Source organism: Platichthys flesus, chromosome 2 (genome assembly GCF_949316205.1).
Source record: "Platichthys flesus chromosome 2, fPlaFle2.1, whole genome shotgun sequence".
In the NCBI taxonomy this organism is placed as follows: Eukaryota; Metazoa; Chordata; class Actinopteri; order Pleuronectiformes; family Pleuronectidae; genus Platichthys; species Platichthys flesus.
The window spans coordinates 10,021,877-10,093,965 of NC_084946.1; the positions used below are offsets into that span (position 1 = coordinate 10,021,877).

General features: G+C 40.4%; 4 protein-coding genes across 4 annotated transcripts; all 4 read left to right on the forward strand.

Moving 5' to 3' along the window:
* The first annotated feature begins 676 nt into the window (after nucleotides 1–676).
* On the forward strand, nucleotides 677–5,265 carry tmem128 (transmembrane protein 128). Its single transcript, XM_062397402.1, has 5 exons — nucleotides 677–854; nucleotides 2,404–2,536; nucleotides 2,959–3,120; nucleotides 4,472–4,580; nucleotides 4,732–5,265. The coding sequence occupies exons 1-4, from the start codon at nucleotides 755–757 to the stop codon at nucleotides 4,569–4,571; spliced, it is 495 nt and encodes a 164-aa protein (XP_062253386.1). The 5' UTR covers nucleotides 677–754; the 3' UTR covers nucleotides 4,572–4,580; nucleotides 4,732–5,265.
* Nucleotides 5,266–8,189: 2,924 nt separating this feature from the next.
* On the forward strand, nucleotides 8,190–11,077 carry LOC133961966 (uncharacterized). The gene is made up of 4 exons (XM_062397391.1): nucleotides 8,190–8,374; nucleotides 8,495–8,771; nucleotides 8,882–10,383; nucleotides 10,543–11,077. Exons 1-3 carry the CDS (start codon nucleotides 8,289–8,291, stop codon nucleotides 9,530–9,532), a joined length of 1,014 nt encoding a protein of 337 aa, XP_062253375.1. The 5' UTR covers nucleotides 8,190–8,288; the 3' UTR covers nucleotides 9,533–10,383; nucleotides 10,543–11,077.
* Nucleotides 11,078–20,587: 9,510 nt separating this feature from the next.
* On the forward strand, nucleotides 20,588–25,907 carry otop1 (otopetrin 1). Its single transcript, XM_062397416.1, has 6 exons — nucleotides 20,588–20,960; nucleotides 21,190–21,326; nucleotides 21,660–21,718; nucleotides 21,930–22,060; nucleotides 24,506–25,410; nucleotides 25,737–25,907. The coding sequence occupies exons 1-6, from the start codon at nucleotides 20,588–20,590 to the stop codon at nucleotides 25,905–25,907; spliced, it is 1,776 nt and encodes a 591-aa protein (XP_062253400.1).
* A 3,346-nt stretch (nucleotides 25,908–29,253) lies between these two features.
* Nucleotides 29,254–33,597, forward strand: drd5a (dopamine receptor D5a). Its single transcript, XM_062397424.1, has one exon. The coding sequence runs from the start codon at nucleotides 29,717–29,719 to the stop codon at nucleotides 31,097–31,099; it is 1,383 nt and encodes a 460-aa protein (XP_062253408.1). The 5' UTR covers nucleotides 29,254–29,716; the 3' UTR covers nucleotides 31,100–33,597.
* Nucleotides 33,598–72,089: the final 38,492 nt, after the last annotated feature.

Here is a 72,089-nt window from a genome sequence, read left to right on the forward strand (position 1 = left end):
GACAAGGACATGTAACTGAGGCTTTATATTTTACAGTGTCAACATAAACTTCATGACAAATAATCACATATAATTATGCAACACAAATAAGACCAAACATATAGAAGTCAAATTTTTATAATGACCAGGGCTTAATTGAATATGATCAAATAACTAATTACTGCCTTGGTTATTAATCTCATGTGATTGTATTTAACATGGTTTTGTATTTTAAAACCAAAAATGATTAGGATACTCGTACTAACCGTCCCCTTTGTTTGAAGCAATAAGGTATTGTTCTTGTACTGACAAATTTAAGGTAACTGTTTCTGCTTAATAAATGATAAACTGTTAATGCCATAGTTACATTTTTGTTGTATATAATACTTTAATATATAAGTTTAGCATCTATACATATAATGTAAATGGAGGAAAACTGAACAGTGTTTTCTATACTGAACATGTCAATATAATTTACTTATTTTCAAAGGTAACGAATATAGATTTGCACCAAATGATTGGTTTTATTGTAACTGTCTTATTGTTTTTTTTAACCTTTAATCTTGATACAACTAATAAATTGAATGTTTATTAAGCTGATTGATATTGTTTTTCTTTAACTACGTTTGTATAAATAAAGAGAAGAAGAAAAATGCAACTGTTGCTGTCAAGTGCGTCATAGAAAGGCGACTCTGCATCTAACAGGAAGTGCCTTCAAGTGGTCACTAAGCTTACAGAGCTGACGCTAGTTACTGATAGCATCAACAACAACACCATGCTGAACGACAGTGAGCTGTCAACACTGCGGAACCGATTCAAGAGAGATGCGGAGTTGCTTATGCAAACGACGACAGCGGGTGACAAAGATGAGAAGAGTAAGACACGTGGTGGCTGACGTTATTAGCCGGGTTTTCTGTCAGAGCTAACGTTGTAAACACAGTGATAACTCATTTCTGGTTTGGGCGCTGACATCCCGACTGTAAATGCTCAACACAGCCTGCTGACTAACTAAAATAAATCACAACGGCTCAAACTGTTGAACGAACAGTCTGTCGTCATCACGGTGTGGAAACAAATCCCTTCACGAAACTGTAACGAGCTGCCACTAGTGATTCACTCAGTCGTCAGTTTAATAGGAACCCCAAGCTAAAGCTAACGCAGCCTTATGCAGGAGACCTGCAGTGAACCACAGTGTGAGGAAGGATGCCATGTGTTTGTTGGAAACTGCTGGATGTGTCAAGCCTGTACCCTCATTGTTACAAAATGGGTTAGAAGCAATAATGGAAAGACTTTCAAATATAACAACACAAATCAACAGCATCACACACTGCATCCTTCTAAATAAACGTCTAAACAGTCTCCGCAAACCATGGACATTTTAATTTCAAAGTGTTGTTCACGGTTGGACTCCTTCATTAGTTTTCATGGTGGTGTACCTAATAAACTGGCAGCTGAGTTTAGCCAATAAACAACAGACTGTGTGACTGTGACATTTTAATTCTATAAGCGGTTTGTATGCAGCTTGTACAGTGGACGATTGTTCAACTCTGAGGCGTTGACCCAACAATTCTTGATTCTTTTGACTGTGAGCTGTGTCAGCCCAGCCTCATAGTACAAGGGAACTTGGCTCCTACATTGTCTCTTGTCAAAGGGCCATCTCTTTGCCAGTGTAAACCGATCACTGTAATACAAGCAACAGACCGAGCATTTGTTGAGCGGTCATCCCTTTCATATCAGCGTCTGCGGTTATTCCAGTTTACGTGCCGCCAGTGGTCTTTCAGGTGAGCTGGCTTGCTATAGTATATCTTGTAAACAAGATGGACCACTGGGCAAAACTTTCATTAAAGATGCAGGTCAACTATTTGTCTGGGGCATGGAGGCATGGAGTTCATTGTGAACTCTGCACAGAGCACAGCAGCACTTCATCAGCCAACAACCAGCTCTGATATGTTTAATTAACCAGTAAATTATAGAGATTAATAGCTCTCGGAGAAGTAAGATTATCTTTTGGAAAACGATCAGATTCACCTCTTAAGCTCCTGAAATTCAAAAGGTTGGGATTTGGCATATTCTATAGAAACAGGACAAATCTCAGTTGGTAGTAAATAGTGAACTATACTGTAATTCTTTCACTGACTACTTGATTTGAATGTAGTGTGTTTTTGTTACATGGTACTACTGTGCTAACTTTATACATTACCCATATAATCAATGGTAAAATAATGCAAGATTGTGTAAAATAGTGAGGGCCAGTGGATTGTTGAGGGCTAATTAAACGTGATAAGCTATGAATCCATTTCCTATAATCTGTACTTAAATTTCTGCTTTCTAAGTTGTCATGGATTCAATTGTGCTCTCAAAGTAGACACATGGATGAAGCTCCAACTCTAAGACTTTATGACTTTGTTTTCGATTATCTTTCAGGTCCGGAGGAGAAAGATGCCAAACCTCTTCCTCGCATTAACAGACACTCCGTTTTCTGGGTCGTGGCATCTATAGCTGTGACCTACTATGTTGAGTTCCTCCAAAACATCATGGAGAACGATAATATCAAAAGGTGACTGAGTTATGGAGACGACTGATGAAACTCCCCCCAGTTTTCATTCACACGTCTCTGTACCCTACTTTATAAACACACACCTAAGCAGGTAAAATATTACATATGTATGAGGTAAATTTCCTACTGCGACTTATCTTTAGTTTCGTTACTTTATCTAAATAACTTTCACACAGAGAGCGTAATCCTCTGTTGTTGTGGAAGGTGGACGCTCATGTAAGGAAACAAAGTGCACCTGTTTTTGTTTTACTTTCTCAATAGGTCGACCAGTAAATGATACCAGTGACATTTGATACAAGTGGGAAGTTTGTGTATCATTGTTAACTTCACCATTTATAGTTGAACAGCTTCAGTAAATCTCAGCAGATTAATTTCCGATCTTCAATAACCTCCTCCCTCTTTCTTAACCCTATTTTCCCCAGCTGGTGGTTCTTTGTGGGTCTGGTACTCCTTGGGATCTGCCTGTCGCTGGCCATGTTTTGTATTGTATACCTGGAGTGGTTCAAAGGGATCCAGAACTATGACCAAGAATATCCTGCCATTCCTCCCCTCACCACCGCCGCCTTTATTGCTGCATCATGCAGGTAAAACACAAAAAAGCGAAACCGTGAATTGCCTTAACAAAGTACTTTCCTTTTAGTTTAATACCAGGTAAAATATAGGACGCTGTATTTGAAAACAAAAAAAAAAATTGTATTAAAATGCTTGAACATCAAGATTTTATTTTAACTGAACTATGTAGTAAAAACAATCCCATGACAAAACAAGCTGAGACTGTAAACCATGACAGTGTAGGACAGCGGTCGGCAACCTGCGGCTCTTCAGCCCCTCTGCAGTGGCTCCCTGTACAGTGCATGTTGTGCATATTTTTCGCGAACGGTGAACTTAACGAATCAGTTCTTTCATATGATGAACGTGAGTGAACGTCACGTTCACGTTAGTTTTTTAAATAATCATCGTATCAGGCCATCATGAAATACCAGGAGCGGGTGAATGTGTGTGTGTGCGCGCTCCCAGATAGCCGACACACACACGGCGCCGGGGCTCCGCCCCCCACCCTGAGCCCCGGTCACTCGCTCAGAGAGACACAGGGAGCTGCTTCTCAACAGTGGAAACAGTGAAAACAACGAGTTTCTCTGGTCTCAGCCGATCAGAGATCAGCGCCTAAGCTTCTTGATCATAGCAGAAGCTGCAGGTGGTTTCTACTGATCTGCAGTTTCTGTGTCGGCCTCCAGTCTGACCTTCTCTCACGTTTTGTTTTAATATTTCAGCAACTAAAATATGCGTCACATCCTATTACGTCCCGGCGCGCTTTCCCTCGGTAAACTAATCATGGATAAATCCCAGAAAAGAAAAGTCTGGGAGGAAAATATAGTTTTATTCTGCGTGGACAGATTAATTTGCTTTCACTGCCACCGATGCTGTCTTACATGTATGTTTGATATGTGGCGAGGAATTAGCAAACAATAAGAAATGTAATGTCGAAAGATATTTCCATAGCAAGCACACAGCATCTGCTGAAAAGTACCAAGCTGGAGATGAGCAAAAAAAGCTGAGTTCTGTGTTTAATTTATTCCAAAGTAGACCCACACATGTATTTTGTTCTCCAATTCATAAGAGTTTGGTGTTTTCCTATTTTGTAACTGGTACAAATAGCAGTTAAATGTCAACAGTTTTTTTTTATTGTCGTTCTATTATTTAATAAATGCAACAAACTATAGTTTTTATATATATTGTTTAACTATATATATATAACTTTATAACCTGTGTTATCAAATATGTTGTGCGGCTCCAGACAGATTTAATTTGGGGGAAGAGGGGGCGAAATGGCTTTTTCGATAGTAAAGGTTGCCTTCCCCTGGTGTAGGAGGAGGCAGCTGTTTTTGTGTTTCAGTATTTGTGTGTATGGAAGTAACATGTGTCCTTCTCTCTCAGCTTTAACATAGCACTGTGGCCAGTGTGGTCCTTCTTCACCCCACTCATCCTCTTCACACAGTTCATGGGTGTGGTCATGCTCATCTCTTTGCTTGGATGAATGTGAAAGGTGAGGACAATACTTTTTTTTGTGTTTGTGTTCTCTTTTTAATGACAACTTTGCATTTGGACATAAATTGTTGGACATAAATGTGGCATAAAATCTAAACTTTAATTTAATTCGTGAATCTCAACTCATAATCTTCTGTATTGTTTTGCAGCTGAGGATTGACACCAATGCTGACCAGAGTTGTGTTTTATACTTTTTCTTCAGTGCTCAATATATTTTATGTTGCCATATCCCCCATATCTACACTCCCAGTTTACTGAACCTCTCACTCTCTCTTGATAATAAAACACTGATGGCAACACAGGAAACACACACGTAGGGAGTATTTTATCAACTGGGCTTTTTCACAGCAAACATCTTGACTTCTGACAGTAGCGAAAGCACACGTCTTGGTCAATGGCTGTAACACTGACAGTACATGATACTAAAAACAGCTAAATGGAATTCAACCATAAATTATTTTACTACACACAACTGTTATTTCCTAACACACGTCTTCTGTGATGTTTGCCTGTTATGCCGATCTGTATAAAAGTCTGGTGTGTAAGCATTGAAGAAAATCTGTTGGACCATTTATAGCTGTGTAAAAGTCAAAAATATAAAACAGTTTGTGGTGAGGTTAATCATTTCTGCTTATCTCCTGTTAAAATGTTTATTTTGAATAAAGTTATGTGACTAATTTCAATATGTGTAAAATTGTTGGTCTTCATGAAACTGCATCAAACATGCACCAAGCATCTGGTACACACACACACACACACACACACACACACACACACGCGACACATGACACACTGTCTTTCTCTCAGTGTCTCCCTCTCTCTCTCTCTCTCCCCACAACCATGGCTTCAACCACTGTCACCAGCTCCTTGGTTTTTTGGAGGCAGGTCTCCTTCCCCACCTTCTCACTCCTGAGCTGATCCTCCAGAGCTTCCCAATAAGGTCCTAGTCAGTCTCACTCTGTTGGATCTGAGTCTGCATGGTCACTAGCTTTTCCTTGAGCTCAACATTCTTATTGAGTCCCCCTGAAAGTGGAACCACATTCCTCTCCGTAGCTTCAACCACACTCTCCAGCTCCTCGATTCTTTGAATGCAGACTTCTTTCTCTAACCGCTCACTCCATCGCTGCTTCTCCAGATCCATAATCTGAAGTTGGTAATCATCATTGCTCTGCAGGATCTCAAATTGCGTGGCCTTCAGTTCTGCCATGAGTTGATTATTCTTAAAGGCCAGCGCGGCCTTTAAACTTTCAAAAGTGTCCATTAGTTCTTCTTTTTCACGGGTGACAGCCTCAACCTTCATCCTGTAGTCAGTTAACTCCTCTTGCATGTTCTGCACGTCGACCTGCTGCTTTTTTGAGAGATTTGTCAGGAACTGCATATACCCTGAGTCTACTCCCTGCATCGCCTTGGCATTCCTCAATTCAATCTCTAATGATGCAATCTCCGCCTGCATCCGTCTCATGTCATCATTCCATCTGCTCTCCCTGCTGTTCATCAGGGCCGTAAGAGCAAGGTGCCTGCGTTCCAGCTTCATATTCTCGAGCTCTGAGTCTCGTCTGTTCACTAATCAAGTGTTTGTTGCAGTTGTTCTGTCGCATGCTCTGATTGCACTGAGTAGTTTCTGTTCCTCAGTCTGTAAAGTATGACTGTAAGTCACTGTGATGTCTTTGATGTCTGTGATGTCTCTGTTGTTGATGATCTTTGCTACAATGTTTTCATTCACACATCTCTGTACCCTACTTTATAAACACACACCTAAGCAGGTCAAATATTACATATGTATGAGGTAAATTTCCTACTGCGACTTATCTTTAGTTTCGTAACTTTATCTAAATAACTTTCACACAGAGAGCGTAATCCTCTGTTGTTGTGGAAGGTGGACGCTCATGTAAGGAAACAAAGTGCACCTGTTTTTGTTTTACTTTCTCAATAGGTCGACCAGTAAATGATACCAGTGACATTTGATACAAGTGGGAAGTTTGTGTATCATTGTTAACTTCACCATTTATAGTTGAACAGCTTCAGTAAATCTCAGCAGATTAATTTCCGATCTTCAATAACCTCCTCCCTCTTTCTTAACCCTATTTTCCCCAGCTGGTGGTTCTTTGTGGGTCTGGTACTCCTTGGGATCTGCCTGTCACTGGCCATGTTTTGTATTGTATACCTGGAGTGGTTCAAAGGGATCCAGAACTATGACCAAGAATATCCTGCCATTCCTCCCCTCACCACCGCCGCCTTTATTGCTGCATCATGCAGGTAAAACACAAAAAAGTGAAACCGTGAATTGCCTTAACAAAGTACTTTCCTTTTAGTTTAATACCAGGTAAAATATAGGACGCTGTATTTGAAAAAAAACAAGAAGATCAGCATCAGATGTTTATCGCAACATTTAACATACTATACATCTCCCTCTTTGAATGTGATAATCTAACAAGATAACGTTGTCATGACAAGAAATAATGTAGTTCTTTGGTATATGCCCCAAAATCCAGTGTCTCATAGGCTTCCAGCTGTCATGTTGAAACATAAAAGTAACAAACAATTGTCTAAAATTGTATTAAAATGATTAAACATCAAGATTTTATTTTAACTGAACTATGTAGTAAAAACAATCCCATGACAAAACAAGCTGAGACATTAAACCATGACAGTGTAGGAGGAGGCAGCCGTTTTTGTGTTTCAGTATTTGTGTGTATGGAAGTAACATGTCCTTCTCTCTCAGCTTCACAGTTTTTTCCTATCGTTTTAGGCAATTTACCTAAACCATGTTCACATTCCCTAAACACTTCACACAGTGAGCATACCAGTAGACCATGTGAACCAAACTGTGGTTACTTGCCCCTATGCTAAGATACAAATGCTGGCAATGACGCCTTCTTCCAAATTTCATGGATACCTGCCCCAGTCAATGTTCACTACCGGCAAAACGCTGTGGAACTACAGCATATTTTACCAATGTTAAGATACTCTGTTCAAAACAGTGAACTTTCTGTTCAAAACCTAACTTATCAGTAATTTAGATCACTGTAGATGGAAAGATGCTGCATTTGGACAGACAAATGAAGTTACATGTTTGAATAAGAAAAAATATTTAGTTTATAGTTTATTTTATTTTACAGTAATTTAGATTTTTTTCCCCCTGTGCACCATAGTTCTTGGTGAATTGGCATGGAATTACTTTTTTTACGTAAAAGCAACACTACATACAATGATCTGTACAAAACACAGAGGATAAGTTTTGCAATGCAAAACACCTGGTGGTCATTTCAGCTAAAGACCTACTCAGCTAAAGACCTACTCAGGTGTTTTACATGTAATTTGTGCCTCGTTGAAAAAGGGCCTTCTTTGGCATTTGCTTTGGACTTCTTTACGTAGTTGGTATAGGAAAATGGATGCAGCAAGAGCAAGAGCAAGAGGCAGAGGAAGAGGCAGAGGAAGAGGAAGAGGAAGAGGTGGAGGTGGAGGTGAAGGTGAAGGTGGAGGTGGAGGTGGAGGTGAAGGTGAAGGTGGAGGTGGAGGTGGAGGTGAAGGTGAAGGTGAAGGTGAAGGTGGAGGTGGAGGTGGAGGTGAAGGTGGAGTAGGAGGAAGAGGAAGAGGTAGAGGAAGAGGAAGAGGGAGAGGGAGAGGAGCAGCAGCAGCAAGGACAGTTGTATCTGATGAAATCAGAGCAACTGTCATCGACCATGCAATCAATCATGGTCTGTCCATGAGGGAAGCTGGTCTGAGGGTTCAGCCGAACTTGCCAAGATCAACGGTGGCATCAATCGTGAGGGTTTTCACACAAACTAACAGGTACTATACAGTATTTACAGCATTCTGACTGATGTGTTTGTAACAGTAGTAATGTGATGTGAGAAGTCTCCAAAACTCTCCTGACGTATCAGTGCATTTGTGTCTGACTCACTATTGTAGGACCCAACGGTTGCCCCACTCAGGTGGAAGGGGAAGAAAATTCACTTTGCCACAAGAAAATGCAATAGTGCAAATGGTTATTGCTAACAATAGTATAAGGCTAATTTGTGCAAACATCATCGCACACATTGGTGTATTTGCCAACATTGAGAATGTTGGCACCACGACCATCGCCAGAGTGCTGAAAAAGCACCAAATTCGAATGAAGCAGCTTTACACTGTCCCCTTCGAGAGGAACTCTGAGCGGATAAAGGAACTCCGGTACCAATACGTCCAGGTAAGACTGAACACAGGACACACTGTCATGTTGATTGTGATTTTGCACAAAACTGTAAGCTATGCCATTTTTGTCTTATGGTATCTTGTGTATTCTCTAATTTCCTGAAGAGAGCCATGGAACTTGAAGCCAGTGAGAATGAACATGCGTTCATCTTTGTGAATGAGGCTGGCTTCAACCTGGCAAAAACACGTCGCCGTGGAAGGAACCTGATTGGGAAAAGGGCCACGATAGATGTTCCAGGCCAGAGGGGTGCGAACATCACCATGTGCACAGCAATTTCGAACGATGGACGGCAGCTGCAGAAGGCCGGCATAGGCCCATACAACACCGAACGCCTAATTGCCTTCATAGATGAGCTTTACGAAAGGCTCACAGCAGGAGAGGTAGACAGGCAGAATCTACCAACGTATGTAATTGTATGGGACAATGTGGCCTTTCACCACTCCCGGCAAGTCACAGGGTGGTTTGCGGCGCATCCTAGGATGATGTCACTTTTCCTTCCGCCTTACTCTCCTTTCCTCAACCCCATCGAGGAATTCTTTTCAGCGTGGAGATGGAAGGTCTATGACCACCGCCCTCAGGACCAGATGTCCCTATTAGAGGCAATGGCTGCTGGGTGTATGGACATAGCCCCAGAAGATATCCAGGCCTGGATAAGGCATTCCAAAAGATTTTATCCACGTTGTATGGCAAGAGAAACCATACGTTGCGACATAGATGAAAATTTGTGGCCAAATGCGGAGGATAGGAGGGATTAGCCCAATTCTGCGCCACTGTTGGGCTACTGTAATGTAGAGTATGTGCAGGTTTTGTGCATTGCATTTTTTGTTAGAACACATTTTTTGACTTTGTAATGTATTTTCTGTTTTGTGTAACACTTGCACTGTGACAAAATCTCCAAAAAGTAAAGCACAGTGAAAAAAACTGTTGTGTTTGTGATTTGTTTCTGGATAATATATTACGTACTTACTGTATGTAATTTGCATTACAAAAACTGAAAATTGTTATTCTCAGTTTCTCATAAAACACTTACAGTATTTACTGTATTTACAATTACAGTACATTTACCACACTCAATTGTGACATCTTTTGTGGGAGGTAAACAGACATATGAACACTGTCAGCAGATACTTGGCTTGGATTGTCATACTGTAATATTACAAACTTTATTACTGTAGTCCAAAGAAGTGTTTGTCTGTGTTTTTTCTCTTTTTTTCAATGCAACACTACAGGAAATCTATGCCAAACTGGAGGACACAGCAACATTTTATATATGCAATTGGCAATGCTTCAAGATGTTAGTGTTTTTTAGGTCATAGTGTTCTGAGAGGAAACATGTGTTAAGTTATGGCAGCATTGTTTGTGGTGTGGTTGTTGTAGTGCATTTTGCACCAAAGGTTAACAGATATGCAGAGGTGTGTGTCTCTAAAGCCCACTGTGTTAAGTGATAGGGAAAAGTGACCATAGTATGGGTACATGACCGAAAACGATAGGAAAAAACTGTAACATAGCACTGTGGCCAGTGTGGTCCTTCTTCACTCCACTCATCCTCTTCACACAGTTCATGGGTGTGGTCATGCTCATCTCTTTGCTTGGATGAATGTGAAAGGTGAGGACAATACTTTTTTTTCTGTGTGTGTGTGTTCTTTTTTTAATGAAACTTTGCATTTGGACATAAATTGTTGGACATAAATGTGGTATAAAATCTAAATCCAAATCTAATTTCATTCGTGAATCTCAACTCATAATATTCTGTATTGTTTTGCAGCTGAGGATTGACACCAATGCTGACCAGAGTTGTGTTTTATACTTTTTCTTCCGTGCTCAAATATATTTTATGTTGCCATATCCCCCATATCTACACTCCCAGTTTACTGAACCTCTCACTCTCTCTTGATAATAAAACACTTGTGGCAACACAGGAAACACACACGTAGGGAGTATTTTATCAACTGGGCTTTTTCACAGCAAACATCTTGACTTCTGACAGTAGCGAAAGCACAGGTCTTGGTCAATGGCTGTAACACTGACAGTACATGATACTAAAAACAGCTAAATGGAATTCAACCATAAATTATTTTACTACACACAACTGTTATTTCCTAACACACGTCTTCTGTGATGTTTGCCTGTTATGCCGATGTGTATAAAAGTCTGGTGTGTAAGCATTGAAGAAAATCTGTTGGACCATTTATAGCTGTGGAAAAGTCAAAAATATAAAACAGTTTGTGGTGAGGTTAATCATTTCTGCTTATCTCCTGTTAAAATGTTTATTTTGAATAAAGTTATGTGACTAATTTCAATATGTGTAAAATTGTTGGTCTTCATGAAACTGCATCAAACATGCACCAAGCATCTGGTACACACACACACACACACACACACACACACACACACACACACACACACACACACACACACACGACACACGACACACTGTCTTTCTCTCAGTGTCTCCCTCTCTCTCTCTCTCTCCCCCCACAACCATGGCTTCAACCACTGTCTCCAGCTCCTTGGTTTTTTGGAGGCAGGTCTCCTTCCCCACCTTCTCACTCCTGAGCTGATCCTCCAGAGCTTCCCAATAAGGTCCTAGTCAGTCTCACTCTGTTGGATCTGAGTCTGCATGGTCACTAGCTTTTCCTTGAGCTCAACATTCTTATTGAGTCCCCCTGAAAGTGGAACCACATTCCTCTCCGTAGCTTCAACCACACTCTCCAGCTCCTCGATTCTTTGAATGCAGACGTCTTTCTCTAACCGCTCACTCCATCGCTGCTTCTCCAGATCCATAATCTGAAGTTGGTAATCTTCATTGCTCTGCAGGATCTCAAATTGCGTGGCCTTCAGTTCTGCCATGAGTTGATTATTCTTAAAGGCCAGCGCGGCCTTTAAACTTTCAAAAGTGTCCATTAGTTCTTCTTTTTCACGGGTGACAGCCTCAACCTTCATCCTGTAGTCAGTTAACTCCTCTTGCATGTTCTGCACGTCGACCTGCTGCTTTTTGGAGAGATTTGTCAGGAACTGTATATACCCTGAGTCTACTCCCTGCATCGCCTTGGCATTCCTCAATTCAATCTCTAATGATGCAATCTCCGCCTGCATCCGTCTCATGTCATCATTCCATCTGCTCTCCCTGCTGTTCATCAGGGCCGTAAGAGCAAGGTGCCTGCGTTCCAGCTTCATATTCTCGAGCTCTGAGTCTCGGCTGTTCACTAATCAAGTGTTTGTTGCAGTTGTTCTGTTGCATGCTCTGATTGCACTGAGTAGTTTCTGTTCCTCAGTCTGTAAAGTATGACTGTAAGTCACTGTGATGTCTTTGATGTCTGTGATGTCTCTGTAGTTGTTGATCTTTGCTACAATGTTTTCATTCACACGTCTCTGTTCCCTAATTATTAAACACACACCTAAGCAGGTAAAATATTACATATGTATGAGGTAAATTTCCTACTGCGACTTATCTTTAGTTTTGTTACTTTATCTAAATAACTTTCACACAGAGAGCGTAATCCTCTGTTGTTGTGGAAGGTGGACGCTCATGTAAGGAAACAAAGTGCACCTGTTTTTGTTTTACTTTCTCAATAGGTCGACCAGTAAATGATACCAGTGACATTTGATACAAGTGGGAAGTTTGTGTATCATTGTTAACTTCACCATTTATAGTTGAACAGCTTCAGTAAATCTCAGCAGATTAATTTCCGATCTTCAATAACCTCCTCCCTCTTTCTTAACCCTATTTTCCCCAGCTGGTGGTTCTTTGTGGGTCTGGTACTCCTTGGGATCTGCCTGTCACTGGCCATGTTTTGTATTGCATACCTGGAGTGGTTCAAAGTGATCCAGAACTATGACCAAGAATATCCTGCCATTCCTCCCCTCACCACCGCCGCCTTTATTGCTGCATCATGCAGGTAAGACACAAAAAAGCGAAACCGTGAATTGCTTTAACAAAGTACTTTCCTTTTAGTTAAATTCCAGGTAAAATATAGGACGCTGTATTTGAAAACAAACAAGAAGATCAGCATCAGATGTTTATCACATTTAACATACTATACATCTCCCTCTTTGAATGTGATAATCTAACAAGATAACGTTGTCATGACAAGAAATAATGTAGTTCGTTGGTATATGCCCCAAAATCCAGTGTCTCATAGGCTTCTAGCTGTCATGTTGAAACATAAAAGTAACAAACAATTTTCTAAAATTGTTTTAAAATGCTTAAATATCAAGATTTTATTTTAACTGAACTATGTAGTAAAAACAATCCCATGACAAAACAAGCTGAGACTGTAAACCATGACAGTGTAGGAGGAGGCAGCCGTTTTTGTGTTTCAGTATTTGTGTGTATGGAAGTAACATGTGTCCTTCTCTCTCAGCTTTAATCTCTTTGCTTGGATGAATGTGAAAGGTGAGGACAATACTTTTTTTTGTGTGTGTGTTCTCTTTTTAATGACAACTTTGCATTTGGACACACACACACGACACATGACACACGTTTTTTGGAGGCAGGTCTCCTTCCCCACCTTCTCACTCCTGAGCTGATCCTCCAGAGCTTCCCAATAAGGTCCTAGTCAGTCTCACTCTGTTGGATCTGAGTCTGCATGGTCACTAGCTTTTCCTTGAGCTCAACATTCTTATTGAGTCCCCCTGAAAGTGGAACCACATTCCTCTCCGTAGCTTCAACCACACTCTCCAGCTCCTCGATTCTTTGAATGCAGATGTCTTTCTCTAACCGCTCACTCCATCGCTGCTTCTCCAGATCCATAATCTGAAGTTGGTAATCATCATTGCTCTGCAGGATCTCAAATTGCGTGGCCTTCAGTTCTGCCATGAGCTGATTATTCTTAAAGGCCAGCGCGGCCTTTAAACTTTCAAAAGTGTCCATTAGTTCTTCTTTTTCACGGGTGACAGCCTCAACCTTCATCCTGTAGTCAGTTAACTCCTCTTGCATGTTCTGCATGTCGACCTGCTGCTTTTTGGAGAGATTTGTCAGGAACTGTATATACCCTGAGTCTACTCCCTGCATCGCCTTGGCATTCCTCAATTCAATCTCTAATGATGCAATCTTCGCCTGCATCCGTCTCATGTCATCATTCCATCTGCTCTCCCTGCTGTTCATCAGGGCCGTAAGAGCAAGGTGCCTGCGTTCCAGCTTCATATTCTCGAGCTCTGAGTCTCGGCTGTTCACTAATCAAATGTTTGTTGCAGTTGTTCTGTCGCATGCTCTGATTGCACTGAGTAGTTTCTGTTCCTCAGTCTGTAAAGTATGACTGTAAGTCACTGTGATGTCTTTGATGTCTGTGATGTCTCTGTTGTTGATGATCTTTGCTATAATGTTGCGGATGCCTGGAAACATGAATAATTCTCAAATCATGTGATGTAATATAAAAATTATATCTAGCTATTTCAATATTAAAACATTAAATATACCATATAATAAAAAAACAACATAAGATATATTATGTAGTATATTAAAATATATCACACAGTATGATGTAATATATACAACCCCAAATCAGAAATAGTTGGAACGGCATGTTAAATTAAAAATTTAAACTGAAAACAGGGATTTATAAATAATCTTTGACCTTTGTTACAATAAATACAATACAAAAGCACATTATTTGATGTTTGACCTCATGAATTGTATTGTTTTTCAAAATTCTTAGTTTTGATTCTTGCAACATATTTCCAGAAAGTTGGGACAGTGAAGCATTTATCACTTTGTAATGTTGCCATTCCTTTTCACGACACGTTAAAGACGTCTATTGACTCAAGACACCCAATGATGAAGCATTTCAGGGGTCATTTTGTCCCATTCTTCCTGCAAACAAGTCTTAAGTAAGGTGTGCAACAGTACAGGGTCTCCGTTGTCGCATTTTAAAATGTGCCACATATTCTCTATTGTGGCCAAGTCTGGACTGCAGGAAGGCCAGTTCAGCACCCCACCCGCAGCCATGATTTTTGTTAACTGTGCACAGTGTGGTTTTTGCATTGTCTTGTTGCAATATGCATGGAAGTCTTTGGAAAAGATGTCGTCTTGAAATTTTCAATATTCTTTATCTTCTGACCTCTTTTCAAACAGGGTGAATTTGGGTACTTCGGTATTTTTTGTGTGCAATTTATATTATATATTATATTATATCAAAATATTATTCCTTTCTGTAATCATGAAGATCTTTTATAACCACACCAAAAGAAAGAATGGAGATATCATAATATATAATGTGTATCAATCAACAATTTTAATTCAAGCCATACCATTATATCATTCAGTAATTTCTATTGGGGTGACTCAGGGAACGAACAGTCCTTGCAGGTGAGCAACCATCATCACCAATCAGCCTCGGAAAGCTAAGTGATTATGTGCATGTCCAGTAACCAGGTAAATCACCTTAAACAGACAGTGACCGGCTGTATTTACCAATCAATCAATCAATCAAATTTTATTTGTATAGCCTATATTCACAAATTAAAATTCATCTCATAGGGCTTTAACAGGGTGTGACATCCTCCATCCTTAACCCTCAGCAAGAGTAAGGAAAAACTACTAAAAACCCTTTTAACAGGGTAAAAATACAAACCTCAGAGAGAGCCACATGTGAGGGATCCCTCTCCCAGGACGTACAGAAGTGCAATAGATGCCACGTGCAGGAAAACATCATCAAGATTAAAGTCTTCAACATTAAAGATCCCGAAGGACAACCCCAACATGACATGCCAAGCAGTCCCGCTGCAATCACAGTCCATGTTCAGCAACCAGCAGGACCACGATCCACCATCCAGACCAGAACGCCACTCCAGTCCTCAGTCACCGTCCACCGCCGCCCACCACGAGCCGCCGCCGTGGTCCTGATCCAATGCCCGTACCCGATGCCAACGCGACACAGGGTCCGCCACCACCACCACGATCAGCCCACACGACACAGAATCCGCCACACAGGATCCACCATCGCGACCCCCTGTGCGAGATCAACAAACTGCAATCCATGGTGCGGCCACAGAGGCCCTGGATCTGCGGGTGATAAAGCAAAGGGATTCCGGGGAAGGGGGATAGGGATGGAGAAGAGGAAGGAGAAGCTGGAAAAAGAAGCGCTGTGTGTCATGTGTCATAAAATAGAACAAGTAACGTTCTGCCGCACTAATTAGCTCTAACTATAAGCTTTATCAAAAAGGAAGGTTTTGAGCCTACACTTAAACGAACAGATAGTGTCTGCCTCCCGAACTGAAAGTGGTAGTTTATTCCACAGCAGAGGAGCTTGATGGCTAAAAGCTCTGGCTCCTACTCTACTTTTAAAGACTTTAGGGACGACAAGTAGGCCTAAATTCTGGGAGCGGAGTGCTCTAGCGGGTTTATAAGGTACTAACAGCTCTTTAAGGTAAAATGGCGCCATATTATTAAGGCCTTGAAGGTGAGGAGGAGAATTTTAAATTCTATTCTGGATTTAGCTGAAAGCCAGTGTAGCGACGCTAACACAGGAGAAATGTGCTCTCTTTTCTTTGTTCTCGTCAGGACACGTGCTGCGGCATTTTGGACAAGCTGTAGAGTCTTTAACGACTAACCGCTGGAGCCTGATAATAATGAATTACAATAGTCAAGTCTCGATGTAACAAAGGCGTGGACTAGTTTTTCTGCATCTTTTTGCGAAAGGACATGTCCGATTTTTGAGATATTACGCAAGTGGAAGAAGGCGGTTCTAGAAATTAGTTTTAAGTGACTATTAAAGGATAAATCAGGATCGACGATCACTCCCAAGTTCCTGACTGTTTTGTTGGAAGCAAGGGCAATGTCGTCTAGCGCAGCTATATCATTAGATAATGTATCTCTAATGTGTTTGGGGCCAAGTATTATAACCTCTGTTTTGTCTGAGTTTAATAAGAGAAAATTGCCTATATTAGCAAAGCTTATATTAGTTTTGAATATTAGGCGGCTCTTGCTTTGTGGACAGCCTTTTTATATTCTTTAACACTATTCTTCCAGTCTATGAGGTTTTCAACATGGTTACTGGAGCGCCACTTCCTTTCTAGTTTTCTTGATAATTGTTTTAACTCATTTGTCTGGGAATTATACCATGGAGCTAATTTACTATGTTTGACATTTTTCTTTTTTAGAGGGGCTATTGAATCTAATGTTAATCGTAATGAGTCTGCAGAGCTATCAACGAGGTGGTCGATCTCAATGGAGCTCGGGTTTTTAAAGAATTTGTTCTTTATATCTACGGATAATACGGGTTTAAATGTAATTGGAATTATTTCCTTAAATTTACCTACAGCACTATCAGGTAGACATCTAGAAAATGAGTTTTTCATTATTGGCATATATTCAGTTATTGAAAAATCTAAGGTTATTAAATTATGGTCTGATAGAGCTGAATTGCGCGGAATTACTGTTAAATGTTCAATTCCGACACCGTACGATAATATAAGGTCAAGTGTGTGGTTACCACAATGAGTAGGTTGGTGTACACACTGACTGAAACCAATTGAGTCTAGTATTGAACTAAATGCTACGCTACGGCAATCTTTCTTATTGTCAACATGTATATTAAAGTCACCAACAATAATAATTTTATCGGTCTTCAGGACTAAGTTTGATAAAAACTCAGGGAATTCCGTTAAAATTTCAGTACAAGCCCTGGGAGCACTGTAAACTACAGCAAATGTGATTGGCTGTTGGTGTTTCCTGGATTGGCGTGGAAGACTAAGAACCAGACATCCAAATGATTTGTAGATGAGTTTAGGTTTAGGGTTAATTGATAGACTGGAGTTAAAAATAGCAGCAACTCCACCTCCTCGCCCAAATTCTCTGGGAACATGTGAATGTATATGACTGGGGGGAGTAGATTAATTTAGACTGACATATTCATCAGGATGCAGCCACGTCTCAGTGAGGGACAATAAATCTATGTTGTAATCGGAGACTATTTCATTAACTAAAATAGCTTTTGATGACAGTGATCTAATGTTTAAAAGACCACATTTAAAAGTTTTAGATCCCTGTGTTGTTTCAGAGGTTGTTTTAATTTGAATTAGATTATTATTATATAACTCCTGCCTGACCACTGCAGACCATACATCTCTTTAGTTTATCTTTTTTTTATACATAAAAGATCCTACTTGATAGAGTCAAATTGTAAACAATTAAATGCATCCATGCGAACTTACAGTAAAAGTCTGTTGATTGGATTTTGATTGGAGGGGGAAACAAACATACTGGAGTTTTGGTGTAAAGGACTTAATACAGAAATTATAACAGTTTTACTGTGGTAATGCAAAGCAGCACACTCATGCTGCAGTATTACATTACCACAGTAAATCTGTAATAATTTCTGTATTAAGTCATTTTGCGCATTATTATCAAACTTTTGCAGACCGTATTAACTGAATTTTAAAGGCCTCTTAGTGACAAAAAAGTATTGTTATATAAATTTATTCTTCCTCATTACAAACAGATCTGATAATAGACGTTCAACATATGGTATATTTAATCCAAGTTCTGGATAAACTTTACATATTCCCATGAAACCTAACATGCACATAAAAATACATTTAAAATATATCTCAGTAGATGTCCAGATTTATCATGATAGAAAATGAACTAATCTAAAGCAGTGATGCCGAATGAAAGCCGACCGTGTTAGCTATCATATGTTCTATGTTAGTATTACCACTGATGCATCAAGCATTTAAACTTACAGCTGTGTTAAAGTGAAGCTGCATGAACTAATATTGTATATCACATATTTCATAAGGTTATCATTTGTTTGGTAAAATCTTCAAAGTATCTTTATACTGTTAGTTTAATGTAATGAAATGTGTAATAAACACATTTCCCTCTGTAAACTACTGGAATACAAGGAGATGGAAACAGTTCTCCAGCCATTGCTTTTACAGTTGATAATAAAGCTCATATACAGTGAGTCAGGGTGTCAATGATTGGCCACCAGTGTCTAATCAGCGGGGCTTGTTTTGGTGCTCCTCACACATGGAGGCGGGAGGATGCTTCCAAATTCAATCAAAATTGTTCACACTTTAAATGTCGACCATTAAACTTCTTTGATAACACGTGGATGACAGGCTACTTTCTTTATCGCGCTGATTGTCTGTGATCAAGACATCGATACTCAGCGTTGAGATGAGCTGTTAAAGAACTAAACCCGATCAATCGTGCAGTGCACGTGATGGTGGTGCAGAGAGATACACATGGTAAACAGGTAACCCGTTCGCCCCTAATTTTTTTAATTCATAGCTTTACGAACGGCTCGTTCAGGGGATGTCTGTTGTATCCGTCGGCGTGCACCTGAAGGAAAATAAACCCATTGATGTTTGAATAGTTTTTTTGAACAATTAGATCAGAATGTGTTGAATGATCGGCCTGAACAATCCACAGTGTAAAGTGTCACACTGTCGTGGCGCACAGTGATCCACAGCGCTCGGCAGATTGAAGGCCGCCTGTAACACCTTATATTCTACACTGGTAAAAAAGATTTTATCCAGTTATAAATGAAATGAACATTTCGTTCTATTCTTTAAACTGTTCAAGCTTTCTACCAAATTCAACAGAAGCAAATGTAGAGTTGCAGTTTTGTGTCTTATTTTTTTCCGTAGATGTGTGCAGTAGTTTAGTGTGAAATACATATTAATAGTATGCAGTATAAGTCATACTATGTGATATATTACTAAAGGAAGGGCATTGATAGAAGAATGTGTTGTTCACATAAAGCTTTAACAGTTTTTTGTGCTTTAGTTAACCACCAGAAATCATCTTAAAACCTTTTCCATCAACTTGCTCGAGCCTCTTGTAAACGTTTTTAAAAAACTGCCTCAGCCCTCATGACTCTGGAGGGGACCGCGGCGGAATATAGGAGCTATTGTGAAGCCATTACGCTGCATATCAATGTCACTTTTTAAAATCAGTGTCGTTTTGAAATTGAAATTAACCATAGGCCTGTTAATCTATAAAGGCCGTGCCTGAAAAGGCTCCGATAACGATCCACATCACACTGATGACGTGTCAACCTATGTGAGCAGACTTTCATATGCTGATTGTGTTCATCCATCCCTGGCTATTTATTGAATTACATCTCCTCACAATAGGCCATTGTGAATTTGACCATTGAAATCTGATTCTCCTTTTTTTAAGCAAAGTATTTAAACCATGTCTCCTCCACAACTGGACAGAAGGATTTGAGGAGGTGGCACTTGGATTTGAGTCGCACTGAGTCAGGACAGGTCATTTCCCTCCAGAAATCGCAGATTTGTGAAATGTCATCCTCTTTTTTTTATCTGGACTTTAACATCCGATAGCCACCCTGGGAGGATTTCAGCAGACTTGGAAAGACGCGCTGGCAGCTGCTCTCAAAAGGTGGATTTAGTCGCATATCGTTTTTTTTCAGTTATTGTGGATAATTCCGTGCTTGGTGTTTTTGCTGCTTTAGGCGGTGAATGGTTGGCACGTCGATCCCAGTGGTTTCTCTGAAACATATGGGGGTTTCAGGAGGACGGGGGTCTGGGATCACCGAGGACTGAAACGCAATATCCCATTTTCAGTGACTCAGCGAGGCGCACGACCACATATTTCAGTTTCAGAGTTTCAAGGTGACAATGGCATCTATCAAGTCCATCCTCGCCGAGGCCGGACACTGAAACTATGCATGGCCACTGAGCCGAACCTGGAAGATTGAATGAACATGTTTGGCACGGTAGCTGTCCGTCTGAATCCCCACCTTTTAGCAACAGGTTGCGCACCTCAAATGCACATATAACGCGCCGCTTTGACTTTATTCTTCTCTCGGTTCTGCGATTTTTCTACGTCTCCCAGCATGGTGGAACACAGCGGCCTGGATATTATGTGCCTGAACAAGTACTGCCACAGTTCCTCCTCGTCCTCCAGCTCCGAGCAGGACAAAAAGATCTTCGCCAAATTAAAGCTCAGCTTGTCGGGGGACTACCCGAGGAAGAACGCGGAGATCCTCAGCGGTCAGTACGGGACCAATCTGCTGCTGATCGGGGCCGCGCTGATGCTGGCCATCGCGCACCATGACCCCTTCGTCAAGGAAGAGCACTTTCTGTCCTTCGTCACCTGTCTCATGAGCCTGCAGCTGATGTGGATGATGTGGTACATCCTGGTGCGGGACAGACAGAAGAACACGAGGACCGAGAAAGACGTGCACGCCACCACATGCTGGATAAGAGGTGAGGTTGTGCCATTACGCACGGGGTCTCAGCAGTAAATGCGTAAAATGGCCACAATTATTGTACTATCCGTGTGTGTGGAGATGACAGAGGTGGATTTTAGTATGTATAAGTCAAAAAATCGTCAAGTGCATGTGATTTGAAAAATGTCCCATACAAATATTTTTTGTTGTTGTTGTTAGTTAGTGATAATAATAACTTGATCTCACATCTTTTTTTCTCTCGGTAGGTGGTTTGACTCTCCTTGCACTCCTCTCACTCATTATGGACGCTTTCAGAATCGGGTATTATGTTGGCTACCAGTCTTGTGTGTCGGCTGTGCTCGGGGTATATCCTGTCATCCATGCAACTCACACCATAATGCAGGCAAGTTTACCGCCCAGCTTTCATTTCAATAATGTGATAATCTTTCAGCAGTGTTGGACACTGTGTCTTTTTTTGACTGCGCACTGCTTAACCAGGTAGGTCTATGGATAATGTGCTCTTTGTTTCTGAGGCGAGGAGCTGCTGCAACAATCTAATCCTATCTTTGTACCTGTTATCAAGTGAATGTACTGCATATGACAAGATAAATCCTACTGGTAAAGGGACCTTAATAACGTATAAGATGGTTAGGCTTTTTACAAAACGTGTTTAAATTAGTTATTGTTTGGTTTTGGCTTTTTATATTTAAGTTCTGTGTCTTCTGTTGGTCTTCAGGTTCATTTTCTATGGTTTCACATCAAGGACGTCATCAAGAGCTTTGAAACATTTGAAAGGTATGTATGTCCGTTTTTAATGAAAAACACTTAAAATAAATCTTACACTACTGAACTTTGGTGTAAGAGTCCTGAAATGTGAAGGAAGAGAAAAAAAGAGCAAATTATGAAATGTACACCCACAGGCATACAGATTAATGTTATCATAATACTGCCATATGTCAACAAATGATGGGTCATCAACCTTGTTTGCAACTCTTTGCTTCCTCAGGTTCGGTGTAATCCACGCAGTCTTTACAAATCTCCTCCTGTGGTGCAACGGTGTGATGTCAGAGGCCGAGCACTTCTTGAACAACCATATGAGAAGACTTTCTGACCTGGGCTATGGGAACCTCACCATAGGTAAGGGGCCAAGGGGTCGATTGCTGGCTTGTACCTGAAGGAAAAGGACAATAGTCCACTTGAGCTCTCACTTCAATGGATAAAAGGAAAAGGAAAGAGAGGAGGGTTTGCGAGGGGAAGGGAGGTTAGCACGGCAGGCCTTGCGGGTCTTATTTGTGTCGAGCATCTCTCTATTAGGTTTCAGGAAACACAGTGTTGCTAGTGCTGAGGCCCCTCTTCAGGCCCTTTCCCCACACTTCAGCCACCACCACCCTCCCTGGCAACCCCCCACTTGACCTCAGACGGCTTTGTCCCCAGGCTGCTTACTCCCAAGGGTGCTGCAATTACAGTAACTGATACATCTAAGCCTAGGGTTGGGGGTTCGCTTGCTCCTCCTCATATCCGGCTGACTGTGAGGCTGGCTGCACCCTGACTGTTGTTCCCATTTTAATTAAAGGGTGCAGGACCATAGCAGAGGGGAGGGGAGGCAGGATTTTGTTGAGATGGTCTCTATAGGGCAACAGCATCACTATCATATGTTGGGTAGAGCTTTACAAGGAGTGAGTAAGAATAAAACGTGTATTGTCGCACATGTCTAAGATGCTCAGGTTTTCAGCTAATGAGGGAAATTCAAATCTGAAAAATATGGCCAATGATTACTGACCCCGTGGGCTAGAATAAAGGTTATTATTCAGTTATCTGCTGCAAAAGAGAATCAATACCTTTATGATTTAAGTTGGAAAGTTTCATTGAACAAAAAATACTTATACTCAATAAATTCAAGTTTTAATTGCAAATCTCCAAACATATCAAATAAATCAAGTCAAGAATCATTTCATAAATACCCCAAATGTTTTTTGGGGGTATTTTTGATACATTGAATTTTCCAAATACAAAAACAAAGTAGTTAATTTTGTAGTAGAAATCTTTGCCCATCCCTGTTTATAGAGTATTCCTTTGTTTTGAATTTAGTTTAACCCTAAAAATCAAGTGATTTTCGGCTTTATTGTTGTGGGGATCCAAATAATTTGGAGGGCATTAATGTAGTTTAGTGGTGTCAAACATGAGGGCCGGGACCTCTGCAGCAGCTACCCAAGTGTATGCTTAGCCTTATGGTCCACCCTCAAATTCTTGCTTAATTTTATACGCAAATCACTGACTAATTCGACATTTTTACACCTTTAAAAAACACTTCTTCGAAGAACTAGTTTCAACCTCATAGTGAGCACTTACACCACTTTATAACAAGTCAAACACTGCTTGAGGGGTTAACTCATGTGCTTCCGATGCCTGTAATGCTCACTGTATCAGGTTAGTTACCTCTGCCAACGAGGTTATGTTTTCAGGTTATGTTTTCAGCCATGTCCGTTTATTTGTTGGCTGGTTTGTGTGTTTGTTCGTATGCAAGATTACGCAAAAACGGCTTGACAAATTTCAAGTGCTGTTCTTCTTTTCAGACGAGATTTGTCTGGAACAAAAGGATATCAACACACAACAAATCAGAGCTCATAATAATGCCTAAGCGTTTCCAAAGACCTCATATATGATGATAGTTCTGCCGTGAAGGCTGCTCATAGAGTGTGATTGTGTTGGCAGCTGATAATGGATACTGGTGGTGGATCATGATAGTGGTGGGAGCTGATCGTGGATCATGATGGTGGATCCTGATAGTGTTGATGGCTCATGATTGTGGATCTTACTGGTGGATCTTGATTGTGGAGGCAGTCGATCGTGGACTATGATTACAAAGAGATATATAATAATAATATACTATTACTGACAATAACTCCTCAGCTAATTTGTCATTGCTGCCCCCTTCATCTCACATTGAGCCCCTTCTCCATTACGTTACAAATAGTTTCTTCTAATCAGTATTGTAAATACTGTTTTGTTTATGTGTTCAGTTCCATGTGGCATCTATTGCACTTCTGTCCATCCTGGCAGAGGGACCCCTCACATGTTGCTCTCTCTGAGGTTTCTACATTTGTTTTCCCCTGTTAAAAGTTTTTTTTTTATGAGTTTTTGCTTAATCTTGTTGAGGGTAAAAAACAGAGGACGTCGCACCTAGTTAATATATGACAATTTTTTATTTGAATTTAATATGGGCTATGGAAATACAATTTGATTGATTGATTGATAAATTGATTGATTGATTGATTGATTGATTTCATTAAATACAGTATGATACCATTTTTTATGTGTGAAATACCAATGGAAGTATTTAAACTAAGGTAGTCTATCAAATATGCACTATTTATTTTATCTTATGTTTATTCTAACATGAATGCTATTTTTTTCTTAGTCTGTACTGTATAACGTCTTGATTCACGGATATAGGTTTTGTTAATATTGTCTTTCAAAATTGACAACAAGGGTTAACGTGGGACGGAGTAAAAATGATTGTATGTGTTGCTTTTCTTTTCCATATCTCTAATGCATGTGCATCTGTTGTTATTTGTTCTGCAGTTCACTCGGATCCTCTCTGCAACTGCACCACCAGCACTTGCTCCATGTTCACCAGCAGCCTCTACTATCTCTACCCCTTCAACATCGAGTACCACATCTTTGTCTCTGCCATGCTCTTCGTCATGTGGAAAAACATCGGACGGACCATTGACCTTTCTTCAAACAGGAAAAGGTTGGCCACCAAAACCAGAGGCCTGTCCGTGGGCCCTCTCCTGGGTCTGCTAGCCCTGGCCAGCACTATCGGGATCCTGGTGGTCTACATCACCCATGTGGAGTCCCTTCAGACACGTCAGTCGGCCATTTCCATGTTCTACATTTACGGCATTGTCATGCTACTGTTCATGTGCTTTGCCGGGGCTTTAGGTCTTCTCATATACCGAGCGGACCATATACCACAGGACACTTCCAAGAACCCGTCGAGACAGCTGGACACAGAGCTGCTGTTTGGATCCTCTATTGGCTCCTGGCTCATGTCCTGGTGCAGCATTGTGGCTGTGATGAGTACCAATAGCAACCCTCCTTACCTGTGGACAAACTTCCTCTATTCTCTGCTGATTGTGCTGGAGAAGTACATGCAAAACCTCTTCATCATAGAGTCTCTTTACCGCCAGCAAGGGGACAGAGAGAGGGAGGACCCAGAGTTACCGTCTGCTCCCGAAATCTTCTCCGTCACCTCCTCTTTAGCCCCGCCGTACAACGGCATCATCAACCGAGCTTATGAGACGCCAGAGAAAGCCTGCGTCACCATGGAGAACGAGCAGGAGGAGAGCGGGCAGGTGTACAGATGTCCAAGGAAACCCTCAGAGGTGCCTCTGCCTATCGGGAGCCAAGTCGTAGAGCCTCCAAATATAAAGAGGCAAATCCTGAAGAACCTTTCTGTCTTCCTGATAATGTGCAACATCTCTGTAAGTATCTAAAATGAATGCCAATATAATCATCTTTAGAGAAGTAAAAGTTAGAGACAAGTTGATAAAGATCCAAAACAGAGCTATGAGGAAGGTGAATATAAAAGATTCATCAGGTGCCTGCCGGAAACGACAAATGAATGCTAATGTTGTAGTGTTTCCTCTAGAAGCATAAATAGGCCACTGTTTGCGAAAACTTTCCCTTGAACAGCTTTAAAAGTTGAGAATAAGTCTGTATTCTTTTTACAGGTTGTCAGGCTTCTGCCAATTAGCTGAGAAATCTGGGAATGCAGGTTTAATTAATTCAGTTCTGTTCTCTCCTCCAGCTATGGATCCTTCCCGCCTTTGGCTGCCGGCCACAGTACGACAACGGGCTGGAACAGGAGACTTTCGGCTTCAGCATATGGACGACAGTTCTCAATTTTGCCATCCCCTTGAACCTTTTCTACCGCATGCACTCAGTTGCCTCCCTCTTCGAGGTGTTCCGCCGGGTCTGACGTATTTGGCAGATGACTGACAATGCCAGGTAACAAGCACAGGAACACTTGTCACCACCAGGTCCCAGAGGGTGTCTCATAGCGCAGGTCAACCATTCAGGAGGCAGTCAGGGTCACACTCCAACAGACTTGAAACCAAGCCACGCAGGCAAACAAAAACATCCCGCGGTGTGGAGATGACAGAAGAGGACGAACCTGTTCACCTTTGTTCCTTGAAGAAATGCCTTGTAAAACACAGGGTCTATTAAAGATGGTAATGAACAGAACCTTTGGTTTAAAACGGTTTAAAAAGACCTGTGTACTTTTTGCATTATAATCACATATCAGTAGAAGTTGTTCTTATTGGTGCATCCTGCAAAATGTACTGTACATACAGCAGATACTTCACAAATATATTGTACTGTTTTATATATGAAATTGACATTGGAGAATAGACTTCTCACTTGATTTTCATTTCTCAAAAGTACAAGTCACTGAAACACCTTTAGTCTCAAGCATCTAATAAGGATAATGTGCTGTATTTAAAAAAAGCCATGACAGCATGTTTTTATCACATGACACACATTTTATCTGCATTTAAAATGTGCATACTCTTTATGGATATGGTTCTCATGTTCTTTACTAAGTAGTTCAAGTAGTTTAATGGAGATTATGTAACACTTGAGCTACTGGAATAGTAAGGATCTCATGGTGTGTTTAGACCAAAGTGGAGCCAACTTTTCCCATGGCACAATTACATGCAAAGTCAATGCAACAACATGAATATGAAAATACCTGTCTGCACGAAATGAAAGTGTCTCATCTTGGGTGATAAATACGAATGGAGCTGAGTAGCGAAAGCCTTTCAGTGTTGAAATTCAACACACATCACTAGGAATCATGAATCGAGGACTAACTTGTTATACATATTATACACCCGATTACCACAATATATACGAAATGTCTGTAGTTTATAGAAAAAATAAGGTGGCTATTTTGCAGCCTTTTTTCTACTTATATGAACTGAGTTATCTCTAGCATTAGCTACCTAATCCTAACCTTTTTAGTTAGTCAGTACCCCAATGACTCCAAAATCAGCCCAGAGACCCAACTCATGTGAGAGTTCGCCTGAACACACAATTATAACAGCACTATCTTTTGAATAATCTTTATGAGTTGGATACTAGTTCTCAGAAGAAGCTCCTGCATCTCTCAGTCATTGAACTTTCATCAGTATCATCCTGATAGTCAAGTGAAGTGAAAGGTTTTGGTCAAATACTGTACAGCACTGTTATACACTGTGATTTTTATCCGCCCTGGAAGCCAATGTAAACCTGTACAACTCCTAGTTCTAGGATTATTGCACCAGAGCAGATATTGTGTGTTTACACTCTAGGAATCAGCAAAGAAAACATTACAGTCTGATATAAAGCCTAAATATACTATATAGTTGTACTGCACAATGTGGTAAATCAATGTAAAGTTCTCAACCTGGTGCTACCTGCTGTACGTATCCTTGCTATGTGCCAAGTTGTGGTAGAATTCTTGTGTTTTAGGTGCAAACTGTAATATTCTCTGTACATACTGCCGATCAGAATCATCCAGAAACTGTGATATGATTTTGCGAGATTCCAATGATATGGTGCTCATATGTAATGATTTGTACTATAGTAATGAATGTATATCGAAATAAACGATAGTTGGCTTTTTCATATTCTTTATCTCTTTTGTAGAAATTGCCGGTTTCCTTTTCACAGTTGGGTCTTCTCGTTGCAATTGTTATACACCTTTGCACCACAGGATGGCGCCACGTGGTTGGGTATTTTTAAGGGTTTGAACCGATTCGAAGGGGCAATTCAAAAGCTCGTGCCATCGCGGGCTGCAGCTTGCATTTTTGTGCCATGACATGTTCTTGAGAGTAAGTGCTCTTTAAAAAAAATAATCGAGGCACAGAAAAGCATCAACTTTACCTCCAGGCTGTGACTTCATATTAAAAAACAATGATCTGTGGGTATCTTTATCTTGACCACAGGTACAATATTCTACATCTTTACGCTTTTTGGACAGCAGAATCAAAGCAAACACGCACATAACCATCATACTTTTGATTTAAGCACATTCATTCAGTGGCTGTGGTAACATCTGCAGCAACATCTGCAGGGAACGAAGTAAACGTTGTGTCGGAAACAGGTTGCCTGCTGACACGCCATCCTGAGATTATAGGTTATACTCCAGAGAGTTTGGCATCGGGCGTCGGGGGGATTATTTTGACGTAGAGTCAGAACGATTTGACAGGCACACAGACAAGTCTAAAAATAACCGCGAGGTCTCAGAGCCGGAAACGCCGCCGTTGCTGCTGCTGCTGCTGCTCCACAGACTCACCACAGCGCATGACGCATGGCGCAGAACTCCTGGCTAGCGTGTGATTCACCTGTTCACACAACTCTGAACAAAGTGGGTGAGCAGTGACCTCCAGTCTGCGGACGTCCGGGGGAATTACATGTTGAGAGATACTCTGAAACAGACACATATTTCCCACTAGTCCAAATGGCTTTTTTCAATTTAGCCACACACATCAAAATTTATTTTGAGCCAGAGGAGTATGACAGATTATGGTGCTGCAAGTATGAATCAAAATTGTGCTCATTAATGGTTCAGGTCAGTAAAACAGTGCCAGAATCATAGGAGGTTTGAGATAGATAATACAACGCTCCAGGCTGTCTGCTGTTTTCAGAACCTTGGACAGCTCTAAAAGTGTAATAATCAAGATGTTTAAGGTAGATAGATAGAAAGACATATAGATAGATGTTGGATGGATGGATATATAAATAGACAGCTAGCTAGCTAGATCGATAGATCAATAGATAGATAGATAGATAGATAGATAGATAGATAGATAGATAGATAGATAGATAGGTAGGTAGATAGATAGATAGATAGATAGATAGATAGATAGATAGATAGATAGATAGATAGATAGAAAGATAGATACATAAATATAAAATACAACGCTCCAGGCTGTCTTCTGTTTTCAGAACCATGGACAGCTCTCAGTGCTTGCAGAGCTCATTCCTATTTACAATAAATGTATGTACTGCTCGATACGTTTAAAACCTAAAATGCAGTAAGTATATCAAACTAAAACAGTGATCGTTTATTGATATTGTGTTTGTGTATATATATATAATCCTCACAATATCGAATTCAGCACAATTATATGTCACGTCCAGGACTGCGGCATTATGTGATGTCAAACATAGACATAGACAGTGCGCACCAGAGGATAGATTATACACAATAAGAGAAATCTCTCGAATTTGACTTTGTAATCACACAGTTTTAATTGGGCTACACAATTGCACAAATTTCATCCTACGAAAACCCTCTTAAAATGTTGAGAGTTTCCCCACACTCCTATAGAACAGCGCGCTCCTGTGCGCAACGACACGCACAGAGGAGGTGTGCTGGAGTATGCGCCCAGCCCTGGTCAGGTTAGTGTGCGTCAGGCTGTGAGGACTCCCTCCTCATCCACACAGCGCTCAGGTTCTCTCGGACTAAGGGGTCCACTGAAGCAGCCTGTAGGACAGACATCTGGACCGGCCAGGCTGCAACATGCGCTCGCCACTGCCTGCTGCGCTTCAGCCCCTCAGCGCACCTGGCACGACGCTCGGCTCAGTTTTAACGCGCTCTTTCCTCTCCCTCCGTCTGTTCCGCACTTCTCATCATGCTTGCAGCCGAGCGGGTCAATGGGGACTATGCAGTGAGTGGCTGATAACTGCACCTGTCCCCGCGCACGGAGCAATGGGCTGCAGTTGTACTTGAAAAGGCACATGGAGAACCCAGCCAAGTACCTCTCATCGATGCAGGGCATTGACTCTGTGCCGGCACCCCAAGGAGAGATTATGTGGAACAGCACCGAAACAGAGGCAACACGCGAAGGAGGGAAGGATATGGTGGCGCGCACGGTGACGGGCTGTCTGCTGTCCCTTCTCATCCTATCGACCCTCCTGGGGAATATACTGGTTTGCTCCGCGGTGTTGCGCTTTCGGCACCTTCGGACAAAAGTCACCAACATTTTCATCGTCTCCCTGGCTCTATCGGATTTATTCGTGGCCGTCCTGGTGATGCCATGGAAAGCTGTGGCAGAGGTGGCGGGTTACTGGCCCTTCGGCACTTTCTGTAACGTCTGGGTCGCTTTTGACATTATGTGCTCCACCGCCTCCATCCTCAACCTCTGCATTATCAGCGTGGATAGATACTGGGCCATCTCAAGCCCCTTCCGCTACGAGAGGAAAATGACCCAGCGAGTTGCCTTTGTTATGATAAGCATCATTTGGACGTTGTCTGTGCTCATTTCATTCATACCGGTCCAGTTAAACTGGCACAAAGCCAGAGCTGACGACATGGCTGGGGCGCACAACTCTTCCACGAGTTGGCCGATGGAGGAAAACTGCGATTCCAGCCTGAGCAGAGAGTACGCTATATCCTCCTCTTTGATAAGTTTCTATATTCCCGTGGCGATTATGATTGTGACTTACACCCGCATATACCGGATTGCACAGATACAAATTAGAAGAATAGCCTCCCTGGAGAGAGCAGCAGAACATGCGACAAGTTGCAGGACCAACAGAATAGAGTGCCAACACCACAACACCTTGAAAACGTCGATCAAACGGGAAACCAAAGTGTTCAAAACTCTGTCTGTGATTATGGGTGTCTTTGTGTGTTGCTGGTTACCATTCTTCATCCTGAACTGCATGGTCCCGTTCTGCGACAGGCCAGCCACAGACCGGGACGCGGGTCTGCCATGTGTCAGCGAAACGACTTTCGATGTCTTCGTGTGGTTCGGCTGGACCAATTCCTCCCTCAACCCCATCATCTACGCCTTCAACGCCGAGTTCAGGAAGGCCTTCGCCAGCCTCCTGGGCTGTCGCCATTTCTGCTCCAACACGCCGGTGGAAACGATAAACATTAGTAACGAGCTGGTCTCATATAACCAAGATACCCTCATCCACAAGGAAATTGCGAACGCCTACGTCAACATGATCCCAAACGTGGTTGAATGTATTGAGCACGAAGAGACCTTCGACAGGATTTCACAGTTTTCTCACAACAACGACCTTGCCACCGACTCCGTCTGTGACCTGGAAGACTGCGAGGCAGACATCAGTTTGGAAAGGATGTCACCTTTCACACCTAATGGATTACACTGACTCCTACTTTCTATGTCTCCCGTGCGTAACTGGATGTATTGATAATAATGCCACATCGTTCATTCAGCTCCTTTGCCCCAGAAGCTCCTCTCCACGGGGGGCCACGTGAGTCAGGGTCCTCTGAGCTCCTGAGCAGCGGCCCTTTGCAACTGGTGGGGGAGTCTATAGTGACTTGGTCATGGACACACGCGCAGAGTGTCTCTGCAGCCCGCCCTGCCTCGGCTTTTTGTCAAATATGAGATTTGATGTTGTCGTCCTGTTCTGAAAAAAAAAGTAATGTGTAGGTGTTTATTTACATGGCAAGTGAAGTCTGTGTTCATTAGTTCAAAGGTTCAGTGTTGTTGAAGCTGTTGTTTACTGGAAGGCTTTACTGGGAGAGTCCACGTCTCGTGATTATCCACATGGAGGGGAATTGTTTGTAAAGACTCACTGAGGATTCACAAAGGAAAACCTTTTGCTGCTTAATAAACCTCATGTGTATGCAGTGCCGCCTTTCCACTGAGTATGAAAAGTGAGGGCAGCCTTACAGACAGTTCAATCCAGATAGATCTACTCAAATGCAGTCATTTCAGCGCCTTATAGCTTATTCAAAGACGACTTCGGTGACATGAGTGGAATGTGTCGTATGGAGCTTATAAGTTACATGATGCCAAATGCAGTATTACAGTGTTTACCCACTGTACCCATCCCCAGTGACTCCTCTAGCACACCTGCTCTGCACCACGTGGACTTTTATGCAGTCTGACCCAGGCTCCGATGGCAGGAGATTTTAATGGAGCAAAACATGATGAAAAGGTCTCAAATATAATGCTGTGAAAAGTGAGTCTGTTTATATCATTAATCCAAAACAAATAATCTTCACCGGAATGAGCAAAGTCATATTTAAGAAGCTGTTTTCTCTTTTCGGTAATTTTCATTTGTTATCAAGGCCAAAATTACAGAACGCCTCTGAATACACAACCGCAGCCGAGAAACAAAAGACAGGTGAAATGACCAAAGATGTCGGGGAGCAAATCATAACTCAGACACAATAAGGTTGCAGCGAGTTGTCAGCTAGAGGAATGGTTGCTATAGAAAGCCTACACACACGTGAGGCCGCTGGGCCAACACAACTGGATGTCATACATCACCTGTCCCACCTCTCTCTTATCTTTGTACTGTACAGATGACCTGATCTGAATGTAAACTGTCCTTTAAACAGTGAAGTGTGTCATCATTTGTCAAATAAAATGCTGTCATATCGAGAGGAACAGTGTGCTCTGGTATCTTCCTGAAGGTGACATGAAACTTTGCAGGGCACCTCGTGTTTCACTTCGCGTCTCAGCGTTAACTGTGCCATGGTCAGCATGTTCACCTTGGACTTGTGCTGTTTTTTGTTTTGTTTTAAGATCTCCCTTTTAGCTGTTAGCCACCTTTGGACAGACTGATGGTAGAGAGTGACAGGAAACATTGGCACAGAGTAACAGTGATGGATGACGTGTGACAGAGGTCCCCAGACTCAAACTAGGGGATATCATGCGGTGAATATCATAATTATAGGCCGCTGCTCCTCTAAATCCCTTCTATACAATGTCGCCGTCATTCAGAGGTTCAGAAAGCTGTGGAGTGATGAAAAAGAGCTTACACAGCTTAAGGAGGCAGCTCAGTTTTTCATGACATTGTCTTTTCTTGGCCTCTGATCATATTGCCCTGCCCTAACACACAATACCCGAGTAACCACATTCTGTTGAACTGCCAACAGCATCAGCTTTTCTGTCAACCACAAAACAAAACCACTTCACTGTTCCTCTCTTACATAGGTGTTGGTACATTATTTTTTCTTTCTACATGTGAACAAAGATAGAGAAATATCTATTTAATGTTACTCCGTTTATGTATCCCAGTCTGGCCATTTCCCTGAAATGAACTTTATTATTGATGCTTGCTGACAGCTTTAATTTAATAAAAAATTGTCATCTCAAGATAAGTGAAATGTATTTGGTAAACTGATACAAGACAGGTCTGTCTCATTTATCTTGGATGCCACGCGATCTACATTACGTCTGCCGACCATTAGGAAGTCAGTTGCTACAATATGTTCCTGTACAGCATGAAAAACAAGATAATTAATCCTTCAAAAGATTGTGAAGCAATTTTTAAACTTAATGTGTTCCGTGTCTGAATCCTGGTTTTCAAGTTAACCCTATGACGCCTGATGTTATGTTCACTGTCACTCAACTGACATATGTAGTGGGAGGAGTAACCAGAGCCTTTACTTCAGTAAATGTACCAATACAACAATGTAACAATCGTCTGTTACGAGTAAGGCTTGCTTTCAACAGCATTAATGCATAAGCAGTATTTTAATTTAGTATTTACTGTTGTAGTTTTGAGTTTTTAAATTATTTAAATTATACTGTGTAAATAGTTTATTCTATATCTATTTGTTGTTTATTGTTCGGAAAGCAATTTGTTTTTATGTAAAATGTTTATCTGTTGAATTCTTGCTGTCAAATATAGTAGAGTAAAAGTTTAGTGTTTGCCTTTGAAATGTAGACCAACATTCCAAATGCATGATTAAAGTTAAAAGAATATTTCAACCAAAGCATTAATGTATACACATAATTGTTATCTTATAGCTTAGTGAAAGAGTATTCATTTTAACCTATTAATACATTGAGATTAGTCTATACACGGAATCATATTTAATACAGTTGTGACAAGTGGTTAAATTTGCTAAGTCACTTCTAACTATTGTTTTTAATCCAGGTGTTGGGGTTAACTTGAGTAAAGTGCATGTTCCTCAATTGTTTTTCTACTTTAGTACATATACTTCGATTCTACTATCCAAAAATACAAAGTTTATTCACGAGTTTCAGTAGTTGAGGCGGACTTAATTCAAAATGTTTAAAAATAAGTAAAAAACTAATTATTACAAATCTCAGACATTGAAATTTAATGAGGAAAATACAACGGACACATGTAATTGTCTGTCACTTTAAATGTCAACACTGTTTGTCTACTCTTGACAAATTTTCCTAAAATTAATTGAGGGGAATTAGATCAAATGCCATGAAGACGAGCCTGTGTTTACTAGGGCCCCGTGGCTGTGCTTCACATTCACCTCCCACCTCCATCCAGTTGATTGACAGGACGGGGCAGGAGGGGAGTGAGGAATCAGACAGTGACTAGTTGTAGGGGATGTCTCATTGACAACAAGTCACACTGTGATTAAACTCACAGACGTCACCAGTGCAATGGTTTTTATATCAGAGTTTGACACTGAATAATAATAATAGAAAAGAAGGTTGACCTAGCGTGAAGGGTTGAATTGAATATGGAGGTCGTAATATTGAATTCGTAAGACGCCCACTTCTGCAATCAGAAACTAGAATGATCCCAATCAAAATCTTCTGGTTCATTTGAAATTTTCTGCACAGTCTAAAACTTATCAATACGCACTCAGGGTTATTTTGAATGATCACATCCGAAATGAGTGGAACAGCAGCATAGTGAGGGGATGAGGTGTTTACTTGCTTTCTGGTTGTGTCCTTGTGACGTGGAACAGATATGAAAGGTGGTTTGACCTCGATATTCAGCCATGACAGGAGAGCTAGAGAGGCAGTGGGGGCAGGCTTAGGGGTGTTACACCATCCGTCAGGACGCATTCATCAAAATCACTCTCTCTAGTCCTGCACGCACGCACACACACACACACACACACACACACACACACACAAATGAAAAGGCATAATCATGCACGCAAATGTTAAAACACATCTATGCTTTACTCTTACTGGATATTTGTTCTGAATCTCTACTCACTGTCTCTTAATCTCTCATACTGCACACGCACACACACACGCACACGCACGCGCACGCACACACACACACACACGCACATGCACACACACACAAAGAGAGCCATTTCTCCATCTCCTCTCCTCAATTCTCAGCAGGCTTCCCTCCCTTTTTATCTTCAATGATCTCAGTGATCGAGGGTAAAGGGGTGAAGCAGTTTAGCTTCGAGTTTCCTCCGCCCCTCAGAGGAGCAGGTTGAACACAGTGAGTGACAGCACTTTGAACTCATCGCTACATGACTGTTGAGTAAATGAGCCCCCTAATTATGGCAAAGAAAAGACCTGACCCATTTCATCAGAGACTGACCTGGGAGTAACATCGCCAATATGAATATCTCGCCACCTCTCTTCCTCTGCCATCTCTAGACACCTATACACTGCAGTGTTCCACTTTGCACCTCAACACTTTCAGTTCCGCCTATATTTTAATGATTGCATGTTTTATTCTCATGATAAAAGAAACTTTCTCTTCCCAGGCTCTGGTCTTTGGCCCTGCATTAATAATGGAGAGGGTTCATTCAGATCACCAAACCATAGTTGTGTATGTGTATAAGAAGAGCTCGGCTTTGAAGATGTCATTCTTTGAAACTCCTCTTTCCTCATCTCGTCGCATCGCATCCGCTTCCCATCTCTGACGCAGTCTGTGGTTTTGAGTTACTTTCAGTGAGCTTGAATGGAGAGAAAGACGGTGTCCTTTCCCCGAAATGCCACAGGTCCTCTGTGTGGGTTCGTCTAGTCAGTGGCAGGAGCAGGCTCTCGGACAGGTGGAGCAAAACCTCCTGCTCTGTTCTGATGACATAAGACGTACGGATGCATTAGCACAAAGTAATTTTTTCTTTCGTTACAGCCCCTCTCTCACATTCTCTCTTCTTGTCAGTGAAGCTTTTTAATTGGCAGAGTGCCTTTAAGGAGCAAGAAATAATCAGCATTTGAATAAAACTGACATAGAAATTTGAGCCTGAAAATATGATATCGCATCTTTTGAAGCCAATACTTCAGAATTTGAGATACGTTTTCGCATTTTATTATCATCTCTCCCCATTCTTCAAATCTGGTGTAACACTAATAATAAATGCAGAATCTACAAAAATCGTTATGCTAAAAGAAACGATTGATTATAGCAGCCATCAACTTTTCAGTCTCTGGCTTATTTTTCATTCATTTGCTCGTTAAAGCTGCTTTCAGACAAGTGCTGATCTCCTGACATTCTCTGGAGGGCCTGTTTGTAAGAATGCAAATGTCTATAAAATGCATTTTGCATAATGTTTAAGCTCTGCATCATATCCAAAGAACCCATGTGAGAATGCAGCAGGAGATTATCTGGAGGATCCACTGTGAGCGAGAGGGTGTGTTGAGGATGATTCTAACATGTGACAGACGCCATACTGAAAAAGCAAAACAGAACAAATATATCAGGATGAAAAAGCAGTACCAGTATTGATGCACTATCAACAAAACAAGTGAACTCCAGAGCGGAGCCTCTGCTTGCTTCACCACCCCTCACCTGAACACTGCTGCATTCTTCTAGGTGAAGGGCAAAGCCCCAGAGAAAGTTGCGCAGACATTCTTCAGAGTTCATTTTCGAAAAAAGGATTAGTTTGAGGCCAGAGGACTTTATGATCTTTAGTTTCTCTACAACCTTAACTATTCTGTAATCAAATTTTAAGTTAAAGTTTAATTTCTAATGGATTTAATAATGATGCATTAAACTGATCTGTTCACATGTGGAGGACTGCTGTCTGGCAACATGAAATAAAGATCCCATTATTATTATTATTATTCATGTTTTACAGAATATTCAGATTTTCATGAAGATGCTCATGGACTCTAACTGATCAGATAATAAAACTGTCAGCTCCTCATCTCATAATAACCACGTGACATTTTCAGACACATTAGATAAAGATCTCATAGATTTGTAATCATGAGATCCTCAGCACGAAATTTTGTGATACAGAGTCATGATTACAAAAGATATGGAAATAAAACATCTGAATTGATCAGTTTTTCTTTATTAACAAAAATAAACTGCTTTTGAATCTATCACAGATTTTTTTCTGCTTCTATTAGATTTCATTTTTCTAATATTCTGTTCTACTCCTCTCTGTAATGCAAAACCACAAGTAATCATACAGTTAATGATGGATAAAGCCAAGGTTTAAAATCGTGTGTCCAGGCCTCGATAGCTTTTCAGTGAATTGTTTCATCACAAGGACTACTGGGCGAATTACCTGCACCCGCTCAATATGAGAGTGGAGGCAATGAGGCAGGAGTTATATCGTTTAATGGGGAGGATGAAAACATTCGCTGTATGAGCTGTAAAATGCTCCCTGTTGACCAATACAATCTGCAGAGAAGGCAATCAAGCAGCCAGTCTGAATACCTGTAAGCCAGTGGTTCCCAAACTTGTTACAGTCTCGTACCCCTTCAGACATTAAATCTCCAGCTACGATTTGACGGTTCTCAACCTCTCAGTCCGGTGGTTTTCACCACTCACTCAGAGCCAGCTCTGTCTGGGTCCGAAGGGGCTAGCTTTGGAGCTACACCGCCTACTTGAAGAGAGCAGTGGACTCCTCAGGCGCTCATGGAGACGTAAGGCTTCGCAGTGTTGGCAGTGAACGCAACAGAATTAAGTCTATGACAAAAGGTCATCTAGGAAATTATTAAGGATCAATTAATCGATTGTCGATTAATTATGCCCATCCCTCGTTTTTACTAACAGTCACTAACCTACCTGTAACTTTTATTGGCAGTGTAATTATTTTGCTGAATATGGGTATACATGAGCATTTTTGGCAATGCGACTTGGCTATTTAGACTATTTAATATTGCATGATTATTTATAACTCAGTTTGAAAATGTAAATGGGCTTTTTTTACTTTGAAAACACAAATAAAATGTTCTCCCTATGTACCCCCTGAACCACTTCGCGTACCCCTGGGGGTACATGTACCCCAGTTTGGGAACCGAGGCTGTAAGCAAAGGAGCTGCAGGTCACCCACTGAAACACTTCCGATGGTTATAAATCATTCCGCAGCCGATCTCTTGCTCTGTGACTCGGCATTCCTCAGCATTGTCTCACTATCATCTATCTATCAGACAGTAGTGTGCAGCTTTGCAGGACATCACAGTTTATATGACAGGGTAATAGCTCTGATAATTAGATTGTTGTGTATTTTGTTTGAACTTGTTATGTCTCTCATGTCCTGATGTGATCTGAAAACTCCCGGTGTGATAAGCTTTGTTTTGAATCAGTGATTCATGTTTCTGAAATAAATAAATTAAATGTGGCTTTGTGGAGAACAGGATTCAGGACAATGAAATATTTCAACCATAATACCACTAGAGCAAGTTTTCGACCGAAACTCCAGAAAATGAAGAATGCAGCAGGAGATCGTCAGGGTCCGACACAACCACAGCAGTCTTTCCAAGTTGTCATCGTTGTCTGTGTCTTCTATGTGTATGGAAACTCTTTTGCACCATGAGATATTTGTATTCTGGTAGTTTCTTTCAGTTTTGCAACCGTTGCGTGTCAGACACATCTTCAGTACAGCCACTCTCACTGTGATACCCTCCTGCTGTAATGTCACACGGGCTCACTCCAAACATTTTGCTAGGAGGCTGGAAGAAAAAGCTAAGGAGGATGACTTTATCGACTGACCCAGAAATTTGTGTTCTCACTTTCAGCTGCTTTGGAAAGGTTTGAGGAAAATGTTGGGTCTTCATTGCATATCTGAAAGCAGCTTATGAAACATTATGTGTTTCTCCAAAACAGGTATGAGCCGTCCTGTCAACGGAAACAACCTGACACTTCACTGCACGCAAACATGACGGTGCGTTCCTGAAATGAGACAGAAACAAATGTGAGAGCAATTACTGCCATGAAGCGATGCAACGATTAATTTCCATAAAGGCTGATACTCCAAACCAGACCTGCGTGATTCATTGTCTCTGCCTAGTTTGATTTCCGCCCTGTGATGATAGACAGATGATTTATTAGTTGGAGACTGAGACTTTGCTTTGAAGAGACCAAACTGAAAGTTGCTCTGCTGCTTGCAGAAAGCAAATTGACGTTGTAACTATATGGCTGTTCACTGAGCGATTGTATGCAGCCGCCATTAATGAATTGGTATTTTGCCTGTGATATTAATTTGAGTGAACAAATTGTAATGAATTTTTTAATTAGCTTCAGCCACCTTCACTCATTCAGGTTCTCTGCGGTTACACAAAATCTAGACTCATTGTGACCTTATTTGATTCTTTTGGCCTTCATGAGGTCATTGGAAAAGCAAAGCTGCAAAATCACCTTTGACATATCTTTGTTCTATTGAATTTGCTCCTTACACAGTTGCTTATTTACACATCTAGCAGACCTTGAACGACATTAGTATTGATTTGGAATTGTGTTTCTGGCCATCTTGCACATTTGTATCCAATATTAACTCACTTTTCCCTTTTGTGTCTCTCCCAGCTGTCTTGAGGGAAATGTATGGTTCTCTTGCAGCTAAATGTGTCGACGGACAGCTAATTGAAAAATGCCACAGGCAATCAACACAAAGCTTGTGAAAGCTGAGCAGCAAATTTGGATCTTAATTCTCTGAAGGTTCACCAAGTGACTCCTTTTCCACTGTCACATAAAGGATCACTTGATATAATGTTATTATGAAACATAAAAATGATGGCACTAAATGAAGATCAGATGTAAAGATGGAAAACCTACCCTGTGTTTACATGTGGTGCTCTCTAGTACAAAAAGCAAATGGGCTGGGACTGTTTATTCCTAATTCAGATAGTAAAACAGAGGTAAACAATATGTTAGCACTTATGAGCTGTTAGAATTATCCGAGTATAAAAGCAACAAATGCACTTTCCATCTCAACTACTGCATTAGTACACTATGGGCTGTTCAATGTTATTCTTGCAAATGTAAAAAAAAACAAAAGACAGCACTCCAAGTAAAAAATATATACGTCAAAAGACCAAGGATGTATCCTGTCGAAGTAAACTGCAGCTGCTTCACCCTTGTTACACTAGTGAAGCATAAGAGGCAACACAGATGAACAAAACAGACATTTTAAAGTCAGCATATGTGGATCATGTAAGGTCTCTTCTAGTTTCAAATTGTTCAAATAATTATTTTTTTCTCAACTTCAGATAATCTTTTGTGCTAATTTGGCTTTAACTAATAATGCTGATTGGTGAAGTCTTGTGTGAAAGTGCTCTGTGAATATGAGTTATGTTACTGCTTGTAAGAAAACTGTTGACAATGACAGGAGAGCCTAATCCCACTGGTGCCTCTAATAAGCGACATCTGCTTCTGCCAAAATGACTCAGCTACCATTAATACTTACCTCCTCCCACGACAGTCCACCCGCTCACTGTGCGGTTTAGTGCCTGCAAACAGAATCTGAGAAGGAATTTGAATCCAAAAAGTTGAAGACTTACATTTGGATTGACTTTTAAACTGACCAATGACTGAAGTCTAAATGATGCAGTGTCTTCACAGATTTAAAATTGTTAAAGAAGTTCATGTCAGCTTGACATTTATCATCTGAACTTTTTCATTTAGATATTGTGATCACTTCACACTGTCATGTTATGTAAGTCAACTTAAAATGGATTTACATATGCGTTAAAATACTTCAGTATATACAATAACTAATGAGATGGTTTATCAGATTATGACCTATTATACCAGATAATGGGATGGGTGGGGGTACCGTGCTAATATTACTTAATCCTGAATACTATATGAGTTCTTCCCAGCATGTGATTTCAAGAATATCCATTTACTGACCTGAAATGGAAATTATGACACAGCATTAACTGTGGAAGTTGGCTCTCGATCTCCAGAGCCTTTATCCGAATCCAGAAAACAGGGCTGCATGTAGTCTTTGTGTGTCAGGAGCAGGTTATTCACCCATCGGGTTTAATAAATGATGTATGATACTAAAGTGCTACATAAACAAATCTGTATGTTTAAGAATCAGGCTTGTGTCCTCCGGCTCAGTTTCTATGATAAGTTGAGGAATGCAGATTTTTCAAGGTTGTCCTCCTTTACATAACGGAGCCTGCAGTTTGAGTGGAGGGCCTCAGCTGTACAGCGGCTGCAGAACATCCCACTGACTCAAAACCATACAAACACGTCACGCCTCATCCTCCAGAGATGTGTACAGAGGTTTCTGGAAACTCCACTTATCATGTCCTCCAAACTCCATTCAGACAAGTGATTGCCTGACAATGCTGATAAGTCTGCAGCATGTGCTGCATGCACAAAATTATAATATTTCCCTGCTGATAATTGCCATCCAGTCCCACAAGAACGCTGCTGCTGATGCCTTTGCTGTATCACACCGAAGCATGCAGCGTGAGGATGTGCGAGGTTGACAATCAAATTACCTCCTTCCTCCTCTGGTGCCCATTATGATCAGATAATTACTATCAAGTTCTGATTCAATCACAAACAACACAACATTTCCTGATGGCGTTGCTTTAGATTATATAATGACCAAATTGTTCATTGGTCTTGAAAGGGGGAGCCATAAAATGCATTTGCACTCAGCAGCCAAGTAAACAATCACAGGTTTGTAATGAAGTTCGTATGCATTGTGGTAGATAACTGTCTCATAAGCCTCAGTCTATTTTTAGACATAAACAGTAAACCCAGTTAATGTCTCTCTTACTTTTCTGGAGACAGAATTTCTAAAACTGCTCTCTGGTAGAAGCTACCAAGCTTCTCCACTACCATGTGCTCCTACGTCAATGTCAGAGAAGACAACGTGTTGTTTTAAAAGTCAATGTAACACCTCCAAATATACAGCAACGACAGCAGGTCAAAATGTATACTGTATTTTTAATGAAGCTGTGTTGGATATGAATAATTCATATGTTCCTGCAGCCAAGGACCAAATAAAGTGTCTAAAGGGATGGGGGGAAAGAATTTTGGGAGAATTCCCTCGAAAAAATAAGCAGGGGCCTCTCTCTCCACCTACAGCGTGTTATCATTTCAAGTAGCAGTGGGTATTGGAGTGAACGGTGAGTAGAGGTGGTGTAACTTAATCCTTTGTGCTCTGCTGTCTCTGTGAGTGCTGACCTGTGGCGACACGGGGATCTCAGGCATGTTTTACCAGTGGCAGGTAGGTGGGTAGCGGCTAGCACTTTGTCGCTGCTGAAACCGAGGAATCAAGTTGCAAGACCTGTCAACTGACACAGCAGTGGATATTTGTGTGTCTGCGTGCATGCCTGAGGTGATGTGTGTGTGTGTGTGTGTGTGTGTGTTTGTGTGTGTGTGTGTGTGTGTGTGTGTTTGTCAGGAATAATGAAGACAGTGCAACAGCTAAATCTAGAACTCTGGCTTTTGGTGCTCACTTGCTGCACATTAAATCGATATACTATTATTCATGGGATTTGTGATTTCTTTTGTCTTGTTATAAAAGTGTTTTGAAACATACAACCAGGCTCAGATGGTTTTTGCAGCATTTGATTAGTTATTGCAGTCACTAATCAGCATTTAAAAAGCATAGTGTTAAGAGTAGTGTTGGTGTGTATCACTGAGATCATTGAGGGCGTTTCACACCAGCCTTGTTTGGTTCTGATCTTCTGAGTTTTCAGTTTAGTCTGAACAAAAATAACAGGTATGAAAGTTGCCTCAGACCATGGTACGGACCAACATTTTATCAGAACAAGAGAGATTGGCTCTGTCGAGATTAAACTGAACTATAGCCCAACTTTTGGGGGGATTGTTTGGAAATCTGACCAATTGAACGAGATTTAGACAGCATTCAACAACAGAGGAAGAAAGGAAGCACAAGCGGCTCAAGCCATTGCTTGTAGTCTTTGCCTCTGACATTTTGCTGGTAGTTATACCATAATGACATAACCATGGCAGCAAAATAAACTCAGTGAACCAGTTCAGTCATTTCCCCTTCCTTCAAACGGAAAGACTCCTTTTTAGTGTACACGGCATTACGATGCACGCCTATCTACATAGCAATGAATGTTAGGTGCATCCCACATAGGAGAGGACAACAGGAAGCATATGCCATACCAAAGTCTTTATTCGCCCCATACATTGCAATTTGAATAAAAAACTACTACATCAAAAGTAAACAATGGAACAAAGACATGAACCTTGCAAATGCCCTTAATGTAGACCTGCACTTACAGCATCTATAATCAATGTTTGTATGTTAACAAAGGATCAAATCATGTGTAATTGCTTGTAATGATCGACACAAATACAATATCACTAGTTTCTCCTGTTCAACTTTATTGCGTCTTTAAGCTCAATGATCTGGTTTGCCGACCTGCATCCTTACTGTTTTGGTTCTCTCTCACCGCTCTCATAGAATCGCTCTCAGCATAGGCAAACTGTTGTGTTCACTGAAATTGGTCTATAAACCCACTGTTAGTGGCTAGACGGTGAACACAGTGGAGCATTTATCAGCTTAAGAGACAGATATTTCCCCCAGGATTCAATGAAGACCAACACAGAGCAAAGGGAAAATGACAATCGGGCTTAAATTCGCCAGGCGTCAAGAAACACGACACAAAATGAATGCAAATGCTGATCCATTTGCATTCATTTCAAATCCAAATCCAAATATTCAGATTTCTTTGATGTGGTTCATCTAAGAGTGAATTGTGCATTGTTTAAGCCATAATTTAAAAGCTACTTTTTAGAATTCATTATACGCAAAGATTGAACATTGTACCAAAGTATAAAACACAATTGATTGTTGAGGATTAACATAGTATTTCTACATTGTGGTGCTACAGTTTTGCAAAACTATCTGAGTACTTCTCCACTCCAAAGCATTTATTCAGCTCGATCAATTGATGTTTCCAAGTAGGGTTCACATCCAGGTCATCCATGACAAACTATTGTATCTCTGTAAAATCTAAAAAAGTAGAGACTGGCTTGGCTTAAAATCGTTAATAGGGGCCTTTAGAGCTTTAAATCAGTATTTGAAAATTTCAATTTTTTCACAACAACCACAGGAAAAAATGTCAGATAATAGTTCAAGGGTGACATTAGAGGAGCATAAGTCATGAGCAACAGCAGAGGACAAACTGAAAGGTATAAGACTTGATGGAAATCCAAAAGAACTGTTCCATGGTTTTGATTAATAATCTCCATTCTCTAGAAAGATTGGAGGCTCAGTAGTGCAACACATTTCCTTGTAAAAATGGATGATGATATTACTTTGCCACAGTGCAGTGTTCCCAGCAGGCTGTCAAATTTTATGTTAAGTACAGATACTACAAAGAAAAATAAATGTAACAAGTAATTCCATCAGCGGCAGGAGAAAACAAATAAATAGCTTCTTCGAACACCAGAAATACACACGCATCTATTTATCAAAGAGAATGTACTGAGGAACTGATCATGTCGGCCGTGCTATGAATCAAGATAAAAAAAAAAAAGTGCTTGGTAATATTTTAATTCACAGACAATGATTCCTCAGAAGAAATCCTTTGTTAGTCTCTTGTTTTAATAACTGGCTAACTGTATCGGACAAATGCATTTCATAGCTGTATTGTGTGTAACACCATTTGGAGTCAAAACACAGTTCACTCCAACACAGTTGTGTTAAGTTGTTGGTATGAACACAATGTTAACAGTCTTGACACGATCTTTATTATGAAAATAAAAGGCAACAAATAAATAAATCCTGGTTTTAGCATGAAGGAGAGTGCATATATCAGTGGGTGGACTGTTCCTTCATATTGTGGCCCAAAATAAATCCAACCAAAAATACAGAGCAGGAATAGAAAAGTGCATGTAGATGGATGATATCATAATGAAAATCCTGACACCCTGTCTCAAGGCCTGTTAATCATAGCTACACAAAGGCCTAAGGTTCCAGGAACTGTGACATCTCTCCTAGGCAGGTTTTTAGAAAAGAGAAAACTAGATCTGCTTACAAAGATGAACACAAACTGCTGAAATAAATTCAATATAGATATACGTGTATGTAAATAAAAACAGTGTGACTATGTAGGTTGTATTGAAGATAAAATATTAAATATACGTCGGGCATTGGATTTCTTACTTGAGGCTCTGACGACCTAAAAACAAGAGATACAGTGTAAGGACCTTGTCTTTCTTTGCTTGAAAAGTAACCTAAAACAGTTCAGCATATCTGGTGAACTAGCATTGGTTACAAAGGCGAATTTCATACATGACCTGCAGGTAAAAGCCGTAGAATTGGCCACAGAGTTCCGTGCATGTCTTCAAGCAGCTTGTGTGTTTCTTTGAAGCCATAGATCATCACATTAAAGGACCTCCTCTAGCATTGATTTAACACTCCAGTTTCCAAAGACAAATGGATGGACTGAAGACGAGATCAATCAAATAGCCAGCAAACTCGATGACACAGCTTCATTGATAGCAAGCGGTTTACTGGGCTAAGCCGGACAGGGCTATCCGATTTCAGTATGACCACTGAAGACTCATATTATATTCAGGTATTAAAATAATCAGATCAAACTCATGGATAAATTGCTAACATCAAATGCCAATCTCAACAACTCCGACCTATCTAGCTTAGCTAAATTAACCTGCAGAATTTATATGACGCTCTAATATTCCTTGTAATGCTACAGAGGTATGCTATGGTAAAAACTTTTGGGAAAACCGCACCGCGCAAGCACTAAACTGTTATTGACTGTTTGGTCTGGAGATCAAATGTGAAAACACTTCACGGAGGATGGAGCTTAGCTATATTTGTGTTCTCATTCATTGGATCCCTATATGGCCTGTAGCTCACTATACCGGACTGTTTGTAAACTGAAACCCCAGCTGAGTAAACCAGTGTAACAATAGGAAAGTCATTACACTTTACTGCCTTGAGCATGAGAAAAGCTTGTCAGGACATTTCTCCAGTCAAATCACTTTTAGATTCTGCCTTAAAATTCGCTAAAGAAATATTATTTGTTGGTTTCTGCTGTTATTCTTATCAGCAACTCATCCAACAACACTGATGCTCGCAGCATCCCAGCAAATAAGATGATCTCCTCTTTACTGGTCTTTCTTCTATTCATGAAACAGTTTTCATGCTGAACCAAAATAACATACTGATGTAATTTTAATTAAACTGCTCTGGATGATTTTCGGCACCCATTTCTGCCACTTCAAATTTTGGAATCTCATCCTGACTTCCTTTTGATCAGCCGAGAGTAATGTACACAATAGCCCCACTCTTCCGAATGGTATTCACCCATATTAGAAACCACCTGACCCATGTTCAACTTCTGTTCACATGGAACCCCTTGGTCATTTTGGCTTTCAAGGTTCTCATTCTGATATTTGCTACTACCAGTGCGATCTGCACCTGTGGTGGCTCCGTCTGGGCTGCACCCTCAGCTTTCAGGCTCACCACCTAGCCATCCTACATGAAGCAGAGTTGGCAGCACTCAAAGTACAGTGGTTAGCATTGTGGCCTCAGAGCAAAAAAAGTTGAAACCTGTTGGCCGACCAAGCCCTGGAGTTGGCATGTACTCCATTTCCCTGCATGTTAAAAGTCATGCATGCCTCTGACTTGCCCAAAGATGTGATGGGATAGGGTGACAATTAATGATGAAGGGTTGCAGCGGGGCTGAAGCCCATCATAGCTAATATTGCCAGCTCATCACAGCTCAAACATTTAGAGCAAACCATTCTCACATTGACACCTACAGTCAATTTGTTGTCTCCAGTTAACCTAACCCACATGTATTTTCATAGTGGGAGGAAGCCAGAGTCCCCAGAGATTTCATATTTATGGTAATAACATTAGTGGTATTAAATGCGCCGTTAAAATAGACTAGACAAGTGGTCCAGCGGTCCTCTACTCATCAATTGTATTGTCTAGACTACATTTCTCATCAACTGTCAATGCCATGCAGGAAGATTGAATTATCTGGTCAATCAAAAGGCTATTTCCAATTTTCCCTTGGGCTTGGGGATCGTTATTGAACAACTGCCCTCTCATGTCAAAGGTTAATTTTTTTCTACCTTTTCTCAAGGGAACATTTATCCAGAGTGGCCTGCAGGGAGGGTCTCAGTGTATTGATGGCAGGATGTAATATCTCTGTTGGTTGGGTTGAATATGCGAATGGCTATCAGTAATACCTCACGGTTTATGAAACATCAAATCCAATTGAAACCCAGCAGTTGGATTTTTTTTTTAATTTGTGCACAAATATTTCACAGATTAACGATGAAATTATGTCAACATGCAGGTCAGCTGTGATAATGGATGAAATGGTGGAGAAATTATGTTGGATTTCTGCTGCTCCCATGAGAGGTTGCCACAGTGGATCACAAACTGCATATTTGATGTGGTGTAGGGTTTTTACTCCAGCTGTCCTTACTGATACAACCTGGTTTCTGTTTGAATCCTCAACCCAGAGCCGAACAGTTTCATCACCTGAACCATGGTCACCCTGAATGGTGAAGTTATAATGAGATGTAAAAGTAATTAAGAGTATAGTAAGTTTTTTTTTCTTGGTTTATATAGCGATTAAGAAAGGATATTGCAGATTTTTGGCAGATTATTTTGCCTCCAGTTCCTGTCATGAATGCACAGGTGGACAGATGGAATCAACTTTCACATCTAATGCTGCAGTAAAGACAAGACAGGTATAATCCTTTAAATCTATTAAATATTTGCTAATTCACTAACTTGTGCTAGTCACTATTTCACTGATTTGTCTGACTTGTTAAATCAAGGCTCTGCAATATCCTGCTCACATTCTGCACCTGCCTTCCAGTGCATCAAAAGCTGTTGTGCTATACTCTTACTGAAATCTGACCTGAATGAAAACTGAGTCTCCACGGTGACCCTGCATGGTCAGGTTATTTTTGATCCTAGAAACAGAAGAGTCTACCTTGATGAAGCGTTTTTTCGTGACTAAAAATGTCTTTATTCTATACCATTGGGAACATTTCATTGACGTATTCATGGACATGCCTCCTTTCTGAAAGTTTGAGCTATTCTGGCTTTCCATGGATCTATATATTCAGTTTGAATCCCCAATTGGCCTCTTTTTATTTCTGCATCCTTCAAGCTTCTAAGATGTAACACGGCTCCTCTTGTATTTCCATGTTTCGGAGAGATTCTTTGGCAGTGGATACTTTGATAATCTTTGCGCTTTGATTCTTACATTCTCTCCAGATCATTGTTTCTTTGACCTTAAGCTTTCAGTTTTTATTTCCGGAGGGGCCCCTCAACAATCACAAAGAAGTTCTCAAGCTTTTTCAACTTTAGACTTTTGGAGTTTCAGTTTTTTTTCCACTGTTTAATAATATATATTCACACCGAATGTGCAGACAATAGTCTCAACCAAGGTTTATGTCTTCGTTTACATGTGATCTGGTTAGTTTTGGTTTCACATTGCAAACAGGGAGTTCACTTGACATACATGCATCCTGTCATCATCTGCGTCTACCTCCACTTGACCTTGATTGGTTTGTAGAGGGGTGTGTGGGTGACATCGCGTGCGAGTGTTGTCATTTACGCGAGTAGTGGTCTTTCCATTTGAATGAAGAAAATGAATGATCCGGTTCATTTTCTTCATTTCTTTGCCATTGTAGTATCATCAGGTTTACCTGCATCAACATCAACACTAATGCAAATGCTTGGAAACAATTGCTTCTTCTTTCAAACATTATATCATCGGACGACCTGCACTTTTTTTCCTTTTCTATTGTTTTACGTTGTCTTCATTTCCTGCAATTGATCAGAACTTGACGAATTGTGTTTTCATACTGCTAATGAACAGAGTCATGGTTCAGATTGATCCAGAATAAGACTTCTTCGTTTGGCTCATTGCTCTGGACTGTTGTCTGAGGGACCTCTCACACCTGCTATTTTGGTGCGGACAAAAAGCGCATTAAGGGAGTCCAGCATTCAAGATTGATGTGTCAGCACACAAGTAATTTGAGAACTATCAGACCTGTTGGTTTACAGGAAAGATGCTCATTTAATGTCTGCTTGGATTTGATTGTGCTTGAGTGAAACCATTAAGATACATATAGCCTGTTTCCAACTTGCTATGTAAACTGTAATTAGGGAAACTCTTGCCCTCTGGAGCGATCCACGAGAGACACACTGCAGCTGCACAGAGACGGAACATGACACCATCCTGCTGCTTCTGTGTGAGTGTTTGAGTGTGAACTTCAGCTCAAGCGTGAGGATGTGTGCACAGACCGTGTGTGCACGTACTGTATGTGCGGACACTTAACAGATCCAGTTTCAAGCCGCCTGTAATTAGATGAACACTGACCCCTCGCACAACGGTGACTAATTTTCTGCAGCGCATCAGCGGTAAAAGAAGCATCAATGGCAAGGAGTCAGGTGTAAATGAAAAGTATTTGGAGCTAAAATGAAAATAAAACATGTTATGGTTGTGACACGTAATTTACTTTTGAAGAAACTGGAGCGTTATCAGTTTATGGAGTATAGAACTGAAAAAGCTGGTGTTATCTGAAATTAAAAACTGCAAAACCTCAACGACTCACACATTAATATAAACCATTAACAAGACAAGATAAAGCTTTTGCAAGATTGACTGGCTTTATCGATTTCTAGACAGTCAAAGCAGGGACTTCCATGAGTTACGCTAAAACCTATACAGTTTTTATGATCCTGTTTGAGAAACCAAAATAAAATCTTAACTTGTAACATGTAGAAGTGCTGGTAGTCAAATTGTTGAACTTTAGAGCGAGGCAGCCTCCTCCAGTCTTAATGTTAAACTGAGCGAATCACCTGCTAACTTCACATCTTGAGAACAGACATGAGAGTTGTACCAATCCTCTCATCAAATCTCTGCAAGCACTTGATTTAATCTTGTTGTGAAGTAGCTGTGATGTGGTGTGGAATATCTTTGACTTTAATGTCTTTTAATATTTCAAAAGGAAGATTAAACCCATAAGTAGACTTTTTCATCATCGATCTAGTGCATGACCTTTCATGTCTACAAGCTAGATAAGGACGATGCATCATCAGTAAGTAAGAATAATGGAGATTCTTCATTTTAATTATGCTTTTATCGTCCCACATCCTAAATCACTGGCGGGTGATTGTTCGAAACAACAAATAAAAGAAACGACCGCAGACAATCAATCCTCCAAATAATCACCTGGTCACACGATTTGCTAACTGCTTTCACGATCAATTTGTGTCGCTTGACCTCTAGAGCATCAGCAAAACTAACCTAATGACCTTGAGATGCACAGAGCTCCCCACATAACCAGTCAGTCAGTGAGGAGGGAAACGAACATCCCATTGAAACCTCATCTGTTTTCAACCACTGCTCTGTGAGTAAACGGCTGTTTGCTTCTTCTTTTTCAGGAGGGTGAGGTTCATCACGTCTCCTCCACAGTTTCCTAGAGTACAGTTGGGTGTTAAAACATTTCTGCTTACTTTACTACTGATTCTTCTCTTCCTCCACTGTACCCTGTCATGCCGATTGTTTGCTGCTTCTTCTGTGTGGCAGGTATTTAGAGGAATGCCGGGCTTTGAACAGCAGGGTTCTGCAGATTATGATGATTCAGCAGTGGAGACAACGGGGAACATTCCTCTTATCAGCATCTTGCCACGGCCATTTAAGACCCCACCATTCTGCTGTCCCACTTCTTTAAACGGAAGTCTTCTTAAAATATGTACATATGTGATGGAAGAACTAATTAAAAATCGGCAAATCATGCAGATCTTTGCATAATAATAACGATTTCTTCAGGTATTAGTTTGTTTCGCACCACACCAGAAGGTATAGTTAGCTTTAAATATTCAGATGTTCGCTGCTAACACACCTTCTGTCATATTACAAAACAACAACTTGAGTCTCTAAAATGTGAGTTTTCTTTTTTTAAATATCACCATACGTGATAACTTCCTGTACCATAGAGGTGGTGAAGTTTGTCTCCTGTGTCCAACTTGTGTAAACCAAAGAGGCATTGGCTGTCTCACCGAAAGTAGGCCGCAGGTTAAAGGAGAGCAGGTAGATTCTGATTCTGCATCCTGCAGTCTTACAGGGTTACTGGTAACAGGCTGCAGGGGACACTCCACTCAAATTACCCTTGCAGAAGCATATTATTTCCCAAATGTCCAGTGTAAAGATCAGGTGGCCTCCAAGGCAACCCGGCAGCTCAAGCAAGTAACACTGACCCACATAGCAGCCCGATGTGATAAGTGAACAATGAGGTTAGGCCGCAAGAGACAATAAAGAAAGAGATAAGGAGCATGCAGCCTTTGGTTCAATGGAAGGATCAATTCTCTGGGTTCAAAAGAATGACCAGGAATAGCCAGAATTGATAGAATGACTCAAAAAGAGGTCTGGATTTACATCATTACAGAGACTTTTGTTCTGCAACCGTCGGTCTAATCTGACCTCTGACGGATCTGAGAGAAAGATAGAAGAGTGAGGAAACAAGAGAAAGCTTAATGGAAATTAATCCTTGTGTGTGTGTGTGTGTGTGTGTGTGTGCGTGTGCAAGCGTCCTGTAGGCCAACCAAATCACTTTTTACTGAGGGTGTCACACATTATGGCTCAAAACCTCTTCATGTAGCTCTTCATTGGAGGTCTTTGTGTTGACAGAGATAACAGCGTTTCATCAGACAGAGTGTCTGGAGGGTCAGTGAGGAGCCACATCAGTCAGAGGACGACACGGCCACATCAGGCTCACCGAACAAACACGGTGCCACATCATGGGTGGACAAAATAACAGCAATACAGCAGCTGCAAAAACAGACAAAACCGAATTGTGACACCTATTCCTCATTGGCCTATTTATTTGAATTTGTTTTCGTACCTTATGTTATTGATTTCATTACTGCACATTTATGGATTTTTTTAAATAAAAATGTACAATATTTGTTTTTAACTGAATATTTATTGTCATACCGTACAATTCATTCTTATCTGTTATAATTGATTTTGTTGGCAGTTCAATATTCTGAGCTCCCCCCCCCTTTTATTGATCCGTGTAATGCATTGATAAGAAACTTTAAATTATATTTGACAGAAAAACACATTAGGTGTTCTCTCTTCCTATCTCGACATCTTGTGTGTAGCAATTCTGAGCTTAACAAACAGAAACTGGTGTTACAGTGTAATTGCGATGCTGTGTCACTTAATATATTCAGCCCGACACTACGTTGATGTTAATTCATTTCTAAGAGGGAGTGATGCATTATAAATAACTTGGAAGCTTACATTGATTGAAAAATGATTTATGGTCAGATAATGGCGTGAACAATTTGATTATGTAATTATGAAATGCTCTGTGTTTATGCATTTTATCTCTGCGTAACCAGCAGTACATTACATCTGTTTTATTATCACATTACATTACATTTCATTAGCTTTAATCCAAATTGACTTACAATAAGTGCATTCAACCATGAGAGTACAAACCCAAAACAAGAATTACAACAGCAAGTATTTTTACAACTACTACTACTATTGGCCTTATTATTATTAATAATAATTATTAATATATATATTAAGAAGAAGAACAACAACAAGAAGAAAACAACAACAACAATGCAAATAAATTATTGATTCCCGCTTTTTTGCCTTATTTTTCCTATGCTCTCATCATAAACAGTTTATAATGATCATCTCTGTTTTAAATGTTTGCTAAAAGACCCAATCAAACAAATGTACTGTCTATAGGACACTTTTGACATCCGTCCCACTGATGCTCTGCAGGGTTTTCTTCGTGAAAGGAGCGATGCTGGCGATCTAGTTCAGGCAGTCAACTGGAGCTGCACTGCGCCAATCATGTGACATGCCTCACTCTCCACAACCATCTATAATACACACTCACCTTATCAGGTGAAAAATATTTAACCCCCTCTGCTCGCACTGCCGCTGCAAGCAACCACCTGTAGGCTCCGATGGGGGGTTACAAGTATTTGATCATCACTCCCATCATTCCTGTGTAATCATATGGGGGAGTGATTAATTGGAGCCTAGACGCCAAACACTAAACCTGTTTTAATGCTGCAATAAATGTCTGAACGTGAGTTGTCTGACTGAACTATATAAGAAACTGAACTTCATGTGTGTTTACATTATATTTTTGTTCCATAGAAAAAGTGTTACAATCAGTTAAACACAAGCCAGAAATCCTGCAGCTCACAAATGGGGGTAAACTTTGCGGCAGCTCGAGGCAAAGCAACTAAACAGATGCCTTGGCAGAAAAATGCTGATTTATTCTCAGCTTGAAATACATTGAGTCTGGTGCATGGAGCTTGGACAGTCACCAGAAGCACATGGTCCTGTGTGGGTAGTGTTGTAACAGAGACGGTATGAGGCTCTCCAGTGTGTGTGAGAGTGTGTGCGTGTGCCATTGCCAGTTTATTACAGTGTACGTTATTGTTTGTAAACCCAGATATCTTTTAATAACACTGTCAAAGACTCAAACAACTCTGGTACTGGCACCATACTTTGTAGAGATACAAAGCAATACCAGTCTCATGAAATACTGGGGATGGCTAAACAAAGCTCTATATTTACACGTAAAGCTATAAAGGACCAGATCTCACCACCAGCCCTCACTTGGCACCAACCAGCTGAACGTCCTTTGGTTTGCATATAATGAAGAATTGTTGAAAACATATATCCAAAATCATTTTTTGTCTCTAAACAATATTAATGACATAAAACTGTAATGACATTTCTGCTCTTTGCGAGGTGAAAACTTTGAAGCCTTGATTACCCCAGTGATTTTCTTCAATGGAAAATATTCTATTGCAATTCACTATTTTCATTTGAAACCTTGATTGGATCTTATCCGTTACGTTTTATTGGGGGGAGCTGGTATAATTATTAACATTATTACCTCTAAGTACAACTTTGATGATTATCACTATAACAACCAGTTTGGCAGAGCTAAAAAAAACAACAACTACAACAATCTCTCACCCCATCTTTCTCCTCTCTCCCCCACTTCTCTCCTCTCAAAGCAGATGGCAGCCCACCCTGAGTCTGTTGACGGTTTCTTATTGTTAGGAGGAGGTTGTTGTCTCCGTCTCTCTCCACGGCCCCCCAGTGTGTGCGCATTGTGGGAACTGTTGGGTTTCTCTCTATTAAATGCTCGAGAACCGGATGATGTGAAGTGTTTTCAGGTAAAGTTTTTCATGTGATTTTGTGAAATGTAAATGATATAGAATTTAATTGGATTGAAGTTTTCTCCTTGAATGGTTCCATGCGGTCACTGCACACTAATAAGGTCTGTTTACTTTTTGATAATTACAAAACCCACTTGCTTTTTGGGCCCCCAGGAAGTTTGGTGCCAGCCCTGGACTCAAACCTTTTATCCGTGACAACTCAAACTCCTTGAAAGGGAAAATGTGGGCCCTTTGTTTATGAATGTGCGTGTATAAATTAATTGTACTCGGTTCAGTAGCTCGTCTCTGCAAGCAGCTCTGACACAGGGGCAGTAGCTAACATGTAATCTTATAGACAAAAGATACAGTCCATGAAATGTTCCCTAATTCACCAATAAAATGCTCAAATTTATTCTGAATCTATGTTGTGGGCCAGTGGTGACAAACTCAATCACAGATAGAGCCCAAATTTAAAACTGGGACCAAACAGTGTCAACATTTATTAGACAGGATAGAGAGATGGACCAGAGCCAGATGTTTTGCATCTTTTCTTTGCAGCCAGTTCATTAATGTTTGGGGTTAGGTTCTGTGCTGTGGAGACCCTCAAGATGTAGTGAAGGTGTGAAGGTGCTGCTGCAGAAAGAAGAACACACCTCCGCCAAGCAGAGCAGAAAACCGTTGGGTTGCGAAAGAAAACTTGGAGAGGAGAACTGCAAACATTTGATTGACTGTTGCAGTGAGTTTAGGCTGCTCCCTGCTGTAGCTGTCTTTTAGAATACGAGGGAGTGAACTTCAATTACAGGCTGCTAGGCAGCTCGGAGACACTTTCTGTGCTCCATGATCTGTCCTGCTATACTGCATGCAGGGTGGAGGGAATGCTGGAAACCACAACTGCTTTCTCTATAGTCTATGTCAAAATCCCCTGAATCTAAACTTGAGTGTGAGGAGCTGGTTTGCTCACCGTGACAGTCCAGGGATTCCTCTGTCACAGTAATAGTATATTTATATTCCTCCAATCCTGGAGAATTCCCAAACAACACAAATATGGGGAGGGTTCTCTTATTTCTGGGCATTGAAAGGTTTTATTATATCAGCAGATTTCCTTGGGAAGCTTCAGCAGGCGGGGGTCCCTTTTAGTTATACAAACAAAATGGAATTTTATCAATGCAGTTGAAATTAAGTGACAATCTGACATTATGGGCTCTGAGTGGCTCAGGCAGTGACAACAATTGCTCAAGGAGCTGTGAAAAGCCAGCCAAAGGCAAAATAAATGAGAGGAGTGTGCATACAATCCAAATCGGTTTCGCTGATTGTAGGTGTCCTGCACAGTAAGGCCACTGAGTCCCTTGGTGGAAATCTGCATTGCAAATGTGAATCTCAAGTGTTACCTCTTCACCATAGAGTTCAATCTCGTGTTTCCTGTGCAGAGTCAAATCAGCTCTCGGCACCTGGGTTTAGGCTGATGAAAAAGACGGATTATATTTCTGGGATGTGCTGGCTTTGATAGACGTGATATACTGTATACGGAGGGAATGACAGTGGGGCAGTATTTTTTTGTGTATTTGTCTAGGGGGAAAAAAACTGTTAAAGTGTTTGGTGCAAAAAAACCCCCACAAGGATATTGTTTTGCTTATCAGGCTATTGTTAGAAAGAACAAGCAAGGCTTGCTCTAGCAAGGCTTGCTTCCACCATGAATTCATTCGCACATGCAAATGTTCATGTGGATGAACTGTTTGATTGTGGATTATGTTAGATCATTGTGTGAGTGTGTGCGCATAAATCCCACAAAAAGCAACAGAAGGCACTGTCTTTTGTTGGTCTTTGTTCTGGTGCATTGTGCGATCATAAACACATACAACTCAGAGGAGCTATAAACCAAAGAGTTGAGCAGGTTAGAGGAAAATCACCTCACTCTGACTCACGACTGCTCTGCTGTTCTGTTGACAACAGTAAAATCCTTTTTTGCTTTTTTTTTTAACATTTTTTGGATAATTCAAATCATTTGCTGCTACTTAAGCTTTACTGCAGGATTCAGTGTCAGCGAGTTTAAAAATTCATGGAGAACATCCCATGTAATCGAAACACATGAAATGGATGTGCCAGTTTTAAAATCGGTCGTGTTGTAATACCAATTGGATTTTCAAATAAGTTACAAGATTATAAGGTAGCTTGAGCAACAAAAGAGGTGGCTTAGTTTAGCTTTCACTGAGATGCTCGTCTTAAACTTATACTCAAGACTTGATATTACTGAAAAACAACATCTAAATCACTTTGTCCAAGACATTCGGGTCCGTAGGCGCTAGAGTAAGTATTATGCTGAAAAGTGAAACGTGATAGTTTTACCCTCATTTCAAATTAAAAGACAGATTTCATTGTAAATTAGTAAAAATTTACATTTTGTGCAAGGAATAAGACTGGCAGCAGTCCCATAATGAAGCGAATCCCACCACATGCTGCCACGCAGCCTCCTGATGGGCTCAATTAGCTGTTTAGGGGCCGGGAGGATTTAAATGGCTGTCTGCTGAGCTGTTCCAAGAGGTGCTGAATGTCAGTACATTCTTCAAATAAGGCCTATTGGGTGTGCATCTGCATCCCTGCATAATTTAAAGAATTACTCTGAAAAAGCTGATGGACATTTGGTAAAGGCTCTAGTTTGTTTGCTTTTTGGCTTGTACACGTAGAGAGAGAGAGAGGGAGAGATTTTCCTCTCCAGCACTTATTTTCTGTGCTGATATTTAAAATAATCCAACTGTGATTTAGACAGACAGGTGGCTTTTAGGTATAACCTAGAAAACAATGGCCTAAATCCCTGACTTATCATCTTCCAGAGATTCATAGGTTCATGCTCTCTCTCTCTCTCACACACACACACACACACACACCCACATACACACACACACACACACACACACACACACACACACACACACACACACACAAACACACACACACACACACACACACACACACACATACACATACACATTAAACAGGGCTGTATCAGATGCCTCTGGTGCAACATTCCACATAAAAAAAAGGCTCTGGTTATGCTTGCTCTTAAAAAGGAAACCTTTACATTTTTTTCTGACAACAGTAACACGAAACAGGAGATGCTGGGATATTATATACTCTGAACAATTTGTCAGAGTGTACTGCATTAATGTGACAGCTCCTCAGGATGCTGGAGGCTAGTTAGTGTCCTCTTTATTTTTCACTTTACGCCCTCAGCTGCATGCATTGGCGTGGTGGACTCTCTTTATCGTCTATTTCCCTTTTGTTCTGAACAACCCACCTGATGTCGGTCAATCTAACACATCATCCGTGGGGATCCTCTCCTGTTCGCGCCTATATTTTTAGGTCCAGGAGTATGGGGGCTAGAGTTATCTGATTCCTTTAGTTTACAGGTGACAGCCCTTAACCAAACCTCCGCTGAGGACTGAAACATTCACGGCACAGTCCTGGAGAGTTTGTCCTGGATCTTACTGCATCAGAGCTTTGGGTAACTTTAGCTGCTTTCTTATTAAGTTAACACTCCAGCAGGCCCAGTCCAATCTGTTGCTTTTGTCCTCATCCGTTTCTCTTGTAACTTTATAATGAAATAGACCTTTTGAATATATGATCTTCAAAGCATAAATATACAAATCTGTTTAGGTTGTTTGTAGTTACCATCCAAAATTTTGTATGTAAGAATGATGTTGTCCTTTTCCTCAGGACTAATGATCTTAAATTACAGTACAGCCTCCATACAAGGACTAAATAAAGGTTTGACCATCCTTTCTGCATTCAGTGTCCACTGAGAGTTACTTGCTCTGGTCACACACAGGTGCACACGGCTCCATTCATACTTAAAATGAGGGCGTACTTCGTTCCGGCATCCCCTGCATGCATGCCTGATCCCACATTCTATTCCAATTAGAAGGCGGATATATTGTAACTGAAGCATGAACAGTTGACGTGTACAGTCAGTGCAGTCACAAATGTGGACATGGGTGGAAAACTAGACATATACGTTTCAAGGACAAAAGCAGACCCCAGCAGTCTGACAGATGGAGAAACTATGAATTTGTCCTTCATTGACATGTGGTACAGGTCATCAGCTGCTGAGGATGCTGACTTCTTACCTCCAGTCGGCAGAGTGAGATATCATGAATCTAAACATCAAATGCGCACTATTTTCATGGCTGTTCTGGGGTTTCATTGGAGTTCTCAAATTTAGATTTTCAGCTAGAGCTAACGTTAAATAGGTAAAGCGACAAATGTCTCCACAGCTAAACAATATACAGTTTTCTGTTTGAATGACAAGCCTAGTGGCACAATTACTCCTGTTATCACTGTAAACTCCCTTTGTGTCATTCCAGAGTGGAAATCTTGACAGGCACAGCGACAGCAACCAGGGGTCAGCAGAGTTGAGATGTGGTGATGAAGCTGACATGATTCATATTGTTATTATACTACAGTGTGAGCCATTTTGTTGTGTTACAAAAATAAAACCATTCCACAAACCATATGTCAAAATTTCTGATTGTGTTGTTTTTCCTCTTTCTAATTCAGATTTTTCCTTTAATTCATTACATTACATTACATTACATTTCATTTAGCTGCCGCTTTTATCCAAAGCGACTTACAGTAAGTGCATTCAAACCCGAGGGTACATACCAAGGACGACAAGAATCAAGAAAATACAATTTCTTCAAATAAAGCAAAACTACAAAGTGCTATAAGTAAGTGCCATTTAAGTGCTACTAACGTGTTAGTTTCAAAAAGTTGTTAGTTTTTTTTTTTTTTTTTTTTTTTATTCAAGGTAAAGTCGGAAGAGGTATGTTTTTAGTTTTCGGCAGAAGATGTGTAGACTTTCTGATGTCCGGATGTCAATGGGGAGCTCATTCCACCATTTAGGAGCCAGGACGGAAAACAGTCGTGTTTTTGATGAGTGTTTGGCTCGCAGTGAGGGAGCAACGAGCTGATTGGCCGAAGCAGAGCAGAGTGATCGGGGTGGGGTGTAACGTTTGACCATGTCCTGGATGTAGACTGGACCTGATCCGTTCACAGCATGGTACGCAAGTACTAGTGTTTTGTACCGGATGCGAGCAGTCACTGGTAACCAGTGAAGGGAGCGGAGGAGAGGAGTAGTGTGAGTGAAATTAATTACATGTCAGTATATCAATCTATTGGCTATCAATGTGCTTCAAACACCATGATGTGGTTTATATTAATGTTTTCAGTCAGAGTATTTGAACAGTTTTATTCCAGCTCTTTCCAATCAAACTTAAATGTTGATTAAGTGGCCCACAAATGTAAGAAATGACCATTAGACAACTCAGAACAGCTTGCAAAGGAGAATCCAAGAGTGCTCAATCAATCATGATGATTTTTATGGTTTCATTGATTGAACTACATTGATCTGTCTGACGTTATTTGGCTTAATTTTTGTAAAATTGGAGGAACAGGAAACATGTGAGCGTTATCATCATCATCTCAGAAAGAAAACAAACAATAATTACATATTTATTTAGGAATTATTTATTTCCCCAAATGCCATTAAATTACTGACTTAATAACTTAATACAGGTTAACAGAGGTTTTTGTCATTTTGTGCTCATATGGAGGAAATGATTTAGCAGTAGTCATATTGAGGTATAGCTCATACACACACTCGACCAATTGCCAGCTAGCCTCAGCAGTTAATCATGAAATTTCTCCAAGCTTTTTTAAGCATCACATAACCAAAATCTACTAGAAACCATCATCGGTAAAAATTATTTAGCTTGTTCTTTGACTTTTTAGTTTGGCCCTGCATGTCCCATCCACTGACATGCTGGAGTTAGGATGTATGACCTACACTACAGTAAATATCATGGCGATCAACACATTTCGGCTCTTTCAAAGCTGCGGCTAGGAGGCAGATGGCTTATCTTAGATAAAGACAATAGCGGATATCCAACGCTCAGCTAGAAAGTCAATTAGACTTTTTTGTAAAAGTAGAAATATAAAATATTTTTTATTTCACAAGATTTCCCCTTTTTTAGATTCAGTTTTTATTTCCCTTTAGGATTACTGTTTGCTGCTCAGCACATCCACTTTAAGCTTCAAACTCCCTTCAGTCGTTATTTTCTCATGCTCTGTACCTGGACTTCACTATCTTTTGGCTGAAAGTCTTAAAATGTTGAACACAAGTATCTTCCCAGTGCTAAAAACTCTACTCAGCTGAAAAAAACAACCTTTTGAGGCTCTGAGTGACTCAAACAGGGTCAGGGTGCACAGCATTAAAATGTAAAACCTCAAACAGCGTCATTCCCATGTCTCACTCCGTGCCCTGGGCCTCTTCTAGATGAGCTCGCAATGAGACTGAGGGAGACGTGTGAAAGGACGTGGGCTCCACACGATCTGGATCCCCTGCGGGAGGCAGACCTGTGTTAAGCCCGTCTCAAATACCAGCTTCGTCTGCTTATTTATAGATGCCCTATTTATCCTCAGAGCTGGAAGACAGAACACAAATCAGACATCACATATTGATGATGGAGTTTCTTAATGGACATGAATTACTGCTGGATGCAGGATAGTTTTCAGTTATTCACCTAACCCTTTACTAGGACTTTCTTTTTAAACATAAAGAGATTTTTCAGATGTAACACTAGGAAAAGTTAGAATGATACTGTGAAAAAACTGAAGTCACATCCTAGAGGCTGTGTCAGGTCTCCATTTGGAGTAACTTCATCTAAACTGATGACTGATGAATATTCTGAAAAAAAGTTAGGGGGATCAGCAATGTGATCCGGCTGTCATTCTCCTGTCTCTGAATCCTCTTGCAGCACAGCTCTCCTTTTATTCCCCATTTGCACACAGTCAAAAGGATTTGTACACCTTTTCAACACATTATTTCCTGCTGCAGAAAGTCAGAGGTTAATGGCCTTCTACTTTCCTTTCTTTTCCACATCGGTGGCTGCAGAGCTCTAACTGGCTGTCAGTCATGTTTCGCCAAATATCAATTCTGCCCACCTTGGGCAATTTATGGTCGTGGAAACTGTCAGAACCCAGCAAGTTCAGCGAAAGTCATCTTTTTATCCCTGAAAGGGACAGTCCTGCTCTCTATTGTATTGAGTGCTGACTGAGGAATCTTAAAAGTAAATTAATGATGGTCTGAAACTTTCCTTTCCTCAGCAAGATCCTGGAAGGAACAGTCGCCGCCCATCTCCACCAGCACAAGTCCAACCATGAGGTCTATGAACCCCTTCCATCCGGATTCAGACCCCACCACGCCACGGAGACTACCCTCTCTGCTGGCTTCGAGACAGTCTGACATACCATCCTCCTCAACCGCCTATCCAAACACCAAACACCAAATACCAGACAATGTCCCAAACAGACTTCAATATGTATAGAGCTCTGCCACAAGGGTTCTCACCCGCACTGAGCCCTGGCAGCCCATCACTCCGACCCTTATTCACCTCCACTGGCTCCCGATCAAGGCCCTGATCAGATACCAACACTTCCTATTCACCTATAAATCCCTTCATGCCCTAGCCTCAACACATGTAAGTGATCTCCTCCACTCCTATACTCCACTCAGAAGGCTGCTGTCTTCAAACTTAGGTTTGGTCTCCATCCCCGACACCAAACTACAAACCTTTGGACAGAGAGCTTTCTGTGTCACACCATCTGTTTAATAAGGCCTTTGACCTTAGTCAACGCTCCAACCTGCTATTAGTGCTGTTTATTTCTATCCGGTTTTGTGCAAATTACTTTCTATTCCTTTTTCTCTTTTGTCCCCACAGACACACATAAAACATCCTTGGGTCTCTTGAAAGCCACTATAAAAATTCACTGTGCATTTTATTGAGCCCTCACTTTACATTAACACCTGGTCTCTGTTTCGATTTTAAAGGGTTGATAATTTTATCTCCCTGTATGTTTTGGGAAACCCGACATGTTTCTTATCGACTGTATCAGCCCTCAAGCAGTTAGTGGGAAAGGATAGCCTCTTCTCTGCCCTTCGCTGCAAAGGCACTTGTAATTGCTGCTGTCTTTCCATCAGAACAAAGCCAAAAATACGGTTCATCTATTATTCATTACGGTAAGAGACTCTCCAGAGACCCCCCCCAGTAAAAGATTTCCTCTTGTGCACTATAAAACCTGTGTATCCTGAAAGCTCCGGCAATGATGATATAAAGATTTCTGTTGGCTTTTACTGTCTGCACTCTTCAAATAACTAAAAGTACTTTGATGTTCCTCAAGAAAAGTGGCATATTCAAGAGAATTTTGTCAAAAATAAAAAGTTTGCGCTGCCTAAGCAGTTTGTATTTAATGACACTTTATATAATAGTTGAAAAGTTTAAAGCAAACACCTTCTGTTTTTCACAGATTATTGTTTTCCAGGTTTCAATGAAGGCTGCCTGTGTCAGCAATTCTCTGAGATTAAGTAAAGAGACACTGCTCATTATAGCTGTGCAGGGACCAGTGGGGCAGTATTAACTCAGGGAAAGTCTCCTAACAGATGATTTATCCTGCAGCACAGTCAACAGTATAACATGTACAACATTTAAATTGACTTGTGCCCTTAGTGTGCCTAAATGTGCAGGTATTGTTTGTAAAATTAAAACTGTTTATCTTAGTTCCTCAGAAAGGTTGTTCCTGCTCCGTACATGCAACAAAAAATACATGAACATCACAGTTGAACCAGATGATCTCAGTTCAGTTTACAATATATGAGAAGAAATGGGCTTCAAAGGCAATTAAAGACCCAATCAATAACTCACATGGATTTTTATGAAGACTACTACTTCATAATTGGATATGACCTAGCACACATGAGTAACATGGCACATAAATCATTATTAGAGTAGCATTTGAAGTAAAAGGGCAATGTCCTTTCTACCTCACTAGTCCTGGGCTGTTTAAGAAATTTACACCAGTAGTGCTCATTTACCATTAACGGTGCTAACAAACCTTTAAATGTGTGGTGAACACATATTTAAAATATATTTTTCAATACTTTTTTCAGTGGCATGCACTGCCGTTTCAGTTTTTTGCTCTACAATTTCCACGTCTTGACAAAACAGTCAGAGATCATCTGATTGTTGCATCTTCTGCAGTAAGGCATAGGAAAACTAACATTGTCGTTGGTTGAAAGAAATCCCTACAGGTCAAGTGAGCATCTTCTCTGATAAAACAAAATCACACAGAGTTGTAAGAAGCAATCTCAGTGATGTCGGCTTGGCCTTTAAAAGAACCCCTGCGGTGAATTCATAGAGAACCTGAGGCTTGACCAATTTTCAAATATCACTCCTGCTATTCTGCTGCAGAAATTGTGTTAAAAGTAATATTCTACAGTGTTGGTGGGTTTTATTCCCCATCATGAACTGTCGCTGCACAGAGGGATGTGGCGAAACCTGGACGATTGAGTGTAATGACACAAAAGATCATTGTAAATGACCCTTAGGAGTCTGGTTCAAAACAGAGCCACATGGAGGGATAGCTTCACTTTCGGTCCAAACGGTTCAAGTTAAAAAGGAGATACAATCATATCAATTTGAAGTAAAAAACATGCAATAAAAAGAATGCAAATAAGATGTCACAGGCATGTAACTCAATATGTAAATCTATTTTGTTGTGTGGAGAAACAGAAATAAATATTAATTTGAGTGAATTAAACAAAGTTAATAAGATTTAATGAACTCAAATGGAAGGGTTAAACAAATCATCTCTGCTAAAACTTCATAGGCAAATGACATAGGATGAAGGAAAAACAAACTGCTAGCCAGTTAGCCAGTTGGCTGTTATTAACTTTCATTGTTTGCATTAATCTTTCATTTAAATCAAAATTATTCCTTAGCATTTGCTGCGTAACACGAATAACACTTAAATACATCACTTCATCTGTGACCGTGATTTGTGGCTCAGTTACATCAGTTACTTTTAGGACAGCAATCGTGTTGAAGATAACTCCTCCCATGATCCCACGCTGCATTACGAGACCATTACCATTACCAAAATTGCTCAGACTCTATAATTGTGGACACATGATTTCTCATCATTCAGTGAGGATTTATGTTTCTGTCACAACCGTATGAAGATAAATAAACAATTCTTGCTGCTACAACAGCTGTGAAAAGGACTTAAATCTTGGTATGAAATTTATCGTCTATGTGGGACACGGCCTTGTTTAGAAAGTCTATACATCTTCCACCGCAAACTAATAACACATCTTTTCCATCTATACCTTTCATAAAATAAAATAAGAAAAATAATAGCACTTTTAGTGCTTTAAGAGCACTTGTATGGCAATTACCTATAGCACTTTGTAGGTTGGCTTTCTTAAAGAAAATGTCACCTTCTGGATTCTTGATTTTCTGGCTTTGTACCCTAATGGTTGAATGAAATTATTGTAAGTCGCTTTTGCTAAAGGCGTCAGCTAAATGAAATATAATGTAATAATATGTTTACAATCATCCTCTAACCACGTGATCATCACTGTCACCATGATGACGAAATATAAAGTTTCCAATACCAGACAGAAAGTCTAGTTTCCATTGATTCACCACTGCCACTGCATGACCTGGATGTGACTGAATGTTGTTAAAAAATCTCTCACTTTTGATGATTACATTTAACTTATGGGTTCAAAGGCCTCATTTCTTTGAGAAAGTCAAAAATTATATCCATGGAAGTGGAGATGGTGGCACAGAGAGAAGAGAGAAGTGAAGCTGGTCAAGAGAGAAGTGAAGCTGGTCACAAAAAGGCAGCTCATATAATATAATAAAGTATGATCTGCCGTAGCTGTTCACTGTGCTTTTAGTACAGGTCTTTACCTGTACTAATTATGCATGACTCAAGTTTTAATATCAGTGGTTTTATATTGGAAAAAAATATGAAACACTGTTAGACCGACTTTAAAGCTCTGATTCCCTCTAGATATCTATCATAACAATATTTTCTGTCCATAGGGTCATTCTTGGTTGACTCTCATGCTGTTATCAAGCTTTGGTATGTAGGCATTACACATTTTAAAGAAAAAGTGCATAGTTTGTTAAAGATGTATGTTTCAAGTTTGCCAGAGGGGCCTGCTTGATAAACTGTGCTCAGGTAAAGTTTGTGACGTTCTTTGATGATGACAAATGGTTTCAGGTTATATATTATAATGATGGTGTTGTTTTGATCCAGCCAATTTAAGTGTGTATCCCCCTTCTTCCAGGCACATAACAAAGTCATCACTCTTTTATTATTGATACCGGGTGCTGAGCTGCTAGTTACCATCTCTCAGTCCAGGACATTAACTCCTGAGCTGGATTATTGAAGGAAATGGCTTTTTCGTGGAAACACATATGGTGTCAAAATGAGATGATTTACATCTGAAACAAGAGTCTGCTGAAATCTTCTCTTGGTATTACAGTAATTTGCTCTGTTTAAATGCCATTTTAAAAGACGTAATGCTGGAATCATAGTCTCAGATATCAGGTATATGTATATATATATATATATATAAATATATGTTTGTTGTGGTGCTCTTTAAAGAATAAATAGATACAAGTGACATAATTAGGGTTAGGCAGCCTGTGAAGTTTTTGAAACAGGAGAAATGCTGGAGACAGTTGGAAACCTATAGCAAACATATTGATAAACAATACAGGTTCCAGTTTTGAAAGATTATTACAATTTAAAATTACATCCCAGAGGAAAAACATTATTTAGACTTCATGGATAAACACAATAGTCTTTTGTGAGAATTGGTGAATATGAGAATAACAGTTTAGAAGAAAACTCCACAACGTGCCTCTAAATTTATCACACTGAAAAGTAAGTAATAACCAGGAGGTCAGTTTCTTAGCCTCTCTGGAGCTTTCAATCAAACCACACAGTCCTGCAGTAGATTGAGTTGGTCACAAATGTGGTGCAAAACCAGGTACTGAGGGCTTTTCTGTTATAAAGACAGACTGAACCAAATGTTTGTCATTTTGGGCACGTCACATGTTGCAAGGATTTAGACAGTACACAAAGGCTAATCCAATGTAATTACTATGAGAGCTCCCAGTCAAATGGTGCTCCAGCAGGCGAATGATTCTCTGATACAATAAGAGACTCTTTAAATGAAAAGGTTTTCGCAGTGTGAGACCATTTAAAAACTCCACCACGCAGTCTGCAGATAAAAGTCCTGCCTGCAGTCAGGAGCATCCTCTCGCAGGGACAATATTCTTTGGGAATTTTGAATTCAGAGGGGAACAGGAGCGAGAGACTCCCTGCGACTGAGCATCAGCCAGGCTATTTGTGGACCTGGAAGGAAAGATGTGGCCCAGTTCCACATTAACCTCCTGTTTTGTAGGTTGCTGCAATCAGCAGCTGTACAGATGGTGTTCTGGCACACTGTCATTTGAAACTTTTTAATGAAATGAACAGTGTTTTTCTCCCCCGACGGACCCACACACTGACCTACATGCATTTGTCTGACTCTTAGACAGGAGAAAATTATAATCAGCAAGGGTGACAATCAGGTTTATTTAAGGACAAACACGATTTGAATGAGGTTCATATGAAAATACATTTCCCCAAACTATCTATAGCTAGACGTGTAGATGCTGCTTCACTTGTTGTATCACCTCCGTTTTCATTGTAGTTTGTTCCCAGGTTTACGCACAAACCATTAAATGGATTTCCATGAAATTCCAAGATAAGACGTGGGCAGGAAATAACTAATTAAGTTTGGGTGCCGATCTTGATCACGGCATAGATCCAGGATTTTGTTGAACTTTCTTGCAGAGAATAATCCATGGATCTTGATGAAAATATTTTTATGGGGACTGATATCTGTGTGTTTAGTTTGGTGCAGATCGGATAAAAAACCTGGATCTATTGAAATAAATAAGGTTTCATAAGAGGGACTGTGGGACATGCACTCTTTTCTAGTTGCTAGTTTTAACATGCTTATCTTCAGGAATTCACAGACTGAGACTGATAGTGTCTGACAGCTTGGACAGCATGAATTGGATTTGATTGGTGTGCTTGTTTGCATGACAGTGATGGAATATAAATTAATACTAATGCATTTTTTCTTCAAGTTTGACACATGCAAAAGTAGAAAGATTTTTTTTAAACAGCAGAAGCACTCAGTCTGCAGAACTTTATTAGACGATGAGATCAGAATATACAGTGGGTCAGACATAATAATTGGTGCTGACCTGAAAATCTGTCTCACCATGGGCCACCGGCTCACACGCCACCCTTGCTCAAATATTAATATGCTCGTCGGCACTTTTAATATTAAATAAGTTTGTGATCTAAAGGCGTAAGGGTTGCAGTCGTGCTAGAGAAAGTCAGAAATAGCTCATAGGAGAGCAATGGGCCTAATGGCCTTCTCCCTTATGTGCAATAGTTGAGAGTGAAAAGCGCTTTCATATTTACTTTTGCCTCATCAATGAGATAAGAAAATTTAATTGAGAAGACAATGTGGACTTGGCCAAGGTGACTTTGTTCATCTCCTGCTCAGATTGTAGTTCAGATTATGATTGTATTATAGAACTATAAAAATACTTTATATATCTCCTCTGGTTGGATCGAGCAGGGCTTCATCTCAAAATGAGGGTGACTGTGAGGTCAAGAACAAAAGCAAACATAAACTAATAAACCAGACGTCCTCATATTACTTATTGGAGCTGATACTCCCATTCAGTGTTTCAAAATATTTAACTTTTTTTTCTGTCCAGTGGGTTAGGGTTAAAACTATATATATATATATATATTACTAACCACATTAACTAAAGCAGCATTTTGATATATGTTTATTCAAGCAATCAAATAACTCTTCATAGACACTATACATATGGAGGTTTCAAATCGAAGTCTGTTTCTCTAGAAGTCCATGAGAAAATGACCCTTTTTCTCACATGATTTATAATGTGAGTAAACATTTAGTCTCAAGTCCTGAGACAGCAGAATGTTCATCTTCTAAAGTGTGTCCCCATTTAAGGTTAGGGTTAGACGCAAGTCTGAGGTGGAGGTGGACATGTAGTGTCCTCTCAGTCAGGCTCAGTGTTGCTCATGGTCACTGTTCCATCACACTGCTCTTCTCAACCTTTCCAGCCAAAGCAGACCAGCGATCATAGTAAAGCATTTAGCTAAAGATACTGATAAAGAACCAATAATGGATCTATGAGGAGAGTGAATATTGGAATTACATTTATCAGGTAGACACAACTCCATATGGAAGCTACTGCTGCTCCATGTCTGATGGATGTGTAAAATTAGCTGCAAACACAGTAATGTAGTGATTTGTAGCAGCATTTGCTCAGATTTCCCATAAAAAATGTTTGATTTCTTTACATGTGCAGGTTCAAAAGGCAAATTAAGCTTATGATATATGATAATCTCCAACAAACCTTTTTTCAAAGATAACTCCATGCTGCTTATAATTTCACAGCTGTAATGTATATCATGGTAAGAGGCTACAGTTAGTAGGATTATGTCAACTGGAAAACACGTTTTAAGCATAAACTCTAAATCCCAAGGACAGAGAGGCTGTGTAAATCAGGGGACAGTAGCTGTGGTACAAATATTGCTGAGTTTTGTGACCACAAACTGTGATGATATTTCAGTTCACATCTGAGCCACGTCTGTGTAATCCTCTTCAACATTAGGTCAGTAGCTCCTGACTGCATGAGCAGGCTTTTCCCGCAGCTACTATCCACATGCTTCACCTGCTTCTGCACAAACTCTAAAAGTAACACACACATTGTTCACACGACCACTTATATATATCCCACAATTATTCCGAATTGTGATAATACTCAGCATATTCCTTTTGGATACTCTGAATTTTGTATTTCCCAGCTAAATGGGGGATATGCTGAGGTAACTTGTTGACTCGTATAGTTGAAATACAAGTATATACATATATATAGGCTACAACTACATGTTTAAAGGCTGATATCAATATGTAAAACATCTGATCATTATATTCACTAAAATTCAACTGCTTTTACTTAATTTTTCCAACAAAATCACAAATAAATTTCATGCAAATACATTAGGATTCTTTAAGGAAATGTCATCAAAGATTTGGAATGAGAAGGACATTTTACAGCTGAAACTTGTCAGTGCTCTCTTGTGGATAAACTATGGTTTCACAGTTTTTTAAACTACTGCAGATGTTTGACTACTTACAAATCAACATACATATGCTGATACAGATATAAATTGATACTGTAGCTCGTGCATCCCTCTCAATTTAGAGATTGATTTGCTCATTGTTCTTTGAGAACCTGCCCAATCGCTTACTTTTCTCCTTCCTTCCATGACCAAATATAAATCATGTGACAAACGCATCGATAGGAATCAGGAGAGTATAAAACTGTGAAACAATGAATCCTTAAATAACCATAGCAGCTTAAAATATGTTTTTTCCTGCTTTCGCCCTTTCACTGTTGCCATTTCAGCTGCAGTCACAGTGAAGTTGAAGTACAAAGGCAACTCCTGCATCAGGAGGCTGTGGCTCGCACAAGAATGTGCACAGTAATTGTACACACAAATGGCTGCAGGCATACAAGGTAATTACAGCTGTGTCACAATATATGTACAGGGGGGTGTATATATGTGTGTAACCTGTTCCATAACGCTACAGCGAAAGCACTTAGTCCACAGCACACACATCCATCACGGTGGGCTAAAGAAATGGTCATGTGTTATATTTTCTAACACAAGTTTTGACAGCGTCACACTCTGTGGTCAGACACTTCTTGAATTCCACACGGGGCAGAAACTGAGTGCAACAACACTTGGACACTTACGCTTCATCAATCAAAGGCTGGGTGGGTGATTGCTCATGGTCCAGTGCTGTACGGCCATTTTTAACAGCACAACACCGCCAGTGTTCATCTACAGCATGTGTGCACCAGTGAAGTGAAAAAGACTTTGTCAGCCTCACTTTGCCTCAGTGGCTTACAGCTGTGTGAGGTGAGCAGGGCAGAATACAGTTAACGAAGAAAAATAAATTCCGTGATCACACATATTTGAAATTACTCATAAACTTGTTCAAATCTTGTGTCAATTGCAGCACTTGATTCTGTGTAAACATACTATAATTAGGGTTTGATAGGTAATCAAGCATCTGAGAAATGAACTGCCACTGTCCCACGATGCAACAGTGCCTACATTTTACACTCTTACAATAGCTAGCAGGGATACACACAAACAAACACACACACACACACACACACACTCACTCACACACACACACGCACACTCACACGTACACACGTGCACACATACACACACAAACATCTCCACTTTTAATTAATTCAGCAAACTGCTTGATTTCATCTTTTTTTTAAACAAGCTCCTACACTGTGGTCCTGTCAATGCTACAGTTTTGGTACAAAAAAAACAGACTGATTGAGACATCACAGACATGGAGATAAGATGTACTTGCAACAGGAAGTTAAAAACGTCTAATGGCATTAAAAATAAAAATATCTGACTTAAAAAGTAAAATGAGTTGAAGATGATAGTCCTGTCCAGAGGACACATTAGAAATCATGGAAGTTTCTCCTCATCAATAGTATTGTATACCGTGATATTGCCATGACCTTGTTTCTTGTCCTAAGATCACAGCAGAACATAAAAAATTAAATTAGCTGCAGTCTAATGTCGTTCTTTTTATCCCTGGTTTAATCTATGGAAAACATGGAGTGGTTCACATCAATTTAAGTCCAAGTTAGTCACACTTCATTAAAATTGGGAATCGCTAGCTATCCATCCCCAGTAATAAGTGGTGGAACATAGCATCAAGAATGTTACCAAGTGTTAAAAACCTTTGTGTTATTTCTGACTAGACTATTATTTATTAAATTCCACCATTTCTCTATCGTAATGTTTTGTGGAATACTGTCAGAAGGTGAATTCTTTCCCCAGTTCCAGGCTTGAAGCACTTGTGTTTGATTGACAAACTGCACAATCAATATGCAATTTGCAAGACTGTCACTTTCAATATCACTGTCTTTTTCTCACACATGTGTGGGTCACAAATGGGCTTCATAAGCTTGACCTTGGGCCAAATGTGGAAAAGGCTGGTTGTTCTAGAAGTGCTGCTGACCCAAAAATCATGCCCCATGTTGGACTGTAATACAGAATAGAGGGTGTATCCAAAGTGTTGGGGAGAAGAGGATTGACTGACTGTCTTGTTCAATCAGCTCATGTCTAAACATATTGGGACTTCATTTAGGTACAAGACAGCTCAGCTGAACGACCCCACCATAAACTGTGTGGGGAGAGATGGGAGAAATTGCATCACGGCGTCTTGTGCATGTCTTGGCATACTAAGCGGATCCTGACATGCTCTCTGTGATACACACAGCATCTGTTCATGTGTTCTAACAACAGGGCTCATGGCAAGCTCCTTCCCAGACAGAGGGTGATTGAGTCTGTGCAATTATTTCACATGTCCAGTGGCAGCTAATGGCAAAGATAACATAGGCCATAGCCTAAGGCGCAGAATGTAGGGGGTGAAAAACCTCTAACATGATTTCATTGATCAATGGTCACAGCAACAACATTATCAACAAAAAAAGCTTACAACAACATGAGGTGTTGACCCGAACTGTCAGCCGCATGAGGTTACTTGTGTTTCTATATGCATATAAATAGATCCAAATATTAGGTCACACAAAGATTTAGAGCTATAGCCTACCAGACTGAGTACCTCAATACAGTGCTTGAGTAAATTTAGGTTTCCTGATAAACTGCACCTTCCTTGCACATAAAGCATAATGAACTGAAAGCTTGCTGGTATCAGTGATATTGGCTAATGGCTTGGTGTGGACCTGTGCCCCATCAACAGAATGGTCAAGTGCAATGGTTTATGTATAGATTTAATGAATCTGCCTACTTTTTTTTTGTATTATTTGTATGTTGCATTTGGTGTCTCGCAAACCTACCAGTGCGATCGAAAAAAACATCTCAGATTACATTCAATGACAATGTGCCAAATTTTCTTAAAATGTTCACCTTCTCTATCTGCTCATGGCAACTACAGTAGTTCAAGTGCAAGAGATCAAGGTTGTAGCTCAT

What these genes read in the sequence shown, in the direction of transcription:
- otop1 (XM_062397416.1), top strand. Translation starts at nt 20,588, where the DNA reads ATGGTGGAACACAGCGGCCTGGATATTATGTGCCTGAACAAGTACTGC. An exon ending in CTATGGGAACCTCACCATAG is followed by an intron (nt 22,061 to 24,505) that starts GTAAGGGGCCAA and finishes TTTGTTCTGCAG; the next exon opens with TTCACTCGGATCCTCTCTGC. An exon ending in TGATAATGTGCAACATCTCT is followed by an intron (nt 25,411 to 25,736) that starts GTAAGTATCTAA and finishes TCTCTCCTCCAG; the next exon opens with CTATGGATCCTTCCCGCCTT.
- drd5a (XM_062397424.1), top strand. Translation starts at nt 29,717, where the DNA reads ATGGAGAACCCAGCCAAGTACCTCTCATCGATGCAGGGCATTGACTCT.
- tmem128 (XM_062397402.1), top strand. Translation starts at nt 755, where the DNA reads ATGCTGAACGACAGTGAGCTGTCAACACTGCGGAACCGATTCAAGAGA. An exon ending in GAGAACGATAATATCAAAAG is followed by an intron (nt 2,537 to 2,958) that starts GTGACTGAGTTA and finishes TATTTTCCCCAG; the next exon opens with CTGGTGGTTCTTTGTGGGTC. An exon ending in TTTATTGCTGCATCATGCAG is followed by an intron (nt 3,121 to 4,471) that starts GTAAAACACAAA and finishes CTTCTCTCTCAG; the next exon opens with CTTTAACATAGCACTGTGGC.
- LOC133961966 (XM_062397391.1), top strand. Translation starts at nt 8,289, where the DNA reads ATGAGGGAAGCTGGTCTGAGGGTTCAGCCGAACTTGCCAAGATCAACG. An exon ending in GTTTTCACACAAACTAACAG is followed by an intron (nt 8,375 to 8,494) that starts GTACTATACAGT and finishes TCACTATTGTAG; the next exon opens with GACCCAACGGTTGCCCCACT. An exon ending in TCCGGTACCAATACGTCCAG is followed by an intron (nt 8,772 to 8,881) that starts GTAAGACTGAAC and finishes AATTTCCTGAAG; the next exon opens with AGAGCCATGGAACTTGAAGC.